This window comes from Motacilla alba, chromosome 5 (genome assembly GCF_015832195.1).
Source record: "Motacilla alba alba isolate MOTALB_02 chromosome 5, Motacilla_alba_V1.0_pri, whole genome shotgun sequence".
NCBI classification, from domain to species: Eukaryota; Metazoa; Chordata; class Aves; order Passeriformes; family Motacillidae; genus Motacilla; species Motacilla alba.
Genome location: NC_052020.1, coordinates 53,753,919 through 53,825,601, shown reverse-complemented (window position 1 = coordinate 53,825,601; position 71,683 = coordinate 53,753,919). Strand labels below are relative to the sequence as shown.

Genomic DNA, 71,683 nt, shown 5'->3' with positions numbered 1-71,683 from the left:
CCAGAATAAAATTTCTCTGATTTCAGAAGAGTGTTGCTGTTTAATGCCAGCCAGCAGCCAAGCTCCACACAGCCACTCACTCACTCCCACACCAGTGGGATCAGGGAAAGAATCAGAGGGGTAAAAGGCAGAATAGTCATGGGTTGAGATATAGAGAGTTTACTAAGGAAGGCAAAAGCCATGCACAGAAGCAAAGCCAAACAAGGAACTCATTCACAACTTGCCATGGGCAGGCAGGTGTTCAGCCATCTCCAGGAAATCAGGACTCCATTACACATAACAGTGACTTAGGAAGACAAAAACCATCACTCCCAGCACCCCCTCCCACTTACTCCTTCTTCTGTACATTATACACCAAGCAAGTGATCTGGTCTGGAATATCCCTGTGGTCCCTTTGGGCCACCTGTCCTGGCTGTGTCTCCTCCCAGCCTCCCATGCAGCCCCAATCTCCTTGCCAGTGTGGCAGTACAGAGAGCAGAAAAGGCCTTGGCTCTGTGTAAGCCCTGCTCAGCAATAACAAAAACATCTCTGTATTAACAACTCTGTGTTCTGCAAAAATCCAAAACACAGCTCCATACCAGCCACTGGGAAGAAAAGTAATTCTACCTCCGCCAAAACCAGCACAAAGAGCTACAAGAATCTGCTGCCCTGCTCATGTCAGAAGCTTCTGTCCCTTCTAATTTGCCAGCACAACTGACACCTCTCCCAGCTCCAGTTCTAACACAACAATATTGTAGAAAAAGGGGAGGGGAGGGGGGAAAAAGCACGATGGGAAGGCAGCTAAAACAGATGGCTGTGACAGAAGTGGGCCAGGGAGCAGCTACACATGCAGTTGTGCCAGCAGGCTTTGCTCTTCACCAGCTGGAATCCATTTTGGGTAGCAACCTCAACCTGGACCTGCAGCATCCAGAGCAGCACGTTTGCCTGTGTCCTGAGACATGCAAAGCACCCTGAAGCCACCTCCTGTCTGCTCTGTTTTAGTGTAAGATGGATGCTCTTGCAAGAGCAGAGAAACTCGGGGCTTGCTCAAGTCAGCAGTGGAGGGAGGAACACCAATGAAAATGAACTGCTCAGTCATTTTAATGACATGAGACTTCCTCCAATTGATGGCAGCTCGTTACCACCTCTCTCCACTCCGTGCCAGGCTGCCCAGATGGTGCCAATTCATTTAGACATATTTCTTGGCTCATCAATTCAGGCAGGCAGCCCGAAAACCATCCTTTTAGATAACTGAATTGAGGTCAGCACAAGCATTCAGCCAGATAAATACTGAGCTACCAGTGATGGTGTAATACAGGGAAGACCACCGACATACACGTGTTCTGCTCCTGGATTTCAGTCTTTGGGGCAGTCACTCAAAAGGAAAAATGAAGGCTGTTTTAGCACAGAACAAGGGAAGTCCATTTGCTTAACAGTCTGACTAAAATGTGGCCTGTTAAATTAATACAGAACTATTGATCATCTGAAGGAGAGGCACCAAAAGAGAGAATGAGACGTGTCAATACAAAGGGTGTATTTATGGAGAAGTGAATCACACAAAACACAAGGCCACAACCAGAAATGCACTCTGGGTGATGAAAGGCAAAGGAGAAAGACTGTGTTAAAGCTGCTTTCCACCATCAAGCAGGAAGAAGAGCTTTCAAGACAAGAACACAGCTCCCACTAAACAGAGGGGCCTGATTTCCCTTGAAGGTGTCCCCTGTGGTCAGGACAGGACTGAGCACTGTGCTTTGAATCTTCACAAAACTTCACACAATCATGAGAAAGAGACAGCAACAGCAAATTTCTTTGCTCACAGAAGCACACACAGCTCTGAAGCTTGCTACTGCAAGTCATAACAAAAGCATGAGAAATCCAGCTTGCTTTAAGTCACACTGTTTTTGATTCATTATTAATAACAATAATGTCCATCTCCAGAAGATGCAGAGTAGGTTTCTTACAGCAGAGGCCTTGGGGAAAGAAAAAGATGATCTAGCTACAACATTTTAAAAATAATTCCTTACATCTCTGCTTTTTAACTCCTCTCCAAAACAGAGAATTCAGACCTAGCAGGAATAATCATAAAGCAGTTCTCTGACTCTTTGCCATACAATTTATTTCCTATGTGCATGGTTAATCTAGGCCCTGGTCTTTTGTACCTGCTGCGAATATACATGGATCCCAGGGACTTTCAAATCAGGCTGATGATCACAAATGTTGTGATCACTTGTATAACTTACATGGTCAAACCTTAAACATGCTGCAGTTACTACCACTCTAGTTCAGGCAAAAAAGCAAATGTAGCACCACTCCCTTAAATTAAAGGCTAGGGCAGTGCTGTGTGTCTAAATAGCTATTGCCATGATCTCATGGGGAAAGCAGCCAAAGACCATGGAAACCACTTCACAACTGGGCACAGCTCCCACTGCCTCCATCCATGCTGCCTGCTGACCTCAGCCCTCGACATCAGCAAGACTTTCAAGTTGTCCACTCCGCTGAGAGGACTTAACTAATGACATGGACGCTGACCTGGTGAGCAAACCTATTTCACAGATCCCGGGAGAAGCTCCTGAAATTGGTCCTACTCCTGCAAGTGGTGATGCCCATTTCCCTGCAAGCAGCCTCCACCCCTGGAAACCCAGGCCTGCAGCAGTTATTCAGAGGTTAGTCATCAGATTCAGGATTACCCAGTCCCATCAGGCTGTGGCAGCTTTGAAAAAACAAAAATTAAGATCAGCCTGAGGATTTAACTATGTGCTGAGAACAGAAGACCACAAAGCAGCTTATCTCATCAAGTACCTCAACTCAGGTAGCAACAGATGGGAAGAGGGATTGTGACTGTCCTGAAATCTACTCAGTTCAAGGCTCTACCTGGCTTCCTGATAACTTAAGGCATTAGACATGAGAGCTAATAGCTATTTTTAGCATTAACTAGCTGGACTGTGGACACTTTTATTCATATCCATCTCCAAGCTATAGGAAGCTAACCAAGCTCCTTGGTTCAAACATTTCAGACTAACAATTTTCTGCTTACAGGCAACCTACACCCAAAAGCTCCAAGTTCAGCAGCATGAAGACTAAACTGACTGTTTCCCATTCACTCCCCTGGATCTTTTTATCCTCAGCCCCTCACCTCCTCCCATTTCTAAGCAGCTCTAATTGTTCACATTGCTTTGTTAAACCTCTTCCCTGAAAGCTTGCATTCCCTCTGCCTCTCTTCCACCGGAGCCCTGGGAACTGATCCTTCTAAAGGCTTTTGTCAGCCCAGACCTTGCTTTAATTAGTCAATGCAAATTCCTAAATACCTACAGGCTTAGCAAAACAGCTCTTTCCCTAAAGCCTCTTTCTGCTGCCACTAAGCAAGCCCACTCCCCTTAAGAACACTACAACTCTTCTTTTCACTAATCATTTCAAACTGCTGCCACTCCTCCCAGCAGCCAAGGAGAAGCAGTGCATGTGTGCAGCTGAGGACAAGGTGAATTGGTCACCTTGCAGAGGAGAAAGGGATCCACTGATCATTCTGCTCACATGACAGAGATGCTTTTGGGAGAGCCAGGGACTGATTTAATGCTCAGGCCCTTGTTTCCACAGGCTTCAGTCCAATCCAGCAAAATACTTCAAACAAAAAGTCCTGATTTCCTCTATAGTTCAGTGGGGTTAGCAGCATTTTACAGATTTTTTTAGCTCTGCCCATCAGTCCCACTGCACGTGACACACTTCAGTGCTGGTCCCCAGTAAGAACACAGAGCCCGTTTTGCCTCAGACCTCTGGTCTGTGCCCACTGAAGATGACGGAAACATAAAGCAGGTCTGCAAATCACAGGCCAGAGAAACGGGTCACCTTGCTGAAGAGTCACTCAACGTCCTGGCTTTGAAGGTGTTCCAAATATCCACTGCTTATGCTATGTAGGTTAAAATCAGTGAGAGTGTATTTTGGAAGGTGGCAAGAATAAAAAACTGAGTGTTCATGGAACCAGGCAGTAGCAACACAAAGTGGTTCTAGCTACTGGCAAAGCTTTCCAAGAACCTCCTGCCCCTTGAAAGTCAGTGGAGAGCTCTTCCCCCGTGGGATTCACCTCTTCTCACCCTCCCCAGTGTCACACCTAATCATCCACAATTCCATCCCTTTACATTCACACTTGTCAGGCTCAGTCCCAAACACAGCCACACGGACACAGCCAAAGCAACACAAAGAAAGGTCTTCTGGTGCAGAAAATGGGAGTCGGGCACACAGGCACATGTACTTCCCCACACAGCTGGAGACAGCAAGGAGACCAGGGAGGAACATGACACTGTTTTAGTGCACTGTGCCAGCTTAGGGGGATTTTCGTAAGGACAATACATGGGAGATTATGGTCAACCAACCCACTCCAATTAGTTATCATGAAGCCTTAACAGATTTAACCAAAGTTGTACACTTTTCTAGAAAGCTGCCATACCTGTGTCTCACCCAAGAGTTTGCCTCACTCTTTTATTTGCCATCTCCTTCCCTCCATTCTCCTCCTTGATTCTTCCTCCAACAGAGAGTGGGCAACTCCCCCTGCTAAACCCTAAAGCTTTCCAATTGCTCTGCCATCCTGATGCCACAAGACCACCACTGGCAGTCATGTCACCAGTATGCTTTAAAAGCTTATTTGTTCCTCCATGCACCAGCAAGTTCCAGAAAGCCATGAACTGATACCTGCCCAGAACTGGGCAGAGAGACCTGTCAGGACAGCACACATAGGAGCCAGGAATTTGGGTGAAATGGGTGATACAAGACTGCTGGGGAGGTGCTGACAAACCATAATGGGGAACACAGAGGAACCAAGTTTGATAAAGGATCTTTAAAGGCAGGCAGCAGTTGTTAACAAAATGGAGAAGAGAAGGAATTTCTCAAATAGAAAAAGTTTGAAGCCAGGGAACAGCTAACCTGAAGCAAACATCTCCCAGTTTGGCAGTCAGCTTCAATCCCACATACTGGCACATTAGGAAACACAGCCATTTAAAACCATCCAGGGCCTTGTGAAAGAAATGGCTTGCTGCTTCTTTGCCTGCCAGCACCATGCCACAGCAGCTATACATTTTCTACTCTGAGTCACCCTCTCTGTTCAAACACCAGCTCACGATTAGGAAATTAAAAATAGACCAGACAGGTGCCAGAGAACTTACCAAACCTGCTCTGCTCACAGGTTTTCCAGAACACACACAGCGACAAGGCATGTAGGAGCCATCACACCAGCTGATTTTTTTTTTTGAGACTGAATCTCCAAAAACCCAGAGTCTGGAATACTCCAGGAGTTTAGAAAGATAATCCTTCCAGAACTGCTCCCAAATGCAACCCACATGACTCTACTGTCAGAATCATAACCCAGCACAGGGCTGAAGCTGCACTTTGTTCAGAATCCAGATGAACTGGTTCCCAAGCAGGTACCTGTAATTGCTTTCCTCTCTCCTTTCTCCAGCTTTGCTTGTGGGGACTCTGTGTAGACACCGTGCTCCATGGGCTGCTCCACCCTCTTCATGGCCGTGCCTTTGTAGTTCATCTGGAGTTGGCTAGTGTACTTCTCATGCTGCAGAGACAAAACAACAGTGAAACCCTCTTCCCCACCAACAGATCACCCAAAACTCCACTGCAGCTGTGTCCTCCAACAAAAAGCACGCACACCTGAGAAGAAGCTGCAGAACAGGAGAAGTACCCCATTTGGAAGCCATTAAATGGCAATTCTAGTACACAGGAAGGTCACTATGACTTAGCTCTGCAAAACAACTGATTAGAAAATCCTTTAAAATATAGACTGAGAAGAATCAGAGCTCAGGCCATTCTCCACTCAGGATTCAAATCCTGAAATCCCCTTTGTTCTTAAAGTAACATTATAAATTATTTCAGGGCGCTCATCTGCATTATCTCAGTTTTTCAGCAAAGGCAACTGAAAGCTATTTTAATTATTTTCTCCAAACCCTCTCCCCAGCTAGGAAAGTGATTCTACCTTAAAACAGGTTCCATATTAACACAGTAAATGAGCTATTTAGAAGCTGGTTTATTACAAGTAAATTAATAAAAGGGTGAACCCATCCAGATTATCCCTGAGTAAGTCAATGAATCATGTGCCAAATTCTAGCTGTTACATTTCCTATCCTCACCAAGTCCTAAACATGGAACCAGGGCTAGGAAGGCAATATCTGCTAGCCAAGAGCTCATGCATGGCATCAATAGTTCAATCCCACAGCTGAACATTACAGCTTTCTTGCCTAGAGGGGGTTGCTTTTCTGCCTTAGGTAAGGGGATGCTTGAATATTTCTTACCTGCTACTGAACAATGTTTAAAAAACACCTCACTCCTAAGAGGACTGACTGCTCAGTAAGTAAAAATTGGGAGCTTGAAGGCAAAAAATGAGATGGTACACATGAATAAATTAAGCAAACTTCAGCCTGATTGAGGAGGTGTGGTGGAGCTGGCATAAGTCTCCATGCTCAGAAAAAGACATCTGTGCTCCACTTCTGGGAAGAAAAAACTTCTGCTGTGCTTCACCCACAAGTTCATGCGCTGGTTACTCTTTAACATGTTACAGCTTTAAGTAACTTTTTTTTTCTTGGCAGTCATGAAACACAGAACTTGATCTACATGTTAGCACAGGGATAGGAGATCAGAGTTGAGATAACTGGGAAACATATCTCTCCTCAAAGAAGGGTTTCATTAAGTCCAAATCCAAGGAGAGCCCCACATTTTGCAACATTTCACTGCCATGAAGAGTATTTTAATATTTCACTCTGCTTGACCATCACTAGAGTACTTAAAGTTGTTTTTTTTTTAAAGTGCACTGCACCCAGCCACTCTTACCTTTAATGCTTCTTCTGGGACTTTGTGTTGAATTTGTTCCAGGACATACATATTCGAATGTACAGAAAATTCATTAAGGAAAATACGAAGAAATTGAATGGACAAAAAATTTAGCATTTAGTCACAGAAAGAAAACAGGATCATAAAACCAGAAAGTCTTCAAATACACAGGGTAGTAAAAGCTGCCTGTGCTGCAGCCCAGCATGGTCTTTGCTGGGCACAATCACATTTGCTAGGCAGAAACAGGACAGCTGAGGGGCAGCAGACATGGGGACCTGAGCAGGAGAAGCCTGGAGGAGCACCAGCAACTCTGTGCAGGACCTGGGGGAGCAACCAGAGCCCCAGATCAGCTCACACCCTGATCCTCTCCACCTGGCTGGTGGCTTCAGGCAGACCACTGAGCATCCTGGACAAGATGGGCCAGTCTCACACAGATAAGGGCAGCAGAGCTCAGCTCCTTGCTCAAATGCTTGGACCTATGGTGCTCTCTTGCCTGTCAAGGCCTTTCAGTCACTGCAGTTTTCTAGATGAAAAGTAAATCAGGTCATGAGTTGCTGTGACCTCTTAGGAAGGGAGGCATTCACATGGTTGAGCCCAGGCAATAATCCTCAGCAATGCTGTATTAAAAAAAAAAAAAAAAAAAAAGCTGGCATCTGGAATGTCATCATGAACAACCCAATCAGCACAGCAGAAAGCAAAGAGGAGGAAAAAGGAAAGATGGAAAATGTTAGACTAAAAATAAACCCAGTGATACTGGCCTAGCAGGGAAACTCTGCACAGCCTGTTAGTGAAACTGTAAATGGAAAAGAGAAATGCTCTCATGCAACAGGACACAGTGACTCCAAGACCTCAGGAGATGCTGCCATCCACACCAAGCTGACTGCAGTGTGCACAGAAAGCTCTGCTAAACAGAGTGGCACCAAAACAGCAAAGCAGAGAAAGACCTTATAGCTGCCATAGGTACAGTATATCTTACAAAGATTACTCTAAAACCTTCATTCTTTAAAATTTTCCTGTTGAGGGCAATAAATTCTACAACTCATAAGTATAACCATTCATTTCACTTGAATATCCATGAAAGAGCTGCAGGAATAAATACTTAAAACTCAGCTGCTCATTGCAGAGAATTGTTTTCTGTAAGAATTTTAAACTGGTATTGCAGCCATTAAAACCCACCCATGCTCCAGGCACTGATTTTTGCCTTCTCAGGGCTGGAGTTCACCGCAAGTCTTCTGTGCATTTCCTCACACACCAAGAGACCAGAACATACACAAGCAGCTACATCAAAAAAAAAAAAAAGAATAAAAAATTGCAAAGTCAAGAAAAGCTTCAACTGAGGTTGCCTGTAACAGATTTCATCACATGTGCAGGAAGACACCACCTTTAATGACAAGATCCCAGATGACAGTGACCAAGACCCAAATTATGATCCGTGGCCCAGAAAATCCTCTTTTCCTGCAGATCCAGGATGGCACACACAAGTTTAAGCAATCCTGGCTGCAACAGTGAGTGCTCCTGCACTGTCACTGCTGAGAGCTGAAGTACCAGATCCCTGGAAGACCAGCAAGGCTAAAGGTTTGGAGTCTTTCAAGGGCTAAAGCACACCAAATGGATTATCATGGGGACAGCAAAAGGCGGAAGAATGTGGCCTTGGGGTCAAGGATGCACAAGAGTTTTCCAGCCAAACATTTTCCCCCACCAAATGGTAAAACTTAGTCTCTGCCTCTATTCTCAGAAATGTCTGGACTGTTTTAATTGACATCTCCCCAGAAAAGAAAAAAAAAAAAAACCCTGGAGAAGACACTTGCTACTTCTAAATTCAGCTTGAGTAGGCAAAGTTTGGCAGATAGAAGCAACTGAAAAAAAAAGTGAAAAAAGTATTAGATTACATGAAAAGACAGCAATAGGAGCCTCTACTTATCACTATTGCTCTTCAGGCTCAGAAAGGCACGTCAACATCTATTCTTATAGCTAGCCATACTGTCACATCAGGATAAAAAAGGAAAGGGATGAAAGCAAAGGTGTTTCAGCAGACACTGGCAGGATTTGTGGTCTGTAAATAAAGCAGTAACTGCAACCTAGCTTCCCTTGTTAGAGGTGAAATGTGCTATTGTTAAAGAGAGATTTACTCTTGCATTTTGTGGCAGAACCAATTTGCAGGGGCAAACTTCAATCAGTACAGGGTCAAGGTCTGGCCACAAGCTCCACAGCTGAATGTTGAAGGCTGAAGGCCTGAAAATTGTCTGAAAGAAAGCATCTGGGTGAAATGACTAATAAAACAAGGCAAATTGAATGAAAAAAAACATAGGAAGATATTAGTGCATACAAAAATATATTAACTATGTTTGCTCCAAGCTGGTACCAGCTACAGTTGCCACCCAAATAAAAAGAACAAAACACAACCCTTCCTTAGGAGGAGACTGAAGAGGCACTTCCACAGTCAGTACTGCCAGTGCAGGGCCTGATCCAAAGTCCAGTGACAAAGCAGGTACCATCATTAATGTGCTCTGAATCAGGTTGATGGTGGAGAAACACAAGCTCATGAGCCATCCAAAGGCTCCAAGAGGCAGAGCCAACACCTTACTCAGTAGACACAATTAGCCTGGTACCTCTCCATGCAGCCAGCAGCACAAAACCCAAACAAATCAAAGCCTGAGTCCCAGTCCTCTCCAGAAAGGATATCATAGCCGAAGCGAATGACATCGTTCAGTTTCAGGGTGATGTACTTCTGGTCAGGAATCCTCACATCATTGACAAACGTCTGCAGGAGAGAAGCACAGGAATGGGTTTGGACTGATGGATCTCAGGTGGATGGTGCTCCTGGAGGGCACCCATGTCCATCTGCTGATGGCACTGCACGGACTCAGAGTGCGCCAGCACCAGGTCAGGAGCTAGGAGCTAAGTTCCCTGGAAAAACCAACACCAGCAAGTAGTTCCCATGGGCAAACCAGAGCACCCCAATTATGCTTCAAAGCAAGATGCTGTGAAGGGACCTTTAGGGAGATTTCCTTTGCACCAACTGCAAATGCAATTTTAGTCCCTGACTTGAGCAGGTAAATGAGGTGCCTGAAGTTAGGAACTTCAAATGCTCTTGGTTCTCCTACACCCGTCTCAACCAGCAAACGGTTGCAACTCATGCCCTTAATTACTGAGCTAGGAATCAGCTTTCTGTTGGATGGCAGACAAGACTGGTGTCAGCCCCAAGGCCTGATAATTTAATAAGCAAAGCCTATCACAGAGGAAGGGGAAATGAAAATGCACAGGGAAACGGGAAAAAAATTTGAAACAGCATCACCATGACACCTGAGGCCACACTGTCTGAGATAACCAAAAACCCCTCGTGCTAAAAATTCACCCACCCCTTTTTCCCATGCTCCAGGCAGTTAACTGAGGCTGAAAGGAACTAACAGCCTTCTAAAGGTGCAAGACATGTCTTTCACAGCTGTGAATAAATGTCTTTGATGTCTTGTGCTTCCTGAGGGGACCCACTATGAAACAATTCTCCCAGACCAACCCAGGATCAAATCAAGCATGCATGGACATCTTTCACAAATAAACCCACGTGTCTTTGCAATGACCTGGGCCAAACAAAAATAAGAAGGGGCTGAAGAAGCCCTAGAGTGCTGATGGGGATTAGCCTCTCCCACAGCTGGATTTGAGGCAGTCAGACATCAGGAGTTAACCTACTTGGCAAGGTGGGATTCACCCAGCCTCTCAGACAAGGAACCTGCTGCTGGGGCTTTGTGCCATTAATGCAAATGCAGCTGAGGAAACAAAATTATCCTAGAAAATGAATTTACATGTTTTCATGACTGCAGCACAGTCTTTTCCTTCTGTCTTCTCACCTCAGCCAAGCCAAACATGCATGATAAGACCTAGTATTAACCACAGAGGAAAAATAAATGGTAGAGCAGGAAACTAGAACCTCAGCAGACAACAGCCCCCAGTTTCCTAGCAATTTACAGAAGAGCTGGGAAACAGGCCTGTAATTTCAGAATAAAAACAGTGAAGCTAGTTAAAAAGCACAGAATTCCAATTTGCATTAAAGTTTTTAATATTTAAAAACCCTACAACAGTCGCATCTGGAACAGGAATAATTGTTTGCTGAATTTTCTCCAAAAAAAAGTCTGCAAGAACCTATTTTGAGAGTTGCCTATTTGTCCATGTTTACTTGAGATAAATTAACTTCAGTAAAATTCCTGATCTGGATAGGAATGCTACCCTTAAAAACAAAAACCTCTGAATACAGACAGCAGAATTACCTGAACATTCTAATAAAAACAATATAAAACACTTTGATAATTAATATGAACCAGATTATCCAGCAAACCCACATAATGCATTGCTGACTACTCAAATACAAAATAAAAGGAAATTATGAAAATGGATTTAAAATCAAAGTGCTCAAAAGTGATTTCTTTTGTTTCAGGGGGGAAAACAAGCTTTTGTGACAATTTTCAAATAAAGATATGTTTCTTGCATGCAAAATTTGGTTTGGCCACAACAGTCTTTTTCAACAGAAGTGTTTGATCAGCTGCAGAAGACAGGCACTGCTGCAACTCCCTTTTACTCCACTGCCTCTCTAAGCATAAATCTACTATTAAAATGTTGTAAATTCTTATGCTTTAGCATGTGAAGATAGACAATAATTAGTGGTACAAGTCTTCCCTCCCTTGCTAGCAGAATCTTTAGCTGCTATTCTGCCACCGTGAGTTAAATACCATAGCTTCTGAACCAGGGATCCAGCTAGAGTCCAGACCAGTTACTGGAAATATTCCCATTTCAGCAGGGCTCCGTGCCTTCAGCTATTAGGCTGAGAAGGATTAGCACTCATTCTTGCTGTGTTCAGATGCCAGAAGAGGCAGAATGGTTGAGGGCTGCTTTAGCCACTGTTTTTGTACAAGTTTCTGGGCTCATCTTGTGGTTTTGTGGCTGTGATGGTGGAGGGCTTCTAAGTCCAAAACAATGAAACAATGGCTGCAGTAAAACCCCCACTGGGAAGACAATTATGTGAATCTAGCTCACGCCTGCTCCAGCAGAGGAACAGCTCCACTTACATGAAGAAACTACCAAAACAGAGGCATGCTATGACATTTGAACATTTTTAACTACAATGGTGTATTTAAATATCACAGAATTCAGGTGTCTAACACCACTGTGTAAGTTGAACCAGAGCAAGGGTTAAGGTTCAGCCAGGCTCAGTTTCTTCTTCTGTGCTCACAGTATTCCTCGGTCTTCATGCAAACCAGGCTCAAGGCATGCAAAAGAGCAATTTTTAATTTTTAAAAAAAAATTAAAAAGAGAAGGTTTTAAGTAGTTTCTCCCCAATGAAATTCAATGTCTCATCACCCCATAAATCACTCCATGCACTGACAATGAAACCACCAAAAGGTCACCCTGCTCATGCTGAACAGCTGCTCCAGAATCTACACCAGTTTAAAGTTAACATCCCCAACATGAAACTGAATTTATTTCCTCCCCTTTTGCAAGAGGCTTCATAATTTTGTGAGCCTGAACCATTCTGCAAGGACACCAGCAGAGAGGGAAAAAGCAATACAATATTCACCAAAGCTTTCCCCTCCCAAGATGAGATGCTACATGACCTCCACCTCAGGCCTTGCAAATAATGATGCATGTTTGGCTTAACTCATGCCAACAGCTGCAGTGACCCAAAAGGGTCTGAGAGCAGCATTCAGCGAGCACGTGAGTGCTTGCAGACTCAGCACAGCACCAGGCCACCCCTGCCAGCTGGGAGGTTTGGTACTTACTCCGTTTAAGCTGCCGAGATCCTTCACCCAGTGCTCATCCTTCTCCTTGTCATAGTTGATTACAGCATGCTGTTTATCCACACTGCGGGACTGGCAATGGAAGAACAGTGAGCGTGAGAGGCACAAGAGACACTGGTAATCAGAGCAACACTGAGACATTAAACTGGCTGCATGTGGGCTAGGGGGACAGAGGGGCAAAGCAGAAAGGATTAAATACTATTTACTACTATAAATAATGGAAGGATAAGCAGTAAATGCTTCCATGGTTGTTTGCAGAATTTGAAGACAATAGGCTATTTTCACATGGAGAAGGGAAAAGAAACAGTTTTTAAAAAAAATCACTGAAGGCTGTCAAGACTATGCCACAATTTCAATAAATTATATCAATACACCCTGAACAAAATCAGTCAAACTGAAATCCTGAGAGCCAGGATCTGAGCCAGCATGAGCTAGAAGATCTCCATTTTTCAACTGCTGAGGCCAATGGCCTCAACACTGGGGATGCTCCTACTTGGGATCATTTCTTCCTATTTTTCAAAGAGAAAAAAAAATCATTCTCTTGAGTTACAAACCTAACTAGTTCCCAAAAATTTATACTGTTCCCAGGATTATGTCCTGAAATTGATTTAAATTTTAGAACGTGCTCCAAGTTAGAGAGAAGTTAGTAAACCTGGAATGAGAAAGAAAGGAACTCTAGGAAAATTTAAATTGTAAACTGGGTTTGAGTATGCTGAACTTGACAGAGATCTGGTGCCACTGGCTTTGTCACAATGCACAAGTAATGTACCTTATCTTCAAAACAGAGTGTGACACTTGAGCAGGCATCATGTCAGACTTCTGAAATAAGCTAGAACAAAATCTATGAATAATTTTGAAATATGGTGTGTTACAGCTATAAAGACACCAGACTGTCTGTTTTTAGACCTGCTGCCTCTCGTAACTTGAATCCTTGCTGCATTTGACCTCAGGCACACACTGGAAGCAGTCACTCCATCAGCACGTACACACAGCACTGAGATCTCCCTGGTACCCCAGGCCAGGGGAGGGGAGGCCATGCTAGCAGAGCAGGGAGGCCAGCCAGGCTCCAAGTCGGCTAATCCTCATCTTCCTGGGCACCAACCAACAAGTTCTTGCTGAAAGTCCTTCCCCTTTGCCAAGTACAGACACACAGACGCACTGGTTTCCACAGCACCGCTCTCAGCAAGCCATTATCTGGCCCTTGCAAGCATGCAGAGGCAAAGACTGTTTCAGGAAACTCCTTGGTGAAAACAAAAGAGGCTTTTTTCACACAAACTGCTACTATTTGAAGGAATTTCTTCTGGCCCCGTCAATGTCAAGCAGTATCAATTGGAAGTACCACAACACCTGAGAAATGGCATCTCCTTCCCCTGCAGAGCATCCATCAGCCCAGGACACACATCCTCCAGAATAACCCTGAAGTACCAACATGAAGCAAGCACATACCTGGCCATAAGATAACCCTTCCACCTTGCCACGTCCCCCACACTATTCATGACATGTCACCCCAAGCAAAGGCAGCAAGGACAGGGCAAGCGACCCCATGCCTCCAGCTCTCTCACTAATACAGTTACTCACATTGACTTCGAAGGAAGCACTTCCTGCTTTGCTGCCCAACTGATGCTGATGCTGCCCCCAAAGACACAAACAGAGGTGGGACAGGCAGAGAAACCGTGACTGGGGACAGCCCACCAGTGCCTCCTGCTATGCTGAGCACTAAACAGGAGAAGCAACACACAGCAAAGCCCTCCCAGGAGGGGCACACACAAACCCCTCGCCCCCATGCCATCCCCACACTTGGTGTCTGACCCCTGACCTCAAGGCAGGGCATGTCTTAAGCATTTGCAGTGAAGCTACTGCTTCTCTCTCTTATTATCCACATCAGATGCAGCTCCTCAGTCCATTTTTCAGTGACCCAAGTGGCTGCGGCAGGTGTGTGCAGTGCAAGGTAAGGATGGTCCAGGTAAGCACAGCTGAGGGACACTGCCCTGGCCCTGCACCTCAGCATATGGCCCTGACGACAGGAGTGTCTCCAGGCACAGCCTCAGGTACCACAGAAGCTGATGCTCCATAAGCTGGGGTTGTTGCTGATCTGTCACATGGTCCCTCACACCCTTTGGAGGGATGTGAGCCCAGGGTCCGTCCCCACAACAGTCTGGCTGTTTGAGCACTGCTCTGGACAGGGCTCCTGGAGGGCTCACTACACCTCATCTACAAAGCAGAGGGGGATGACCATCCCCTTTCCCTATCCATGGGCATTTATGTGCTGTGCTTCATGCCACTGGCGTGAAAGACAACCATGCACAGGGGACCGTGCCTGCACAGCACAGATGTGGTCTGTCTTCCCTGTGATCCCTCTGCTACTCAAAATTGTGGATGCCACTGCTCCCAATGAGATACAAGGGAAGGCTGATAAACTGGTGCAGCAGTGTTTACTTTAGCTTTTTACAGCACATCATGGAGGCTCATTTAAAGATTAACAGATTCTAAAGGCAGAACAAACCATTTAGCTCCCTTCCAAGGGCAGAAAGGTTTCCAGCCCAAAAAGTTGACACAGACAAAAAATCGGGGCAGATCTGGTATCTGACTTTAAATGTATCGCAGGTCACTTAAAAAGAAGTTTATTTCTGGGAACCAGCTGTCTCCGAAAAATTCAATTTGCCCTGCATCTGACCCTGATGTAACTGAGCAGAGCCCCTGGTCTGCTGTGTTCTACAACAGCTGACTTCAGCCTCTCAGGGGTCCCCAATCAGATGAAGGTCATCTCAGGGGAGCAGACATGTATTCTAGTAACATGATATTCCCTTCCATAAATGAAGAAAGAGGTCACCAAAGGAACCAATTTTTGCCACCCTGTTTTCCAAGGAAGTTTCAGCCATGTTCAAGAAAGCCTACAGCAAAAAGAGTCAAAATATGCAAAATCTGACCCACAGTCTTCATCCAACCTCTCAGCATCACTTTAAGAGCACATCAGGAACAAGGCAAACTGTAATGCATATTGCACTTCTGTGAAATTTCATGCTTTTGTGGAGAAGAGAGGAATTTTCTTAGTTTTGTTAACATTAAGCCAGCAAACATCACAGGAACTGGCAGCAGGAGTTCCTAGGGGCCTGTCTCCAAGGAAACTCAAAGTAACTAAAATCACACCTTATTTATTTTGATGCAGACTTGCCAAAGGTCACTCTTACTTGAAAACTGAGGTGTGGTTTATTTCAACATCAGTCACATTTAACATAAACTGCTCTTGTGTGCAGTGCCAGCAGCAACCCAGCAGTTGATGGTGCTTTTGTCTCTTGCAGAGAGGAGCAGGCTCCCCCAATCCCTCCTTCTCATGAGGAGACTAACCAGTTTTCTCAGTAGCAGCTGAGAGCCCAGGGACAGTCACTTCAGCCCAGCAGGCCAGTGGTTTCTAAGGAGTGACCTGCTGAATCACAGAAAGTGATTTAAGAAGCCTGAGTCAACACATTACAGAGGTGCCCATGGGTGTAGAGCTCCCAGCCATCTGCAACTTCACTGGAAAGATTTTAGGCATCTATAAATTGAAAAACTGCAATTAAGTTGACTGAATCACTAACATAAGAGGACTTCTAGCCTAAATGCACACATGCACCAAATACTGAGTCTTGCTTAATGATCAGCCATGACCTCCACTATCAAAGGCAAGACGGATCTGTCACGAGCAGACCCAGGGGTCCAAAATAAATAATAAAAAAACCCAAAACAACAAAAAAACCCCAGAATTTCCAATGAAGTGTTAATAAGAAACCTCAATTACCTATATCCAGATGTCAAAAGCAAAAAATAACCAGTACATCCTTGCAGTTAATCTGTTTCACCAGAAAAGCACTTGTGATGGGGTGAGCAGCAGTCCTGAGCTATGTGTAAGAGACCCAAACAACCAAACCAGAGCTGGAGCACCTCAGGGGAGGTTGAGAAGGGGAAAAGAAGGAAGGGGGGTATCCTCTTAAGCAGTGGTGATCTTCAGGCAAGAAACAAGGCTACACTCCAAGAGGGTGGAAACGAAGGAAGCACATAGCATTCTCACCGTGTCCTCACACCAGACCTGTTATCAAATGAAAACAACTCTCAGGAAAACACGTGTGCTTTCTGATTAAGAATATTTACACTTCTCTGCAGGGAAAACATGGACACTGAATTGTTACTACACGCAGCCCTCATCCAGGGCTGGAATTTCCAGACATTCAAATCACTTCCTAATATAAGGTTGTGTTGCTTTTCTGTCATACTATCTACCATGCATCATGTTTTAAATACCGAGTAGACAAAATGAACACACAGCATATAACTGAGGATGGAGCTACTTTATATATAGCTCTTCCTTCTTCCATGACCATGTTAAGCAGATAGTACAAAACACAGGAACGGTACCTGGGGGTCAGCCAGTCCCACAGTGGTACCAACACCTTGGATCACCAGATTCCAATCAGCCATGCAACCAGGCAGCTCACTTGTGAGTCTCAAAACTGCACACATCAACAAAATCAGCTTCAAAAGCTTGCAGGAATCTCCACAGAGGCACAAATCACACCGTGGCTACGTGCGCTGCTCACACCCTGCAGCTTTGTGTTTGGTGAAGGGTCTGATCCAGAGAATAGGGATCTTGGGATAAAAGCATGAGCTGCAGAGATGCCAAGCAAAATCCACAAGGCAAAAAGACCTGCTTAGGAAGGCAGGAGGAAAAATACAGCCAGACAGCCTGGGTTTCCCCACAGGGCCAGGGAGCAGACGCAGCTCAGCTGTCTGTGCAGATACAGATGCTACTTTTTTCTCAGGAGAATTACCATGGGTGAAAACCTACCAGTTGGGGTTGAGATTTGAACCTCAGCCCTGCCAGTGCCGCGAGGCATCGTGGCACTGGAAATAAAATAAACAAACATGAGCAGTTTCCCTGTTCCTCACTGCAGGCTGCTGTGCACTTCTGGCACAAAATAACTGCAGTGTTCTGGTGGCAGCATGCAATAAAACAGTTGCTCAAATACTTTCCATAGTGAACAGGTTACATTTCTGCCAGTACTGTGCTCTGCACAAGTGTCCCAGTAAGGAAATACAAACCTCTGCTGGTGTCCCACTTTAGAATGGAGACAGACAAAACCAAATTAAAAAACAAAACCAAACCAAACCAAAACAAAAGCAAACCACCCAATAAAACAACAACAAAAATCTGTTTCCAGGCATTCTGGCCTGAAATGTGAATTTTGCTCCTCAAAAGTAAACATATGCTGGATAACATTTAATGACAGATGTGAACACTGGGTCCTTCTCTTTCACCACAAAGCATTTCACAGCGATGTGTACACTGGCCCCTCCAGTACTTTTCCAGAATATCAGTGAATGCTCCATCCTGCCCCAGGCTGGTTGCAAGAGTGTCACCCCTGTGGCAGCCTGATCGCTCCCAGGGGCAGGTGCTGCCAGCTTCTAATGACTCTGCCTAAGCAGACAAATCTCTTCAGCAAGTGTAGCCACCTCATCCTGGGGCTGGACTCTCTTTACAGCTCCCAGGCTGCAGAGGCTCCTGCCCTCAGCTCTGCTGCAGCCAAAATCATGGGCTTTGTGGATCTGTGGCTGAACCAGGGCCTGAGTATTCAAGCAAAAAATAAGGCACTGAACAAAAGAGAGAAATCCCCCAGGAAAATGAAACTGTAATCCCCACAGCTTGGCAAAGGGATTTGGAAGCTGGCACGGTTCCCATAAAAACTTAACCCGTTATTTTGGGGTAAAAAGGGTTTTTGCTCGCTGGTTCCCCATTCCCAATGTGAACTGGTTCAAGTGACCCAGGGTCAGATCCTGACCATAGGCAGGGAGCATGCTGTCCACATATGCACTGGCTTTTCCTTTGTTTTACATGGCCACCCAGGAGGAATGGAAAAGCATCATTTTACATGGGACACAAGCCTGAATTTTTATAGTGCAGCTGAGCTGCTACTGCCCGGATCAGGATCTCATTCAAGGAAGATACATCTCCCTTTTTTCTCTGCCCACTCTAGAGTGGGACAAACCCTCCCTCGGCAGTCCAGGCTTCCAGCACCTTTCCAGCTGCATAAAGCCCTCTCAACCCTAATAACCACCTGCCTTTAGTGCCACCATCACCTCTCCCCCTACCTCCAGCAATGAACTCCCCTCCCCTGTCTGCCAGTCTTGATATGCCTCCAGCCTCCTACAACCATGTGCCATCAGGCACCGTAACCTCCTCCCATCAACTGCACACTAACAGAACACAATGGGACAAGGAAGAGCCAAAAAAACAACTCTAGGCCTGGAAATACAGGATGTGCATCCTTCCTCCCACAGCTGCTGTCCCAGCACCCGGAAACACTACCTGTCAAAAAGCAGCATCTTCCCAAGGCTAGATCCATTCCCGTCTGTAAGACACTTACTTCGTTTGTAACACCTAATGAATTACTCTTGGCAATTCCCAACACCCAGGGACTAACTTAGGTGCTTGTTCACACCCTCTGGATAACTGCAGCAAAACAGCACAGGTGGGGCATCTCCCTGTCCCGACTACAGCCTCCCACTTCCACACTACACTGCCATGGAGAAGGAGGTCCAGACACAAAAGCCCCAGCAGAGACTCCTCATGGCTTCTTCTGGGAGCTCCCAGTGCTGGAAATATGTGAGCAGTGGAGGGATACAATTTCTGCATTGTAGTGAATCCACCTAGAAGGACCAAGAAAAAGATCACCTACCAAGTTCTCACCATCTGCTTCTTCCCAGCATAATGCTGTAGACAACCACACCTATTCACACTTGTTTATGTATGCATTTACTAAACTACATAGGAGAGACATGGTATTATCAAGTATGGCCCAGGGAAGGCAGGATACATCAGGTCAATGAAACCTTAATTTGACCAGATGTCACACACAGGCAGGGTTCATCTTTGCACTCTGTTATTTGTGGAGCACGCCGGGCACCCTGCATACCAGACACAGAACAGATCCTGCGGGGAAAAATACCCAGGAACAACACAATAACAGATTGCATGTTCATGCCTATGTACACAGGGGCAGAGGCAGGACTACACAGGCAGCCTTCAGCAGCCTTCACACTAGTGCGTTGTAACTGCTCTGCAGTTATAAACACTTGACTTAGCAGCTATAAGAATACTCCTTCAGTGCTTAGAATGCTTGTAATTCCCTGTCTTTTTAACAAAGCAAGCTAAAAAGATGGACACGCAGTATTGTTACCTTTGTGTGATTCACTACAATGAACTTGTACGTCCAGCTCACAAGGCCCTACCACTTGAATTAATTGGTATCATAAGCAGCATGCGAAGTCCCATCTGGACCAGTGACAGATGCTTGGCCAGGAGCTTTCACAGCTCTCTTCTGACACCAGAATAATAAATAGCAAGTCTTGACCCATCTCATGCCTAAGGGTGATGCTGCTCAGCAGCCACATCCTGTAATGCCCGTTTTGCCCACACTGAGCGGCTTCTGCCCCATGTGCACCACCCTCTCCACTTTTCCAGGTCCTGCTGCTCCTCCTCTCACTCTGCACAAACAGAATCCTGGTTGTACTTCCTCACTTGGCCAAATCTTCATCACTTGGTGAAGCTCTATAGAGTAGAAATCCAGCCACTACATGCAAAGATCTGACCTGTGGCTTCCTGAAACACAGATGAGGAGGCTGAACAAGCATTCTGGACATATCATTGCACTCTTGGCTTGTCCTTGCCCTTTCCTCGACAGCTGCTTTGACCACTGAGTCAGGATGCCAGGTTAGGTGCACCCTGATCTAATCTAGCCCAGCTGCTGCTACATCTACACCCCAGCCTTGTGAATACCTGCACCCATTTGGCCCAACCTGTGACACTTATCCACTTCATCCTCTCGCCAACCTCACACCTCGATGACATTACTTAAGGGAATACGATCAAATAAGTCCCTGCTGACCACATTCAAACTCCAACTTTTACTCAAAGGTTTGGAACTTGGTCAAACACATTTAGATTATTGATTAAGGGGAAAAAAAAAAAAACAAACCACCACCTCCAACCTAGTCATTCACTCTTGAAAATCTTCACTGACCCAGCTCTGCTACAATGCCAGAACTTCAAAGAACAGGCTACATATACTTTTAAATAATTGACCTGAAGAAAACAGCATTTTTCTTAGAACTGCTCACAGCAAAGACCAAAGCACGGAGATAAATTATTGCATCCAGAACACACTGCATAAAACAGATGCCTGGAAAATAAACTCTCATCCCAAACAGCTACAAAGTTTAACAGTTATAAGCAATTGCAGACAGTGTCTCCTGATAGGAAATGTCAGGCTGTCTCAAAAGTCACACAGGATAGAGGCATAAAACAGAAAGAATCATGCTGCCTACACCTACTCCTGCTGTAACTCACACTCATGTACAAACTCACACGCCCAGAGCATCACCCTAAAGGGAGGGAAATAATCAGGAGAGCACTGGTTAAACATTTCTATTTCCCAAATTTTCCAGTAAACATCACTCTCAAACAAAAACAGGGAAATCGTGACACTGCTTTCCATTCTGTAAATATTTACATTTAGCAAAAATGCAAAAAAAAGTTTTGTTTAGGAGCAGCGGGGAATGTTTTAATGGTTAAGTGAAATTTTTGAATTTGCAAAATGTTTGTCCCCTGACTACCCATCATATTAAGCAAGTTATCGAAGCTGATAAAAATGGCAGCTTCGTTTTCCAAAAGAAGGATGTTGAGGGGAGGGAAAAATTATTTTCTTCAGGATGGTCCCAAAATTCTTTTATTTTTGATTTAGAAAAAGAGTAGATCTTTTCAGAGCATTACTTCCTACCACCCCCAAGTTTCACATTAAAACCCCACACCAGCGCAAGTTACTGAAGGTCCAGATTTCCACACTCCTGCAGTTTGCTGCCTGTTACCTGAAGGAAACAGCAAGGCTGTTGAAGAAATCAAGCATTTTTTCTTAGAAAAAAGGCAGAATTGAGCTCTTGGCTCTGGCAGCAACACTGCATGCCAAGCTACAGCTACACTCCATGGCATTTTCACCCATGCATTAACACTCAAACCCAATGTAAATCTCGCATTTACTTGTACTAGAAGCTTTAGAGGGATGCAAAAACATTTAAAATATTTCTAATCCTCTTAGTAGGTATAGAAGATATCAAGGTAGATTATGTTTCCCCACTATCAGACCTACTTTAAGATTAAAGACTTTGGGTTTCTTCACCTCTTTGTTAATCAGAAAACAAATCCACTACTGGTATTATGAAATAAGAAAACCAGACAAAACTAAAGCTTAATTGTTTGGTGACAAATCCATCCTTTTTTGCTGTTTAGAGATCTGATACCTTGAGACAGCACATTCCAAGAAAATATCAATATGCAAGACACTCCTTAAACAGTAAAATGAGAAAGGAAAGACTGCAGGTCTCCAGGACAAGGATTATCTCTGTGCTGTGCGTTTGAGCACTGTGTTACACGTGGTCTCAACAGGGAACCATAAACCATATCACGATGAAATCAATAACAGTAACAGCCTTAGAGATGAAAAAACACTGACCAGGTCACCCAGTCACTGCCAGTCTGTTCCCAGCTGTGCACTTTAAAGGATTAAATGCCAGTATCTTGAAATATATATGGAAAATAACCATGCAGTGAATATACAGTTTCAGGGTCAGCACCACAGAAATACCACAAGGTGCAAACAACTGCCACAAGAGCTCTGTCCATCTGCTCTGATAACTGCCCTGCTTCTCAAGCGTCCCCCAAGACAAATGATTGTGCCAGTCTGCACAACGATTTTGTGACATGGACAGTCACAGTAGGGAAAAAGTCTATTTTTAGATCTCATCGTCCATCTGCTCACATACAATTCTGCTTGGATATGAAGTCTCTCTGCTCACAGTTTCTCTTCTGCACTCACTCTTACTACAAACATCTCATTTGGAGCCTCAGGTAGCTCTGGAAAACATCTTCATAAGCAAATGGCTAGGAAAAGAATGTGCTGTGCTGTTCAAAACAAGACCTTACACGTGAGCCTAGAAAAAGCTTTATTACTGGAGATAGCAGACCAGTATGTTTATAAAGGGTCACATGTAGCTCACCCCATGAACACAAGCTGCTGGCTTTCATAGACAATCGAGAGCCTTCACTCTGGTGAAATAATGGAAACCTCTTTTAATACCACCCACCACCTACGAGACCCCAGATACAACCATTTCACAGATATTCCTGGCTCCTCCAGGAATCTCAATTCATTTACCGAGGTAGAAAAGTGCATGGCAAATGAAGAGCCTCACAAGGTTGGGTATTCCACAAGCAACAGTGACAAGCCAGCTCAGACTTACAAAGAAGCATGAAATACTCCGGTTGGGATGGAGTGGCTCACAATCCATGACATCCAGTTAACCCCACAAGCAACCAGACAAACAAGTTGTGCATTTTAAGCCCAACAGGTATTTGGTTGCTTATATTTCAGAGTGCACAGCTTGAGACATGGCTGTCAGAGTACTGAAAGCTGACAGTAAGAAAAATGCACAACAACCCTCAAGTTTCTTCATAAGATACTAAGATGGGCAGCCAAATTCAGACCATTTCTGGAAACCAGGGCCACTGTGTGTTTTCTCCCTCCAAGTCATGAGAGAAGATGCCAATCAGGTTCCTGAGCAGCCAAATGCAGAAATGCAGACGTACAGCAAATATCAGGACATTTTTAATGTCTCACCTTTACATGCCTCAGCAGCCAGACATGTAGAAACATGAAATAAGAGATAGTGTGATTCATGGGAGAACCCAAACAACAAATCTGCTGTGGAACAGTAGCTCCCAACTCTACCACTGCAGCACAGAGAGCCGTGCCACTCACTGCCAGCAGGCAGAGCAGGACAAACAATGCAAGCTGTCCTCTTGTGGACACTGACATTTTGTTACAGCTAGACAGCACCTTGCCCTTCAACTACACCTTGTACAAGAACTTCTACCTCTCTAAACAGACCTCCTACTAACAAATCATACCAAATCCCTGCAGCAACTACAAACACAGCCTCCTACATCAGCACAGCATTTAGGACATACCTGTGATCAGGTCAGCAGTGGAAATTATGAGGAGAGAGTCTCCATTGTGCAGGCAGCTTCCTAATTTAGCCACCCAAAGGAACATTTGCCACCTTCACAAGGGGGCAAAAGGGGGATGGGCAGGTGCAATAGAACATTTTTTGTACACTTAAGTACTCATGGCATGGGTTTAGCAAAATCACTAATTTAATTCTGAGCTTCTACAAATTCCTGAGCTAAACTGCTCCTGTCAAAAGCTCTTTGCAAGATTCCAGCTCCATTCATCTGGAGTGACATCTACTACATTATGCTGTCAAACATCAGACCGCAGTCAACACTTCAGACATGCTGGATTAGGTCCAGCAGAGACACATGCTGGTATGGAAAGTACTAACAGAAGCTGAAAGTTTGCCCAAGTAACACAATTACTTTGGGAAGAGGTCACCAGCCTACTCAGCCTACCAAAACAGATTTCCTCAGCTGAACATCAGCATTTTCTACCATGACAAAAACACCTGAGAAATACCAGCATAAATAATTTAATCAAACTTAAAGGGAAAAACAGGTAAACAAAAAACCCTGCCTGCATTCAAATCACATGTAAACAGCACATGTGTTAAAAGATAAAAAAAACAGCAGCATAATCGCAGATCAGGACAGAATGGTATGTCTTTGTTTACTGCTTCTAGTAGCATCAAGACAGTTAATCTATTTGATTAATCTCCTACCACTCCAGATCCTATCCATCTGATGACATGGCAATTTGAAAACCTCACTCGCGCTGTCACAAACATGAAGTCTTCAGGGGAAACACAGACTCAGGATAAAAAGAGGAAGTTCCTTTTAAAAGGTGTCACCTGAAAGCATCAAACATCTCTACAGATCCCCAGCATTACATACACATCTACTGCATCTTCAGAAGAAATAAATACAAAAAAAAAAAAAAGACCTGTTACCTGGAGCATCAGTTCACAGTCATCTCTTCCAACAAATATCATCTCCCGAGGGAGCCGATGGCGAATGCCAGTGCTGCTCACCAAGAACCACGAAGTCACGCTCATTTTGGCGCTTGGCACTTAACCTTTGTACATCCTAAACACAAAAACACCCACAAGACACAGTTAGCTATTAATGAAGTGTGCAAGTACAAGAGTCACCGTTCCCAAATTTCCCTCTAACGTGGGACCCAACACTGCCTCATGCACTTGTGTTCCAATCTTAAATCTCTGGTGACAACAAGCAGTTGTGAAGCGCCTGCCAGGACCTGCTGCCCATGTGTAGGAGCTCTGCAGCCCTGGAAATATTCCCATGGCAAAGTAAGACTAAGGAGCTGCAGAAAGGATTGTTTAAAAAACTGAAGCATACATTTGAATCCAATGAATGAAATGATGAAATATGGTGGAGGGGAAAAAAGAGAAAACAACAAAGATCTCCTTTCCAGAACATTTCCTCACCACTACCACCGTGCTACACAGCTTGAGCCTCCCCCATCATCAGAGACGTGGACCAGCACATCAGTGAGGTGATAAACGAGGCTCCTCTCACCTTTCACAGTGCATTCCCAGGAGCGCTTACACCACTGCTAGGAGGGAGGAGACCAACCTCCCCATTGCTCATCCCACTTCCACACTGATGTAAACTGGGAGCCCACAAATCCTTCCTTCCTTCCTTCCTCCCCCGCTGCACGGCGGGTCCGATCACCGAGCGGCTCTGCGACCCCAGGGCAGAAGCACAGGCCGCGATTCCCAGCGGGGCTGCGGTGCCCAGCGGGCGGAGGGGCGGCAGCTGTGACCTGCGTGCGGCACTCACCGGGCGCTCTCCGGCCACACCTGTTTGTTGTCGCTGCTACAGCCCGGCTGCGGGCAGCCTGTTCCTGCGGCCTCCCCGCCTTCCTCCCCCACAACATCCCATTTTCCCCTCCCCGGCTGAAGGAAGGAGGATTCACGGCACACGCCAGGCTCTCGCCTTCCCCTCACCCACCTCCCGAACTCGCAGCTGCATTCCTAAGCGCACCGGGGGAAGGAGATCTCCATTTTCCCCGGGCTGCGCGGCGCTCCCCGGCCCGACCGCCGCCTCAGCGGCCCCGGGGCGCGCAGGTGGGGATGCGTGACCTCCGCGGGGGACGGGGACAGCCCGCACGGCCCCCGCCGCCCCCCTGCCGCTCCGGGAGCCGCCGCTCCGGGCTGCCGCGCCCGTGGCACGACGTGCGAGCGGCCCCACACACCGCGGCCCCGACAAAGCGCCCGGGAAGGGGAGCCGGGAGCCGCCGGCACAGCCCTTTGTGTGCCGGCCCCGCAGCCCCCCGGCCCCCGCCCGCCCGTCCTACCTGCTGCGGCCCTCGGCGCGGTGGCAGCCGGGCACCGCGCCCCGCCAGCCGGCTCTGCCTGCCCCGCGGGCCGCTCCCGGCGCCCGCCCCGCTCCGCCCCCGCGCCGCAGGTTCCCGACGTCAGGAGGCGGCTCCAGCCCTGCCGGGCCCGGCCGCGGGAGGCGGCGGTGCCGCGGCGGGTCCCGCACCCGGCTCGCCGGGCACCTGAGCGGACGGTGCTGGCCTGGCTTTGGGTCGTGTCATCGCTGCAGGGACACGACCACGGCACGGCTTGGGTTGGAAGGGGCCTTAAAGGTCATCTGCCTTAAAGGTCATCTACCCTGCCGCCGTGGGCAGGGATGCCAACCACCAGAACAGGTTGCTCAAAGGCATATCCAGCCTGGCGTTGAACATCTCCAGGGATGGGGCATCCACAGCTTCTCCAGGAAGCCTGTGGCAGTGCCGTGCCCTGATTCAGCATCCCTCACTTCAGGCTCTCAGAGGGGCTCAGTGAATGCCAGCAGAGCCTCTGGCACCTCTCTGACCAGGGCAGCCATCCTTGACCTGGGAAGGTCCAACATGCAAGCTCGATGCCGTGGGGCTGGAGATGCTGCCTTTGCGAGACACCGGGACCAGACCCAACACCAGCCTCTTCTCCCATGCAAGTCCCAGCACCAGCTGCTTCTCCAGCCCGAGTCCCAGCACAGCCTCTCCAGCCACCCAAGTGAGCCTCGGCACCAGTCTCTCTCTCCAGCAGGCTGCAGGTTGGCATCCACCTCCACATGCCCTCCTTGTCCTCTTGCAGGGCAGTACCTAAGTGCAGTTGGCAGGCCTGAGTTAATCTTGAGCATCATGGAATAAGAGCCCAAAATGGGTGCTGTGAAAGGACATGCCATTTTATGAGTTCTTTTCAGTTGTAGGTAACTAGAAAATTCTGAAGAACAGTAAGTGCAGTGAGCAATTACAACTTTTTCTCCCATTGTGAGGAACACTGAATATCATGGCAAAGCTTTCTCAAGAGAGCCCCAGCTCCTGCAGATGTCAGTGGAGCTGCAAAGAACAGCAGCTGAACACTGGCTCTCTGGCTCCAGCTGACACAGGCTGCTAAAGGGAGACTATAGGAAGACACCAAGTTCATAGTGATGTTTCCCCAGGCTCATATTCCAGCTGGAAATACAGCTTTGCTTTTATACACTGTACAGATGGGTTTGAGTATCATTTCTCAGTCACCTCCAAGAACTTTTCTTGGTCTATTCAGTGTTGTGTGCTTTGGAATTTTGGCTCAGGATGTAATCTTAATAAAGTCTGATGGCATGGAAACTACAGGTCTGGCACACCACTTGCAGGGGGTAGCCTTTAGCCACATCACTTTGTGGGCTTACTCCTGATTTATACTTTTGCTGCAAGGCTGAGGAGCCAGGAAGGGCAAAGTGAACTGCAGCAGGACTGTAAGGAGGGAAGGAAAACAGCATTTCTTCCTTTTCCTCCTCTTTGTGAAGAGCAGTAGGACTTTGTTATTATTTAATTAATAGTATTATTGCCTTCTTTAAATCAACATTTGACTTCTTTCTTGGCAGGTACGTCATGCCCCAGAGTGATTTCAGGGTATCATTATCTTCAAAGTCTTCGAAGCTGGCTGAGCTGCAGCATCTGTGTTTTATTGAAGTGCTCTTGGTCTCTGCTTGGAGCAGAGCACCACACCCTTGCAGCATGCCATGTCCCTCAGACACCAGGCAGGAGGACAGAGGGAGCAGCTGCCACTTCACAGCACTTTGAAGGCTTTTATACTGAGTGCTGCCATGAAGTAATAGAAATCATTTATAAATAGAAATGGATTTCTGCCCTATTTTGCCAGCTCATCCTGTCATTGAATGATGTTTTATTATTGATTTAGCAGACCTATAGCTTAAGTTTTTATATATATTATTCACTTCTTTATGAACTATGTCTATTTACTGGAGAGGCTGCTCTATGAACTGATTTGTAGATCTTTAAACTCCTCGAAGGAAGTAGGATAATTTACTTCTTTATACAAGCCTGCCATCTAGGCAAATCTTTGTTATAAGTTGCTATAAAAAGGTTAGTGTTTGCTTTAGTCTCTCTTTAAGCCCAGTTTTACCATGCATTTTTCCATGTGTATTTATTTGAGCAGTCAGTCAGTACTTCAGTGTTTGTAGAGAAGATAAAAAAGTCCCTGTTCCCACCACGTGTCTTCTGACCTGGCTGAAGATGAAGTTTGGGCCAATACCCTGGGCCTGGCTGAATGCTGCATTGCAACCTCTTTATTTTACTCCAGTGATCTAAAAGGAATAAAAAAGATAATAAGTGGTGTCTTTCCTTGTCCTCCCTCCTCACTCCTCACCCCTCCAAAAAGAGTGTGTGGGCAGCATATCCTGGTGCTACACTGTCATCTTTAAATCACACTCAGAGCACGTGTCCATGGGGAAAACAAGCTGTTGCACTGCTGTACTTTTGAGTTTTACTTTTTTTTCATATTGAAACAAGCCCTCTTGGCAGGCAGTGTAGCCCTTGGGCTGCTCAACCCCCCAGGCTAGCCAAACACACAACTGTCTTGGAAAATACAAGCCCATAAAAGTGATGTAAACCCACTTCTTCCTGCTGGAAAGAGGAAAGGCCAGGGAAAGACCTCACAAAGCTGGGTGTAGCAGCAGCACAATGTGGCTCACACTAAATTAGGGGCATATGTTTATCATGCAAATCTCTCTACATTCATCTAGAGCATTGTCACCTTCAGCTACAGGGGACATGCTCACATCTGTGTTAACCTGCATGGCCCAGGTGGCAGGAGGTTCACTGCTCTGTATATTGTGCAGATGCAGAGTAATGACCAGTCCCTGTCCCAGAGCACTCATATTCCCACTAAACAAGGAGATTGAGGGCCAGGTAAAATGTCCAGGCGGAAGAATAACAGGTCACAGGGCAATCTGTATCCAGAGCTGTTGAATCAGGTCCTCTGCTCCACTGAAATACTTTGTCTGACACCCTGAACCCATAGCTGGGAGCAGAACCACTTCAGATCCCTGCTTCAAAACCAAGATCCCACCATCCCCAAAGGAGCTGAGCTAAATCCAGTTCTTGCTGGCAGGCTCTGATGTGAAGGAGATTTTTGACAGAGTTGCCAAACAAGAGCTGCATCTTGCTGCAGAGGAAGCTTCTGTTCCAGAGCGAGCATAGCCTGATCCAGATGTCCTGTTTGGCTTCCCCTCTGAAGGGCAGTTTTCCCTGTCCATGAGCTAGATATCAACATGGTGGGTAGCTTAGAAATGAAGGTGTGCAGGACTGCTAAGTGAATGTGGCCTGATTAACTCTTTGCAGGCTGGCTGAAACCCACTGTGCACAGCTGTATGCACACACATTCATGAGTACATGTGCAGCTCATGAATTCCTGACTACTTTGCATCCAAGGGCTGTAGAAGTAGTTGTCAGTCACTGTTCCCCGAGATTGTTTCATTTGTTCTTTGTTAACTCACTTTGAGAAGCATCAGGAGAGGTTCACAAGTAGGTCACGCAGGGTTTCTTAACCACTTCTTCATTCGAATGGATTCCGCTCCTCAGTGATTACTTTCTTTCCCAGAAAACCAAAATTGGACACACGCCAGCTCTTTGAGCCCTGCTGCAGGGAGATGTGTGCTTGCAGCATTCTCACTTCAGGTCCGGATTTCTGCCTGGATTTTTACTGTAACCAGGAAAGATCTGTGGTCTTTTGCAAGAGAATGCTGCAGGTCTGGACCTGTGTGCTTCACACAGCTAATGGTGCTGCTGGCTGCCAGCAGAAAGGGCCCTTTCTGAGTCCTTTCCTATGGAGCCTGAGACCAAAGCTTTTCATCACTGTTTCTGGATATCAGCATGAGCTGGATCAGCATAAAATGCAAATAATCCCCCTTCTGAATATACACCTTCCAAGTGTCATTTTGAAAATATTTCCCTTGATTTTTGGGGTTTTTTTGTTTGTTTGTTTCTTGCTGATTGACAATTTTTAAATTACTAAAAATAATTATTTTTAAATGGATGTTTATCTTAATTTTAGCTTGGTGTAGGAACCTTACTGAACTGAGTTTGGACCAACAAAAGCAATCTGCCCTTCTTCTCTATCTAAGCACCAATCCTGCACTCTGCCCAGTACCTCAGTTGTGCTGGTTGCCAACATTCTTCTCTCCTGTATAGCCAGGAACAGGCCCCAACCCTGCCCAGTCAACTGGAAAACAATAAGACCATTCATGTGCATGGTTATTCGCTGGCATAAATGTTTGCAGAGATACAGTCTGACTGGGACAGCCTTCTGTCATTTGGATGGTTCTACAAGATGGCTTTTTACAATATTCATGTTTTTAACCTGTTTATTAACCAACTATAGGGACAGATTCTTAGCTGGAGTGTAGTAGCATTGCCCAAAACAGCTTTAGTTTGACATCTTTGTTTTACACCAGCCGGAGAATTTTACTTGCATTTTTTTTTACCCACAGTATAGTTCTACATATAAACATGAAATTTAATTTTACTACTATGGAATTTACTAAAATAAAACCCCATTTGTGTTGACACTTCTTTTCAGAATGTGCAGTATGGTCTTCTCCAGTGATCCTCTTTTATTCCCCAGCTAACCCACAAAAAAAAATCTTATTTTTATTATGGAGAGGAATTTGTACAACTATTTTTAATTTATGACCCTCATAACTTGTGGCAGGGGAGCAAGAAGAATTATCAGTGCAATAAAAGAATGGAGCTGGTTTAGTGTGAACATTGTCAGAATGTCTCATCTAGGATCTGTGTGGTATAAAACTTCGCTGAAAGAATTAAAACATACGCTTAAGTGAGCTCATTTTAGGGGGGTTTAATTAGTAAAAGCTCGGCAATGATGATGTCGTGCTGTCTGATGAGATTAGGTCAGATTATACATACTTGTATGGTGTGGCATCTTAAATGGGAATCACCTTATGGCAAGTCAGAACCATTTCAATATCACATTTAAAGAAATAGCTTCTCAGGGAAAGTTGATTGGTTTCATAAGAGAAGCAGCAGGGTTTTGAGGCCTCCTGTGTGGGAGAATGGGAACAACAGGCAGCTTGAGATCGTCTCTATTTCAGGGTTTTTTTCCCTCTTATTCATTCAATTAATTTTCATATATGTGTGTATTTCTTAAGAGAAAGGTTGCAAGCCTACTTGAACAGAAAAATGATTTCACATGGCCTGGAGAACCCAACACAACACGCGTGGCCAGAGGGCTGTACTTTGCCCTCCCAACCATGAACAAATTCTTTCTCCTCTTCCTCTGGTTGTTATTATAATGCTAAGGCAGGAATATTTGGTTGAATGCCAGAAATGCAGGATTTCCTTAAGCAGTTTTGCTGCAATAAACCACTCTTTTTCTTTTCCTTCCTCTTCCCTAGCACTCCACTCATGCCCTTGCACATTTTCAGACCTGGCCCAAGGTTTATTTTGCAAGTACATTCATTGCAGGCTCTGTTCCATGCAGGTGATCCTCTGATACCCTTTCCCAAGGGTCCACTTAATCAGAAGATTCTTAATAAAATTTCTCCCATTGCTTCAATTTTTCTGCATTTTTAGGAGAATCCTCTTTATATTTAGTTCAGTGGGGCCGTTTGATTAAAATTCATGAGGATTATAAAAACCCTAGTTCAAAATGAAACATCAGTTTACACCAAAGAAAACCAACATTGGCATTCAACAGGATCTCACTGATTTATGAACTATTCAAGGTTGCTCCTTGCCTAAGAGACTTGTTAAGACAAGACTTAGAGACTCAGCAATGGGTAAATGAGAACTTCTGGAAAAGAAGTAATTCCTGTATGATATGAGCAAATTCATGCATTTTACTGGAAATCCAAGACCAATAAACTTATTTTGCTGATGTTATAAAGAACATTTTAGGTAACAGTACAGTTGCATCTCTAAAGCAATCATTATTATTGCCTCTGTAAACAAGTGTTTGCTCTGCTGACTGACACGGGATGATCTGGTTTAATGAAAATGTCAGTTCTGCTGGAAACTGTCTTCTTGGTTTCTTGCATTATCATTTCTGCCTGCAAGATGAAAAGCTTTGATGAAATATTTAATAGATACATGTAAAAAATACAGTTCCCTTTAAATTGAAGGATATGTCTGAAGAATATCCAGTGTAGTGGCAAAGGCCTTTCAGGAAGAGAACGTTCATAATTTGCTGCCCTGCAGGGAATAATTTATTGAATCACTTGGAAATCCACATATTTTCAGCCCTGTGAAGTCAAAACCATAGTCCACTGTGTTGATCTTTAGTGATGCTCTTTCTTCACTTGAGAATGGTGGAAGAATGCTATGAATGTGGAAGAAAAGGTCAGCAGTGTCAGGAGGAGCCAGCCCACTTTGATGGGGTCAACTGTAGGGGCAGCTTTAGTAATTTATAGCACACAAGCCATCAGCTGGAGATTTATATGCTTGTCAGGCATTTTATGAGAGCTCATCAGAATAATATTTATTTCTTTGGGGAAAACAGTTATATTGCCAGCATCACTGGAGAATAAAAGCCACAAGCAGGAGACCAACAGAGCAGTATTTTTGAGATGTAGTAGTGGCTTCATTACATGCTGGTTCTTAAAAGCTTCAGGATACTTTAGAATAATCTTCTTTAGTCAGCAGGTGCATGAACTGCCATGTGTTCCACATTCATTAAACTGTCTTAAAACCCTGCAAAAAATGCACATTTTCTGACTGCACGCACATAGCTCATAGCTGTCCTCACCACAGAGTTTGTGAGTAGAAGCTCCATTCATTTCAGGTAAACAGAGTGATCATGACTGAAACAAGCTCTCAGGTAAGCTGGGCACAGATCTCTGTATCATTGCAACACTCCTGGCAAGACTCAGGTTCCCGGGTATTTCCATGCTGGTGAAATTAATTCCCAAAATGAGTTGTGGGAGGTAGAGATAGTTGATTGAGGAAGGCTAAGTGACATTTGAACAAAAAAGAGGGGTACCACAGTCTTGATTATCTGCCATGCATGAAGCAACTGTTCATGTCCTACACACACAGGCTGCTTTGTTTAAATTGTCCAGAGAAGACTCAGAATGCCTCTCACCTCTTCTAGGTTTCACCATCTTGCACAATTTTTTCGAGATTGATAAAATTCTGGGCCCTTTCAATACCTACACTTATAGGATGGATGCTTGCTGGGAGATAATGGCACCATACAACTCCCTTGCTTAATAATCAGCTTCAGTGTTTGGGGTTGAGTTGCATTTTCTGCAGGAATAGCTCTAGCAGAAACACCTCTGAACTGACCACATCTGGTCACTGCAGGCAGAAGAACCATGTTGTAGCTTTCTGGCCAGATCTAATATCAGGGGGTGCAGGAGCTCTCAGGGGAGAGTCCAGTCACCAGCTTTGACTGATGCCTCTCCTTTCCCTGTGGCAGAGCAGATTTGTGCAGGTTTCTCCTTTTTTCAAAGACCCTGGCTGTGGTTCCAGAGAGAAAAGGAGGTGGATAACACCAGCAAGCAAGTTTTTTTCTCTAGGAAAAAACAGTGACTGACACACCAGTCAATGCTGGTCACACCTGCCCACAGGCTGGGTACTTAAGGATGAGAGCCGATTATACTACTAAATCTCACTAAAGGATTTAAGCCATCTTTTTTTTGTTGTGTTTTTTTTTTGTCCTGGGACATGTAGAATATGTTCTGTATCACATCAGTGGGCACAACACAGCACATCCCCATCTCAGTCATGCCTACCCTCATCTTGCCTTTGCCACTAGCTGCTACGGGTCAAATTTCTGCTCTTGGGATCTTGAGGAAACATCCAAGAGCTTTCCCCCCACACACCATTAGTTAACTTTGAATGCAGAAACATTCATTAACACTGTATTTTATCTTAATTTCTCATTCATTCCCGAGGGTTATTTTCCCCACTCTACAAGAGACATTTCTCAGTAGCTGGGCCTGCACATGCATCAGCTCAACCACATGACGGAGAGCAGAGGAGCCAGCACGGCAGTGAGATGCCTTGAAGAGGTTCTCCAAGTGGTGTGGTTGAGACAGGGTGGTCAGCAAAACTCAAGTGCAAGAGAAAATGCAAGGAGAGCAAGAAAAATCCTGAGGACAGTACATATAGGTCTTGCATGAGACTGAGAGGTAGCAACAATGGGTGGGACATAAGAATTGTCCCAGTTGACAGCTTTGCCTCTGGTCTTTGGTTCCCGAGTAGACTGCAACCATTTTGAATCAGGGACTGTCTTAAATAATGTTTCTGTACTATGCATTGAGATTCTCAGCACTCCTCTAATATAAATAATCATTCAACAGAAGCTGGTGTGTACCTGGCAAGGCTGTAAATCAGATCTCCTTAAGACCCAAGGTAAACCAGAGATAATGTCTTACAGGAATTTATCTAAGACAATAAACTGAGGAGGGGAGAGAATTGGTGAAAATAGTTAAGGTTGATGACATGGTCTATAATTTCTTTCTTTGTTGGACTGGTAATAGCTGAGCAGAAAAATGATCATATTTATAACAAGTCATCTTATTAGTGCAAGGAGAAGATGAAAAGGAAATCCTCCGGTGTGTAGTTGGACTGGTCCTGTGATCTGTTGTTGAGCCATAAGCTGATTGCTGGGGACACGTCTGGACAAGGAGAGGAGCTGAGGTTAACACACTCTGCAGAGAGCTCGCCGTGCCCTCTGACAGTGAGCTCAGCAAACCCTATGCAAATGTCTTTTGCAAGTCTTTCAAGGGAGGAAAATAAGCAATACAATACTGTACAGGTGGCACAAAAGGACTTTCGAAACTTCCAGTTAATACGTGAAAGCATTTTGAACTCTGCCTAGAGAGTTGGCCAATCATTTGCCAGGTTACTTTGTTCCAGCCTGCAGGATAAAGGATCATGCAGAAGTATGGCTTAGATTTCCTTACCCCTACAGATCTGCCTTTGCAAACAGAAATGGGCACAACATCTTTCAAAGAGGTGGCATTTCCCGCTTTAAGTAAAGAAAAAAAAACAAGCTTCCAAACCAACCAACCATCCAACCAAAAAAAAAAAAAACCAAAAAAAACCCAAAAAACCAAAAACAAAATACCCAAACCCCAACCAACACTCCCAAATAGCTATCGTTTAAAACATTTTATATTTCCTTACAGAAAAGGGAGATGGAACTGGAGGACCAGAGGGACTGTATCAGTCCTAGTGCCCGCTGAGCCCTTTGCACAGGGAATAGCAGGAGTGGTTTTGTGCTGGTGGGGAGCTCCCACAGCAGCAGGGAGCTTGAGCCCAGGAGTGCCCAGGAGGAGAGAAGTCTACTTGATGTAACATAACCCATGCAAAGGTGTTTCAGTCCCTGCACAGCCCCAGTCACAGGTTAGGTCACAGGCTGTAGATGACAACAGTTGGCAGCAGTGATGTCACTGGCCATTGGGCATTTCTTACAGTGCACTTTTGGAGCTCTCTGCCATTTCTGTGCTGTGCTATTGCAGTTAACCAATTTTCTTCCCTCTCTGAGCTACAGCTGGGTAATTTTTTTAACATTATAAACACTTAGAAAGGATTGTGCATAGAGACCAGCTTTTAAAAACATTATATGAAAGATACTTGCTGTGGGAAAATAAATTTAAGAATGCCATTGGCTTAATAAAAGTACTGTGCTGCCTTTCAGACTAATTTAAAACTTGAATTGTGGCCATTTTTAGCTTTAACAAAATCGATAAGGCCAATTGGTATGCTGTGTCAGTCGTTGCCTATTTTAATCTTTTAAGTAATTTTGGCAGCCAGTAGCATCTGGGGGGTTGAGTTCACCCCTGAAGATCCTCTAAGATTTTAGTGGGATTTTCATATTGCTGCAGTCTTGAACAATCAAGTCCTAAATCGGTCCCAAGTGCATTAAATAGAACAGGGCAATAAGCTGGCATTTGGCTCTGGTTTACATTTAAGATGATGCTCACTTCAAAAACACTTGAATCACGTGGTGGAAATGGTAAAATTGTTGATGATGATGTGAAAAGGACTGAGGTGTTCAATAAATATTTTTGTTCTGAACTTGGAAACAAGAAGAATCGTGCACAAATGTCATGAGGACAATGCGCTTTCCATCCCATTAGTAACCAAGGAAGCCATTAAACAGCATTACTGGAGATAAACATTATTACCTTAACAGGTCCAGACAACTGTCATCTTCAGAACTGAAATGAATTGGCTCAAGAGATCTTTGACCCACTCACACTTAATCTTGGAGGACTGCAAATGTTTTAGAGGACTGGTGGAATGCTGAATTTTGGGTAAATTATTAAAAAAATCACTAGGGCAATGTCAGTAGTTCTAAGCCATCCAGCCAGCCATTCTGGGCAAAGTAACGAAATATTAGTGTAGAAGTCAGCAATAAAGAATGTCAGTAGATATAATAGGGGTCAACACGATTTACAGGAAAAAAGTCTTGTGAAAGGAGCTTGATTTCATCTTTTCTGTAAATTATTTGCCTGGTTGATAACAGCTTCTAAGCTGATACAAGATAGTTGCCTTTTGCAGACTGCTTTATTGTTTGCAATAATTATCACAGTAAGTAATATCATTAAGCCAGGTGAATTATGAAGGGACAAATTGGCAAGTCTTAAGTAAAATACAGGCCTCAGTAAAGACTTGGCAAGAAACAGAATGAACCAGGTTTGGAAACTGCAGCCAGCATCACTCTGCTGCTTCTTCTAAGGTGTGTGGTTTGTGTAAAACTGACTCCTGCTGAAAACATGGGAATGTCTTGGTTTGTAGGGGTGCCAGCTGCAGCCAGTTTTGTACCACTGCCTTCCCTGCTACTGGCTATTAAAAAATATCATTGTATGACTGGGCTGCAGCTGGTCCCTCAGGGTTTAGGAAATCCAGAGTGGTGCAGGACAGGAGCTCAGCCCTGGGGCCTCTCTCTGGGCTGTGGCAGAAGGGATGAGAGCTGGTTGAACAGAGAAGCAAGCTGATCTGAACTGCTCCACTCTTGTCCCCATGCAGAGCCCCCAGATATCCCTCCAACCCTCAGCTCAGGAAATCCCTCTCTGGCTGGATTTGGGTCATGTCCTCCTGTGCATTGCTCCTGGAAACTTCCCAGCCCCCTGTGCCACCGTGCCTCTCCACGGACCCACCAGAGTGCAAGAGGCTCAGTGCCTGGGATTCTGGTTTTCAGTCACCAGAGCAGCCGTGCTGGGAGTATTTAGCACATCTGAGTGTTTCATGTGTGCTCTGAATGCTTTTCTTAGACAGCATAAAATTAAAAAGCTGAGAAGTAAACCTGAAGATGCTGACAGCTTTACACAGCACAGTTTCACATCCTTGAGAGCACACATTCCAAATTCCTCTTCTGAGGAGGAAGAAGGGCAGGAAAATCTTTGAACACCCTCATCTAGTAGGAATAGATCCCTCAAAATCACTTTACATTAGCTGAGGTTGTGACCACGTCCATTTATTCAGCTCTGTGTAATTATTGCTCTTGCCTTTTGGTGATTATTTGACTATCCATGAAGAATTATAAAGCCATTAACCTGGAAGAGAAAAAGACAAAAGCCTGGGCATGTGAGAGAGACTTTGAACACCAAATTCATTCACCAGCTAGAAACAAAAGTGCGTGCTCAGAAAGTTAATTAACAAAAAGTCTGTCTCAAGGCAACTTCTGCTTACTACTAATGGATATCATGAAAATTCATAAACTCACTGCTCCCAATGGGAGGATTTGCTGACTGGAGACTGCTGTGTGGGACCACATCTCTCTATTCCTTTGCAATGGGAAGGTGGGGGATGGCCAGAAAAGCCCCTCATCCATGTGAAAGGGTAAATTCCTGATGAGTTCAGCAAGGAAAGCTTTCACATGCTGTGTTCTTGTCTGTCAGGAACACACATCACTCTGTGCTCAGGGAAAGGTTTAAACTGCAGCCTTTGCTATTTGAAGAAAAACTGAAAGTTCTTGACAGAATTAGCATTGCCAAGTGCAGTTCAGGCAGCACTTACACTTAGCTCTAGGGGTGAAGCAGGAAGGTCCAGACTACCAAAGCTCAGCGACCTGTTCCCACTGAGGGCAGCCATGGGCAGGCAGAGCCTGTGTGTGATGAGACCCAGGAGCTCACACGTGCTCTGGAAAGTGATGGCTTTCCTGTTAATGGCTGTATCCTGAGCCTCCCTGGCCGCAGTCAAAGTGAATTCCTGGAGGAAAATGCAAAAATACCTACTTGCCCTGGGTGCAACCTGGCTGCCAGAGCCTTCCTGAGGTGTGTGTGGTTTCCCTCTTCTAAACAGCCTTTTGTGGATTTGCCCAGCCTCTCCTTAAACTCACAATCGTTTTTATCATTTCCAATATCAATTGTACCAAAGGGATACACGGGGTTATGTCTTGGCTTCCTTCACCAGGGCACAGCAGGCTCCCTGCTACTGGGAGAGGCAGAGGGGATTTAGGGCATTGTATTGGAAGGGCTCAGTGCATTTGGAAGCTGTTAGAGATCAGCTTGCACAGGGCTTTTCTTCATGCCCCTCTGCAGTTACTGTGATTTCTTGGCACTGAGCTTTAGTGATTCACCTGAGTGGAGTCATGCACAAGGCAGCGTGGCTCTGAGGGGGTTTCCCACCACAATTGGTGTGCTCAGCAAGTCCATCAGCTGAATACAAGGGATCTTGCAACTGCTAAGCCTTCTAGGGTAGGGGGGAGACTTAAAAGAGATCAGGTAATTGCCTGCACTAATCAGAGCCATAGACTTTACAAATCAATCTTGGCTCAGTTGCTGGAGAAAAGCAGCTTCAGGACTTGAAGGGAGATGACATAGCTAGAAGGCTGGTTTTGGGAGACAGGACTGGGTGTTGGGAGGGCAGGATGGATTTCCTAAAAATGACAGAAGCCAAAGAGCCAAAATGCAACCCAGAATTGACTCCAGAGCCTATCTTCCTGCAGCAGGCATGGGGCAAATAGAATCGCCAGGGTGAATGAGTAACAACCTGGTTAGAAAGACAGAAGAGAAGGCAGAGAGATACCATAAGGCACCAGGGGCAGCATCACTCGGGGTCTAGGGAGGAACCTGGCAGTCAGTGCTGCAGGTGGCATTGCCAGACAAAACAGAGAGTGGAAGAATACGCAGCATTCCTCAGCACCCAATCCAATGCTCATTCCAATCAGGAGCTAAGCTGCTGCTCTTTTCAGCAGGGAAGAGGGGTGCAAGGCTTTGCATAATTTCAGCAACACCCCCCCACCACCACCACTGCTATGCAGCAGTTCTACTATCCAGAGTGTTATTAAGAGGGTTTTTATTCACCAAATGACACACCATTTGGCCCCACCTGTGTCTATTCATGCTATCTGTTTGTTGCAGTGCTTGTACTGTCCACACCATCCCTCTGAAGCCACTGCCAGCATAAACTGGATGTTGCTGGTGTGCTCTCAAGGTAGGATTGCAGTAGGTTACTCAGAGGACAAGGAGCAAGGCAGGGCAGGAAGTGAGCAATCAGCCCGGCAAGTCCATGGGCAGATGTCCACACAGACATTCCAAATGCACAGAACCACCGCAGCTGCAGAAGGGAGGGCATCAGTCAACAAAACTTGTCAACCTGCAATTCAGCACCTCGAATGGGCAAAATCCTTGGTGGCATTAACATTTCTGGATTGATTTTCAAGATCTGTGTTGCTTGAACTTGTTTATCTTGTGTTTAGCTCTATGATCTGATTAAATCACAAGTCAGCAAAAGAAGTAGGCTCAAAATTTTTGTGTATGCCCAGCAGTTCTCTTTAAGGTGTTAGGATAGAATAGGATAGTTCCAGTTGGAAGGGATCTGCAATGACCATCCTGTCCAGTGTCAATATTTACCTATGAAAAGCTGTGCCTGTTCTCCCCAAAGCCACCTGCCTTGTCTGGTGGATATGCCCAGTACCTCCCACAGAGAACCAGACTGAGCAGAACATCCAGGTGAAGTCTCACCCACCTCTGTTCTATGGCCTTTGTCCTGCCTTCTATCTGCTGGAAATGCATCCCCACCCATTACATCCCAGGAGTGGACACACCACTGCCAAGGCCATGGCAGCTGGTGGATCTCAGTCCTCCTGCTCTCAGTGGAGGCACTGATGTGTTCTCTTTCCCAGTCATTCCCAAGTCTTGAGTACCTGTTGGATGGCAGAAACTCTCCATGAGCTCATGCTCACAGCAACTGAATTTTCTCCTTTTCTCCTACTTTTTCCATCTCTGCTCTACTGGGACACCCCATCTCCTCTGTACTGGCAATGATTTTCCAGTCTTCTTGTAGAATGGCTCCAGCAGCTTCCCCCAAGGCTTTCCCTGCTACTCACATTGCCCTGGCCAGTTTCTTACCTCACCACAAGATTTCTACCACTTCCCATCTGAGGGTATAATTTCCCAAATGGCACTTTATCAATTGGTCTGAGACCAGGCAAGTAGTGTATCGATGCAGTAGATCTAATCTGGAAGATCGGTTCTCTTATCAAAGGAAGCTAACAGGTTAGGCTGGCATGGTGGGCTTTGGGTAAGCTCTGTTGGATCTTATCTCATTTTCTGTTTGCTCCCATGTTGGATAAGTACTTATCCCTTCAAAGCTTCTTTCAAAGCCTTTCATCCCACTGAGGTGAGATTACTCCAACCTGTGTCTGTCCTGATCTCACCCTTCCTCTCTACTTCTTCCAAATTTGTGCACAGATGGAGTGTGTTACATGTCCTAATATGTGAGCTTCTCCAGGTCAGAGCTTGTGTGCTGCCTTCCTTCCTGCAGAAAGTTTCACTGCAAGCTTTCAGCAAACAGCAACAACCAAAAACAACCCAACCACCCCATAAGAGGATGGCTCCAGCACTTCAAGAAGGAGAGGAAAGATGAGGGATCAGGGAGTGTAGGGACACAACAAGGGCTACCAGTTTTAAACTGAAGGAAAGGTAGATTTAGATTAGATATCAGGAAGAAATTCTTTCCTGTGAGGGTGCTGAGGCACAGGGTGCTCAGAAAGGTTCCATGTGAATGCCCCATCCCTGGCAGTGTTCGAAGCCAGGCTGAATGGTGCTTTGAGCAGCCTGGTCTGGTGGAAGGTGTCCCTGCCCATGGCAAGGGGTTTGGAACTGGATGATCTTTAAGGTCCCTTCCAACCTAAATCAATCTGTGATTCTGTGATTCCGAGGTGCAGTGAGGTGGGGAAGGAAAGCGTGGCCTCGTTTCTCCCGTTCAGGCTTTGGAAGGTAACACTTTGGCCATGTGTCTGCCCACCTGCAATAATTATACAGCTCCCCGTCATCTTTTAGATGCACACTCAGGATAATTAGTTTATCCCCTCTTGAGGCAGTGAAATTAAACTTGTTTTTTCCATTTTACAGAACAAAAAAAAAGGCATGGGGGAACTAGATCTGTGTCATATAATACCATAATCACATTAATACACCTAAGAGCCATGTAATGTTTATTTTAAAATCTTTAGTCACACTCTTCATTATTTATCCAGCCTTCTATCTACTGGAGATCCATCCCCTTACACCCTAGGAGTGGACCATGGCAGCTGCTGGATCTCAGTCCACCTGCTCTCAATGGAGGCACACTTTTTACAGTGCAGTGAAAATCAAAATGAGGTTTTGGTTGCTTAGTGCACAAAAATTGCTTACTGTTACCAAAAGTATAAAGCAGGTTTCCACAGAAAAAGAAAAAAAAACAAAAACCAAAAAACCCAGAGCCTCAAAGGTGGTTTCACTCACCTTTTTTAGCAAAACACATTTATACTCAAAACACGCCCTTACAAAAACTACTGTAATCTATAAGTTCATAATACATATTTTAAATTATTTTAAGGTGTTTGCCTACTGGAAGTCTTCAATTTTTTATATACCTGGCCACATCAATACATTTAACATTATGAGATGGTTGGCACTTGGTTTCGCTCGGGATTACTAGAGGAGAGCTGCCCAATCACCTGACAGGCTCAGCCCATGGGGGTTTCGGTGCTGTCACCCCCTCCTGGAGTGGGGCCAAGCACCCACTGCCTGTGTTTGCATTCCCTCCCTCGTGCTGCCTTTTACCTCGAACCTGGAGCTGCGTTTTTGCTGCTTGGCTCCACCAGTGCAGCTTTTGGAGGCAAGGTGTGAGCGTTCCCTTCCATCCACACTAGAGGATGCTCTTGGGTCAGCAGTGAGAGACGAACCGCCTCTCTCCCTTCTCAATCCGCACGGCTTCCAGGCTCACAAAGTATTCCAAGGCTTAGCCAAGGCTTAGGCGGCGTTTCAAGGCTTAAAAAGATAAGAAGAAAACGTTCACACGTACAAAAGTGTAATTCAAGTGACAAAGCAGTGACAATAACTACTTACCCGGCTTTTGCAATGCTATTACTGCTCAATATTGATTTAAAACCAGCATGGAGGCAGGCAGGGACTTTGATAAGGCCATTAGTTGTTTGCTAGGGGGGGTTTCAGTCACCTATTTGTGATATATTACGTGAGACGTAAGGCTCCAGGGAGACCCTCCAGTACCTAAAGGAGAATACGGGGGAGTGGGAGAGGGGTTTTTACATGGGCAAGTAGAGACTGGGCAAGGGGAATGGCTTTAGACTGAAAGAGGGCAGGTGTAGATGAGCTATTAGGAAGAAAATTGTCACTGTGGGAGTGGTGAGGTACTGGAACAGGTATCCCAGAGCAGCTGTGGCTGCCCCATCCCTGGCAGTGTTCGAGGCCAGGCTGGATGTGGCTCTGAGCAGCCTGGTCTGGTGCAAGGTGTTCCTGCCCATGGCAGGGGGTTTGGAACTGGATGATCTTTGAAGTCCCTTCCGATCCAAAACATTCTGTGATTCTGTAATTTTGACAGCAAATAAGGGGCATATTAAAGGACACTTATAAATCCTTATGTCCCTTTATTGTAGACAACAAGGAGGGAAATGAGGAAATTTGGGGTTGGTATGCATTTCTCTAGCACTGTGCAGATGCACCCACCCACCACAGGACCCATCTCCCACCAGGCAGGAGTTCCCCAGGCTCAGTGAATATTCTGAATTTCAGCCCATCCCACTGGAACAAGGGAATTTCTGCAGATGTTTGTGTTTGTACCAAACACATGTTTATAATGGCAATAGTATCTTGCTTTGCCATGTTTCATTTTTCTGGTTTGATAGACTTCCTCTAAAATCCTCCTTTTCTGCAAACTTCCTCATTTTGCAGGATGAAACTTACTGTGGCACACAGGAACAAATCCAGTCTAACAAAACACCTGGATGCATGTTGAGACTGTCCAGTGAGATCCAAACTAATAATAAAAATGGATTTTAAATGAAGGGCTTGATATTTCAGGGGAAGTTGGAAAGCCCAGGGGGGATTTTTTTGGTTTTTAAAAATGGTCCTGGCATTCTCAAAACAAAACTGAAAGAAAACCCAACCACTAAAAAGCACATTAATTTCAACACAATGTGACTACAGGAGGCTGTGTCCATCAAAACTGCACTAAAACTCCAGCTCAGGTGGCTCTTCAGGGGCCCAGCACCTGCAAGGCTACAGCCAGGAGAAACCTTTCCCAGGAAGAAGGCTTCCTCCAGCCTTCAGCCTTGCCAGCCCATCCAGCAGAGTTTATTTCATGCACAAAACTTCCTGTGGTTTGCTCCTGTCTGAAGGGAAGGAACATTTTGACCTCTCCCACAGCACAAAGTCACCCATCAGCTGGAGTGATGAGGAAAGCCACTAATGCCTTTGCAGCCCACATATGAAATCATCAAGCCCCGTGCATCATAGAGCTGGTATGGCCCCAAGCAGCAAGGTAACAAACTGTACCACTGCTGAAACTCCTCTGGTGGGGAAGTTTGTGCTGCTGGGTGAAGTGGTGGTGGGAGAAACAGTTATGAAAGCAGGTTAACAGCGTGACTGGTAGTAGTGATGCTCACTTGGGACTGACTGCAGGTTGCAATTCAAGATCTTGCTGCAGTCCGTAGAGCATCTTAATCACTCAAACTGAAGCTAAAACTCCTGCTCTGAACTTCAGACCCCTCATTCAAATTTGAACCTTTTTCCTTGGAAAATCTGCTTTCCATATAAATCCCCAGACACTCTTTCCTCACCCCAGAGACATGTGAAATGTTTGGCCTAAGCAGCTCCATGTGGTAACAAATCCCAAAGGCTAATTGTGTGGAAAAGCATTTCCTTTCATCAGATTTAAATTTTCTGCCTTTTAGCATCGACTGCACCCTTTTTCTTGCATCATGGGAAAGCAATGTTTAATGCACAGGGCTGGAAAGAGCCCAAGACCACCGAGTCGATGCGTGAAGGTCAGTGGGCTGCCAGCAGCTTTGAACAACTGTTGATCATCACCACCACCACCAAATTCCAAACAGATTACCCAAAAAGGCCAAGGCCAAATCCCTATTTCTAGGCTAGAAAAACAGATTCTTCCAACTGTTGTTATGGTGAGGAATTCAGCTCATTTGCAGATGACAGGCAGAGCGGAGCTGTCAGTCACGGGCAGGAGGAGAACACCCAGGGCTTGGGAAGTTGTACCTTTTTCCTCTGTTTTGCCTGGGTAGTTGCTAACATTGCAAGCAGCTTTTCAGAAAAAAATGCCAAATCAATCCTCTATTATTTTGAAACAAAGCAGTAGTTATTCTGACTTGTCTCAGCAGCATCTCTGGGGAGGGAGATGCTAGTTTCAGAGTAAGTTTTATGAAGAGCTGCTGAGAGAGCTGGGGGTGTTTAGCCTGGATGAAAAGACATTCAGGGGAGACCTTATCACTCTCTACAACTTTCTGAAAGGACTCAGGTGAGGGTCAGCCTTTTCTTATAGGCATCCTGTGACAGGATGAGAAGAATTGGCCTGAGGCTGCACCAGGGTAGGTTCAGGTTGGACATCAGGAAGAAGCTTTTCATGAAAGGGTGGTTAAGCATTGCAATGGGCTGCCCAGGGAGGTGGGGAAGTCACCATCCCTGAAATGCCTGAATGTGGCACTCAGTGCCATGGTTTGGCTGACAAGGTGGTGTTGGGTCAAAGGCTGGACTTGACTCTGGAGGCCTTTTCCAACCTTGATGGCTCTATGACTCTGGGATGTCTTTGCGACATCAAGAAGTTTCCTCCTTCATCCCCAACTTCCCTTTGTCCTCCCAAGCATCTGCAGGGCTCCTGGAAAGTTTCCTGCCTTTGCCTGAGGGGTTCTGTATGTGGGCTCTGCAGAGCTCAGGCGGAGGCCCTGAATTTGCCCCTGCTGGGAGAGTGACACAGGTTTGGCTGGAGGTGGCTGGACCAGGCTGAGGATGCCCCTGTACCTCCCTTGCAGCCCAGCCCCTCCCAACAGGGATGAAATAACTAGCTGATTATCCTAATGGAATTGCAATTAAAAATTAAGCATTACCACCCAAATCCTTTGCTGTAACAATGTATAGGGCAAGCTTACAGATTAGTTGGCAGCTCTCAGCTATCCCCCATTCATGTGCATAAACTCCACTTTTAAAAAACAACTGTTCCTGTAACCTGCATCCCCAGATAAACCAGCACTGCTTTGCTCCCTTCTCTGAGAAGATGTGGTGTGCAGGGGGCAAATGCTCATCAGAGGCAAGAAAGCTCTGGGGTAAATCTCCTTTTTATTGTCCGTAGATGTAAACAGAGGGCTGGAAAGAAGTTGGCTCAGAAAATACCTGGCTCAGGAAACAAATGAAAAAGTGGTGTTTGGGGACGTTATCTGAAGGGCAGCAGCCAGCCTAAGGCTCAAATCTTCTTCCATTTAAGTCAATAAACATGAATTTCATCTAAACTACTTAGCAAAGATTTCTTCACAGATCCTTCTTTCAAAATATTTGAGTGAAAGAAAGTAAGATTATGATTTTTTGGTAGTTTTGTGGCCAAGAAAATGTAACCAGGTTATCAGAGTGGAAATAGTGTCACTTGTATCACCACAGGGACAATCTCAAAGTTGGGGTTGAGGCAGAGATATGAATATGCAATTTTGGGGAAAAGCTAGAAAATACACATTTGGCTGTACAATATAGCCAAATATAGGAATAAGAAAATTTGAAAAGTCAGAGTTCTGAGGGGTTTTTTTTACATTTCAGAGGGGTTTTTTTGCTATTCCTATTTGAAAATGGTTGAATTACTGTTTTGAATACAATCTCCTTAATAACTGGTCTGATTTCCTCAAACAAAATTCATCAAAATTCATTCCTCAAACATTCATTCATCTGGGATAAAAAACACCCCACCCTTTACTTTATCCATCCTCACAGTCATCTCTGATTTAAAAAAGCTTCCACACTAAGTTCAACATGAACATCTTTTCTGTGCATGTCCTACACACAGTTGGAGGGGCTGGTTTGTGTGTTCATAACCTCAGCAGTTACAATTTTGCTTAAAAACAATTTGTCTAAAGAACTCTGGAACAGTCACATTTGTTGCCTGCTGTACACAAGCCTCAGAGCAAGGTCTGCTTGCATTCACATGTCATTAAAGACAATATTGACAAATTAATGAAAGGTACAAGTGGAAAAAGGTTTCAAACACTTGACAACAATGTAGGGACAATTTTACATTGAAAGAGAAATTTAAATTTAAGATTGAAAAAGAGCTGCTCTCCTCCAAAGAAGCAGAGAAGGAAGTGGAAGCAGCAGCAAAAGTGCAGACAAAATGCTAAGGCAGCCTCTACGTGCAGAGGGGGAGATGGGGGAAGAAACTGAGCTACAGGTTCTGTTTGTTGTCAGCTAAAACCAGCAGAAGACACACAGATAATTTTCCAATCCCAGTTTATTTCCCTTTCTTTATGCTTATGATGCACATACTGATTAACACAATTTTAAACAAATCCTGAACTCTTGCATAAATTCAACTTCTACAGATAGTTTGGAGGGAAAAAGTAAAGATAAGTGTATGAAACCAAAATATTTATACAATTGGTTTCTTTACGAGGGTGGAGGTGATTTTGTTGTGTTTATCTCTAACAAAGAGCCAGGCTGATATTATTTTTCACCTCAAAGGGCAAAAGCTTGGCTTGACAAAGCTTGAGGCAGGGGTAGAACCCACATTCTGACCATGTTCATCTCTGACGTACCTTCAAAATAATTTCCTTCTGCTTTTTTTGTTGTCTCCCCACTGCCTTTTCCCAACTGCCTTCTATAACGGGGTCTGTGCTCATGGCATCCCCCATATGGGGGTGGAGGGGCTCACCTGGGCTTGCTAAAAACCCTCTGTCCCTTCTGTGCTGGACTCTGACAGTGGCTTTGATTTAGTTCAGTTTGTTGCACAGTTTTGCATGCTCAAATGATGGAAAATTGCACAACAGGCTGAGTTTGATTTTTTTTAAGGGGATTGAGAGGTGATATGGAAAACAACACGTCAAGAATCCTCTGTGACCCAGGTTTCCTCTCCCACATCCCACGCTGCAAATGTTTCATATCCTCAATTCGGTTTCTGGGTCGCTCTGGCGCTTCTCCCAGCCCCAGCCACGAGGAGCTCAGCAGGGAACCAGACCCTGCTCCATCACCCCACCCTGCTAAGGCATTCCAGCCCCACATGCAGACTGGATGGGCTGGGAAGTGCTTTCCAGCTGGGTGTGCAGGACCAGGCAGCAAGGGCACCCTGCTGCTGGCAAGAGCAGAGCTCTCCCCCATCTCACAGGACACAAGATTTCACCCAAATATCTTTTGCTGTTCTCTGTTCTAGGGAGAGAGGGATGTCTGTGGGAGACAGCAATGCTGCAGGAGTGACTCCAGCAATACTGGCTCTACCACAGCCAGGAGACAAGCCCTTTCTGCTCTTTACCCCTCAAACTCTGGATGTTTACAGTACTGCCCTCAATGCATTAGTGAAGACATTCCCTCACATCCACTGCTTGCCAAAAAGCAAGTAAATTTAACTCAGTGATTCAATTCAAAGCAGTCTGAATCATCTTCATCCCTGGCTATGGGTGTCCAGACACCACATCCAGCCACACATGCATTAATAAAGACTTAAAAATAGACCATGGGTTCCTCTAGACCTGGAGTTACAAATCTGATCCCAGCTAAGCAAGAGACCCAGCAGGGACCACCTCAGCGAGGGGGTGCAGTGCAGGTGGTTTTCCTAATGTATCTCCAAGGGGTGGTGGCTGGGTCCCCCTGCTCTCCTGAAGCCTGTGGCTGGGGAGGGGGCACTGGAGATGCTCTGGCAGTGCCAGTGCTCCTGCCTTGCCTTGGCTTAGGTGCTGACAAACAGAGGATCAATTATTCATCAACTAAAAGGCAGACTTCTATTACAACAGATGTTTCTCTGAATGTTTGACACTGCCCATTAACTCACCCTTTAATTTTAATTGCTTAACTAATGGCTGTGTTCAAGGTTAAATGAGCTTAAATCTTTATTCTTCTCCTGCGCTGCTTAATATAAAGGTACTGTTGGACTAACAGGGAAAAGGGAGGGAGAAGGAACCAAACCAAGCAACACCTTTGACCAGACACAAACAGGCAGCCAGTTTATCCTCCAGATGCCTCCCTAGGGACAGACACAGACACACTTGGGCATGGTTTTCTCTGAAGCAGAGAAGTGATGGAAGGATCCCTCAGGCTGAAGGTGTCTGTGGGTTGGCAAAGCCAGGCTGAACCAGAGTCAGGAAGGAGGTGTCTTGGGGTGAGCATCCTTCCTGAAGCCAACAGAGAGAGGGAGGTGAGAAGTGTTTGAACATGCTGTTTAGGTACCCTCCAAACCAAGAATTCAGCTTATAGGAGTAATTTAGGTTTGTAAGTCATGAAGTGATGGCCTGGCATGGCCAGGCTCCTCTGCTTCCTCCTTTAAATATTTATAGGCCATGGGAAGAGCGGAATTTCCTGGCCATCAGGGCAGGAGCTCTGAGGAAAAGAAGAGGTTCACCTCACTGCCTGGACAGCAAGGAGGGATCATCTCTCAGAGGATACAACCTCAAAGAAGTGCTGGGCTGCAGGGCAGGGGCCATGGTCCTTACCTCACTGTAGCCACAGTCGTGCCATGTGCCAAGCCAGTGCTTACCATGCATTTTAGCTTGGATCCCTCTAGGAAAGAGCAACGTAGGCACTGCTGATGCCACAAAGGGTGCCCTGCCCCGCCCCCCACTCCCCATCTCAGGCACAAGGATGTCCCCACAGCAGTACCTCCCTGCCAGAATCAGTCCCTTCAAGTCACACCAGAAGAAAGCAAAAGGATGCATCCTGGAGAGGTCACATCACCAAGCAGGAGGCTTCCCCTCAGCTCAAGCAGGCTCAAAGATACCTTTGGCATCACATCTCTTGACCTAATTCAAGAATGCGTGGCACAATTTTTCTAGCAAAGCCCATGGATTTAGTTTTGATAGTTCAGATCTACCCCCAAAAAATAAATTACCAGTATCAGTAGGAACAGTGGGAGAGGCAGGACCAGAGCCAGCACTCCTCAGCCCAGCGAGCAGCAGCACCACAGCACCTCCATCCCAGGAGAGGGACTTGATGCACATGGTCAAGAAAAACACTATATTTTCTGTATCTCACCACACTAAGGACATGAGGGAAGGAAAGTGGAGGCAGGCAGATGAGTAAGTTATTTTTTCCCAACATAGAGGAGAAAAGGAAGCACACCTCTTTCCTTTCTGGCTTGCTTTCCTTCCTTTTGTCCCTCTCTCAAGAGGTGAAGGAGCAGAGATTAATGCACGCCATTTTCCAAGTTGTTCTCGTCCCTCAGGGAATGTTGGTCCAGATAATTCTTGTCCATTTTGTGAACAATTTGGAGACTGAAAAGTGAGCCGACCCCATGCCAGGGGTAGGGCCTCATCTCTGCTTTGCTGGTGGAAGTCTGGCCCAATTCAGCCATTACAGACAAACCAGGCTCTAACACTGTGTTCCTACTGTGATTTTGTAAAATTCTTTTAGAAACACCTTTCAATTGGATTCTGGAAACCAAGTCCCTTCTTTTTGTCTGGGAAACATTTGGAAGGTAATATGGAATGGGGCTCTGATGAATCTCACCTAGTTGAAGATCAGATAAAAGGACACATAGCAATAGGAAAAACAGGAGGTGTGGTTTTAAGCTGACAGAGGACAGGTTTAGATTAGATATTGGGAAGAAACTCTTTACTGTGAGGGCAGTGGGACACTGGCACAGGCTGCCCAGAGAAGTTGAGGCTGGCCCATCCCTGGGAGTGTTCAAGGCCAGGTTAGATGGGTTCTGAATAACCTGGTCTGGCAGAAGGTGTTCCTGCCCATGGCAGTGGGATTGGAACTGGATGATCTTTAAGGTCCCTTCCAACCCCAACCATTCTCTCATTCTATGACAATGTCCCTGCTCATTGCTGGAGGGCTGGACTGAATGATCTTTTAAGTTACCTTCCAACACAAACTATTCTATGATTTGCCAAGGAGGTTACAACCAGTTTCTTCTCTATCATTGTGCATCAGCCACTGCTACGATTGTGACCTGGAGCATGCCCAGGGCTGGTTGTCCATGTGGGAAGTGGGAAAACCATTAAAGGACATCAGCCCATCCCCTGTTGCCACCATCAACGTTACATCACACCCGTCAAGATCAGGGCTGGCTGTGGTTAAACATTCTCTATGCCCTATGGACAGTTTAACATGAGATGCTCCTCCTTCCTGACAGAGTCTCTTCTGCTACAAATCAGCACCAAGGAAGACAAAAACCTGTGGCCTTCTGATTCTGCATGCAGCAGGAATGCTTCCCAGCCCTTCTTCTCAGCTAAGCTATTACAAAGTGGAACAAGCCTCTTTAGCTCATTTTCTAAACTGAAAAGAAGTTCTTAGTTTAAGTTGCTTTTTTTTTTTCCTCTCCCCCAAGCAGGCTCACAAGGACATCCACTCATTTGATTTTGGCTCCAGCTCAGCAGCGTTCGGTAGTGACAACCATCAATCCTGCCAGACAGCCGATGGCACAGACTGCTGGGAGTGGGCGATCTCCGTTTCTGAGCAGCTCCGCTGCAGAGTGCGTGGCGCTCGGACGCGGGCTGGCGGGCAGCCAGGCGCTCAGCATCCTCCTGCCACCCACCAAGGTGTCTCTGCAGAGCAAGGTGCCGGCGCTGCGCCGCGCCTGCCAAGACCACGGCGCCAACCGTGCCAGTCCTGCAAATAGACACGGGAGCGCGGAGCTGCTAATCCTACACGCTGCCGTGTCGCAAAGTTCACCACACACAGGAGTCTTTTTTTTTTGATCCTCCTCTCCCCCCACAGCACCAAGTTCAGCCTGAGTAGTATTAAGCTTAAGTTTATGGATGGTTTGGTGCAGCCCAAACTTTGGCAGGGAAGGGGAAGGTTGCACCAAACAGCGGCAAGGTCGAGGTCTGGTTACTGGCTGGCCCCTACCCTTCTGTGAATATTGGGTTTCTGAGTGCAGAAGTGAGAGTTTCATTCTTTGTTCTTGAACTCATTCTTTCCATCCCAAGGGCCAGTGGAATGTAATCCCTCCAGATGCCAGCACCTCTTAGGAAATTGTAATATAGCAGCTATGCCTTGTAAGTGGCTTATTCATACATGGAGAAAATAATAGGAATATCCTTGGGGGACGGTTTTTAAACAGTGCACAGTGACACAATCCAAGGGACAGGTGGGATTTACTTCAGCTGAGGTTTGTCCCCAAAACCACTCATTTTCAAGAGCAGTGGCAGAACTGGCATTTTGTCTTTTATTCTTAGTATGTTTAAAGGCTCTTCTTTCTGTTTAAAACCATCAGTGCTTCCTTCCTGGGGCGGTAGTCAATGCTTTTAGGGTTACTGTAAATAATCAGTCAGCTGAGCAAATTATCCTGTCCACTGACACTAACAGATTCCACAAGCTACCAGGAACTTGATCAGCTTTTTTTTCCCTCTCCCTATTGTTATAATAAAACAAAGATTTGCCAAAAGACCCTCTTTGCAGCAAAGTAAAAGAAATGCCTTGTGGATAGAGATTCCAGGGAGCATTCTCAGAACTCTCATCGACCAACTCTGAATTAAGAGGTTTGCCAAAAAGAAAAGGCACACAAGAGAACAAGGGAGCCCGAAGAGCCAACTCACACATTACCACACGACAAAACTGAAAGGGAACTCCAAACCCTGCCAGTGTGGCTGCCCACAGAGCCTGCCAAGAGCCAGATGCTGCCACAGGGATAATATCCTCCAGGGCTGGGGAGCCAGGCACTTCCCAGCCTTCTGAGCTGAGAACAAGGGGATAGTGGGGCAGCTGTGCACCCCAAGCCCATCATATCTACATGAAAAAGCCTCGAGAGGAATAGGCAGGTCTCTTTAGGGGGAAAAAAAAATAGAGGAAGAAAAACAAAACCCACCAGGGTATCTGCTTCTAACTCAGAAACTCCATTGGGGAAAAAAATAAATAAAAGCTGAGGGGGAAAAAAAATTGGGAGTCCTTCTGGGTAGTGCTTTTCCTCCTTATGCAAAGCAAACTGCCACTGGCAGCAGGGGGAGAGCAAACAGGTCAGGCAGGGGAAGAAATGACACAGAGCAAGGGAATAAGCAACACACTTTGCAGAATTAGGAACCAAACACACATATTCAGGAACCCAGCACTCACCCTGCTCCAAGCAGGCTTTTATTAGTAACCAGTCCCGATGGTCTGCTGAGATTCTGCCGAGAAAAGGGCAAGTTAACACAGACACATCGGTGTTAACATTACCCTCGAATGGAAGCGGCATAAACACAAAATATTTGTTTCGCTGCTACTGTGCAACATCTGTTGCCGGTGACTTACTCACTGCGCGTCTCCCTCCCTCGGGGTTTCAAAGTACACGAGGAAGAGGGAGAGGCTCGCAGGTACCGGCTCCGCTCGGACCTTGAGCAACACCCGAGCCCGCTCAGCAGCCTCTCGTGGGCAAAATTCTGCACCACTGAGCTGGAGTTTGCCCCCAGCCGGGGCTGAGCCTCGCAGGATGCAGCCAGCACGCCAGGCGCTTTCTATTTTCTGCGATTTGATGCCTGCACACGTGAGAGTCTGCGGGGATGGCAAACCTGCAGACTTTTAACTGAAAGGCTGCCAATCTAATACTTTCCTTAGCAGATTTAAAAGAAAAAGGGGGGGAAAAAGGGGGAAAAAATCAGACTTCAACCCATTTTTTGAAACCAACGGAATCAGTCAGCTTTTGCTGCAGTGCCAGAAGCCAGCCATGCAATAAGAGCTCTCACTACATCTATTTTCCTTCCACAGAACCCTTTAACACCACACAGTTGTAAAAGCTAAGGGAGTTTGTGCCAGGTCATGATGTGGAGACAGGCTCTCCCAGGGAAACTCCCAGCACTGACATTTTAGCAACAAGGCTGTTAGATGTGTCAACTTGAGAGGAGAATTAAGAGATCCAGATATCATGACTGTGCATGAAATCATCCTGGGGGACAAATTCGGGTTTTGTAGTTACATTCCTGATACCTCCCCACACTCCCCTGTGCTCCATCAGCTGTGCACAGCCCCATTGCATACCCTGAAGACCGAGTAAGCAGAGAAAAACACACACAAAAAGGCATGTTTCGGAAAATCATTTCCAAGATAAATCTCCTAAGTTTCCATTTTCCAAAAGCAGTTGACATTTTTTGTTGGGCTTGAAACAAACGAAACAAAAAGCTAGAATTTCTGATTTGAAGGTGAACACAAAGCATTGCAAGAACTTGCCAGAATGCTACTGGAGGCACAGTGAACACCACGAGGAAGGCACTGTGCTCATACCTAACTTCAGAGCAGTGCTCAGTAAGTTTTGTCATCTTTTCATGTTTGAAAATACTGTAGAACAAAGTGTTGTCTGATCTTTTAAATTCTGGTTTTACAAGCAGCAAGGCTAAAAAAACCTGAGCCAAATAAAACAGGTAGTTTTTTTGTTGGAAGTCACGGGAAACTTTTTAGCCTAATATTAGGGGAAAGAAGCGTTTCTGATTCTGCTGATGATGAGAAGTTAAATGCAGCCTTTGGAAGTATTGCAGCTTCTCTGCCCTGCTGGAATTTGGGGCTGCTGGGAGCCAGAGCACCTCAGCCCTGTTACACAAGCAACAAGAAGCAGCAGCACTATCACCATGCCATGATTTTAGGGTCAGAGCCCTGTTCTTTGCCCTGAAAATGATCACACCTTTTGGGTTCAAGTCTGCAGCCTCAGCCTGTGACCTCCTCAAAATTGTCCTCATCAGTGGGTGCAGAGCCTGGCTGTCTTCTCTCTCTCTTTGGACAAGTCTTGCCCTTGCAGGAGGGGATCCCTGCTGGGCAAGGGCTGCTATCCCAGGCTTATTGCGCTGAACGGCATCACTGACTTCATCTCCTTTCCTTCCCCAGCTTCAAAAAGGTCCAGACAAGACCATATCAAGTGCTTGAGGCTGTACCACCTCTGGATACACAAAGCTGAATGGAATTCAGTGCTCCATTTTCACGGCACTGAAACTGGGATTGGATTCCAGCTGAGTGGCTCGACAGAGCTCCTTCAGACCTGCTCCAGACCTAAAGCAAAACTCCATCCCCTGGGTAAACTTGAGCCTAAGGAAAATTGTCACATTCCCTGAGAGGCATGGAGCTGAAAGTTCTTCTGCCTGGTGTAGGAGAAGCACTGGGAGACAAAGTGCTGCCCAGACCAGGGGATGACTGAGCAGGACTGATTAATCCTGCTTCACCCTTCCACCAGCCCGAGGCAGAGCAGAGATATGGGCACCTGCAGCACCGGGTCTCACAGATCAGATGTTTCTCTGCACTCCCCCAGCAGCCCCAGATCCTTTTCCCTCCAGCGGTGGATTTCTCCACCACACTCTTGCCAGCTGAAGCATTCAGATCTTACCAGGCCAAAGGCAGGAAGGACCCTCACGTTCACTACCTCATTCACTCCAACACCACCACAGGCTGCACAGTCCCACACTGGTGCAGCCCCAGCCCAAAAGGTCTCACCAGGTTAATAACCCCTGGTGTAACCTGGTCCCTGTCCCCCTTTTCCTAGCATGCTCTATCTGAATACCCTCGTTTTGAATTAATGCAAGAGAAATTACTTTCATTAGTAAGAGGCTAATGAGGTTATTTCTGAAGTCAGAACCAGATGATCAGTTTGAAGGATACAAGAAAGGGAAGGCAATCTCGCTTGGGGTTTCCCCTCTACACCTCTAAAAATTTAAATTGCGTTCATTAAAAAGAGATCAAAATTCTACCTTAAGCAAAAGCCTAAGACAAGGCCCAGAAGAACTCAGCCTACTGCTGGCCAAGCAGGGGTCAGTCCCTAAGAGTGTCCTGAAGAACAAACACAGCCTTAATCTTGCATGTTTTATGGAAGGCACTTGGGCAGGCACAAACCCAACAGCCTGTTTCTCATGCTGGCCACCTACAGACAGCAGCTTATGCCCTGGGGCCTCCTAGATCTTCCTGGCTGTGAGATAAAACACCCAGGGGGCTTCAGAATAAGCTCATTGTGCTGTTCAGCTGCTTTGCCCAAGACTGCATCCAGGTCTAGTTTATAAACTGGGTCAGTCCCCCACACAGACCATTTTTACATCTCAGGCATCACACTGACAGTAGAGACTGCCTCTTTATCCACCTAAAAAGGTAAAACATCAGAGCATATGACCTGCAGTAGATATTAGGGTGAGAAAAAAAGGCTTTCTAAGCTAAGGGAGAGGTGAGCATCATGACAGACTGCCCAAGGAGGTTCCTACAAGCAGGTTAGACACATATTCCTCAGGTAAAACTGATGGCAAGTTGCCCCTCACCAGGAGCAGGGCAGACCAGATCCTAGACAAGGTCTTTTCCCCCTTGGTCTTGTGCCAAGGATTTTGTGCATATCCTTTGACAGCAACATGGTGAAAGGGTTTGCCTACAAAACATTTCCAGGAACAAAACTCTTAGATATATAAAAACTTCTCTGAGGAAATGATTAAAAGGAAAGCAGCTTCTTCTAACAGCTGATTAGACATCAGAAGAGTTGAAACCCCAGTCAGTGTGACTACTCCTAGTCTACTAAAACCAAGATATTTTTATTTAATTTACAGAGTGAGAAAGAGAGCAGCTTCTGCTTCTCCAAATGTCACTGGTCCTCCATGAGCTAAAAACACCTTCCAGCACATGAGAAATGTAATGTTCCTGGTCCTCTTTCAGTGCTCATTGCCACAACCTATTGCACAGATGTGATGGATTTTTGAACACAAGATCTATTATGTTTCCTGCCAGAGGCTCAAATGCACACAGGCACTGAAAACACATTGCCAGGTAGTTACTTTTTATACTGACTCAGTATTTGCTGGCAGTCCCTGCCAAGCATTACTTGACTCTTACCAATAGGTTGGAAAGTCAGCACTCCTAATGAAATTCTTCATGTTATCTGAAAGATAATCTCCCCCCCATCCCAGAGTAAAATTCGAGTGATTCTCACACTCAAAGAGAAGGCAAAAGGCAATGCAAATCCCCAAGGCAAATTCTTACCCCAAGGAACTTGTGATACCCAAGGCAGAACTGGCATCACCCTTTCTGCCCCCCTCCTGTCCCACACAGCATTTGTTCTACAAAATCCTGCTGGACTTGAGCTGTCTTACGGCCCCACAGGGGAATTCATCCCCTTATTGCCCTCACCTCGGAGAGCTTTATACTCTGGTGCTTTTCAGTCCAAGCACTCTCAGCACGACCTTGGGAACGAAAATGGCACCGTCTCCTTCCCATCCCGTGCCAGCCAGGAAGTCCAGCGCCTGCCAGACACCGCAGAACATCACAAAGTGCGAGGCAAGTTCTTCCCTCCCAAAGCCAAATCAGCCATTTGATAATTAACCAGCCGGGCCGAGCCAGACGAGCCCCGAGAGGAGGGTGAAGCTCTCGCAGCGCACCCGCGCCCCGCGGGGAGGCCGCGCTGACCCCGGCCCCGCTCGCAGACACGGCAGATGTGCCGGGCTTCCCCACGGCCTCCCCCTTGCCTGGCAGATGCCGGCCTCTCTGGGAAAGCGCTAAATGGATTCTGCTGAATCACTGCAGCAGATGGTTCGTAACACCACCTGGATAGCACAGAAGAGAGAGAGAGATAAAGAAGGTTGGGGAACAGAGAGTACCTAGCGTGTGGGCTGAGCTATCCCCAGGGATAAGTAACCTGTGGATAAGATTGGCATTTGAACTTGTGTTTTCCCAAATTCCTGTGTTATTAAGACTGAGAACATCAATTTTCTAGAAATTCTATCCTGACATCTACAACATACATTGTTTAAAACCCTCCTTGGGAAAAGCCTTCAAAACCCACTGGGATGCCAGAGCCCACTCTTTGCCACCGGGAAACGCTGGCAGCACTGACTGGCCCAGGTTGCTTTGCTCGTGGGAGCATCAGCCTTTATCCACGCCCAAACCAAGCTCCTCTAGCTGGGGTAGGGCAGAGCAGAGGCTGATGTGTTGGAGGCCAAAGAATATTAAGAAGGATTTACAAGAAGTTGTTGAGTTTTTGTTGTTTGAGGGGCTTTTTTAGAGCCAGGTTGGCAAATACTTCAGTTTTCTGCAACAGATCATTTTGAAAGGGCAGGGGAGCCAGCTGTGCACAGAAGTAAGCAGCTGTACAAAAGAGAACAACAAACAGGAAACAGGTAACAATAACCAATGTGTTTGCTCACTCCCCTCCTGTTAAACAGCAATTTTTAATTTATTTATTTAATTTTTTTATTGGGATGAAAAGAGCATGTCAGGAAGAGCGGAGGGCTACAGCACATACACAGAGGGTGCCTGCTTGGAAAGCACTTGGCTTTCCACCTCTGCAAAGTAAGAACCTGGGATCCCTTGGTCTGATTGTCCGGAGACATGGCTGCACAAAGCTGCTCAACCTGCAGCACTTCCAGCTGGGTCTCCCTGGCACAACACACCAAGTCACTGGAGATAAGGTGCTCTCCAGGCAGTCAAGTCACAGCTCCGCTCATGATTCCTCCTCCTCCTCCCAGGACAAGGCGTTTTCACACACCAACTGCACTGTAGGCTAGACTCCATTTCACTTGAGCCCAGCTTTGTCCTACATAGGCTGTTTTTGCTGGGTCACACCTGCCATTGATTCCCTCAGAAAACAGCTGCTGTTCACGTTCTGCTGTTCACCTTGCTCAGCACAACGGAGCAGAAAGACACTCGTGGGCAAGCAAAGCTCAGGGTGGCACGAGCTGACCTCGAGCACAGCAGAAACTGGAAGGTGACAGTACTGCCAACCAGCTGGGCAATAACACAAACATCTCTCTACCCCAACTGCTTCTCATGGGGGACCTCCCTCACTAAAATCATGCCAGAATTTAATCAATTTAAGCAATAAATAAGATCCATCCTCACAGTGCTTCCCCACAATTTAGAATCCACCAGCACCAGGGACTCTCTTATGGGTCAGCATGAATTCTCCTCGTGCTTTGGAGGCACTTGGTCCAAACCCAGACCCCGTCACCTAAGCCAGGAAAAAGCCACTTCTCTGTGGCAGCATTTGGTGACACACGGCCAGATGCACAGCCACCTCTGTGTCTACCAGACCACTTCCAGAAGGCACTTAAGACTTCAAAACAAAAGCTAAAAATAAACAAAACCATTTCCCAACACTCATCCCAAGGAGAACCAGGCTTTGCAAGGGCAGCACGAACCCAAGCTGCTGGCATGGGCACAGCTGACCCCTGCCAACCTAAGGAGCCCATCACGTGCTGTAATCTTGGAAGATGACAGCCCTTGCAGCATGGGATTAGGACAGCAGATGCTCCTGGGGGTCACCCCCTTTCCTGTAGGTCACAGGATCCCTCCCAGCGTGGCCAAGAGCTGGCAGGCAAGGAATCCTGCCCAGAGCAACCCCATTGCTTATTTGGTACATCCACAGCCTGCACACCCCCCTTCCCAGTATCCACTTAGTGGCCTGGTTTCTTCTCAAAGCTTTTTATATTTCACATTCCTAAGATTTAATTATGTTATCAGAACAACAGGCATCGGGATTTGGAGTGCCAGAATTCACATTAGCAATTGCTATCAACAAAGAAAATGGGCACAGCATGCCCATGCCAGAGGAGATGTGGGCTGCTCTCCTCAATCTACTCACGGTTATTTATAGCCTGTTTGCAAGCCATCCACCTCCCAGGTTTAGCTTCAAGCTTGCTTCTTTCTGAGCACCCTCTCTCTCAAAGAAAAGCCTTTTGCCTCCTCCTTCCCCAGCACTACACTCAGATTTGGGCAAATTTATTTAATTTTTGGAGGGGAAAGGGCAATATAAAACACCTTTGAATCCACAACAGCAGAAAAGACTGGAAACAGAGTGCCACAAATAAGCAGCTGCACGGACACCTAACTCTCAGCGGCAGAAATTAAAAAAAAAAGCCTAAAAAAATATATATATTTATAGTTTTTAACACTTCACCACATTGCAGCAGATCACCACGCATCTTCAGCAGCTTTCAGCCCTCCCCACAGATGGGGATGCAGGCACAGGATCTCTAAGGAAGGACACATGCTTGAAGGCAAGAAATACCCACCTATTTTGAGATGATTGCGAAGAAACCGCTACGTGGTAGCAGGAGGGGAGAGAGAGCTGTGCCTCCACACCAGCATTAACTATAACCTGCTCATCCTTTAACCAGCACCACTTCGAGGCAGTCCCCTCTGCCAGGATCTTTTGCTTCCAAATAATCAAGAAACACAAGACACAGTGCCACGGTACAGGTGCAAACCTCCCCTGAGCAGCAGCCAGCACGGACAGCTCGTGCCTTCTTCCTCCCAGTCCCAGCTCCTGCTAAAATCAGCCCAAGGATTGAGGCAGGTGTTAAGAGGAAGGGGTCAGAGCTCAGCTCCCCAAGGCTGGGAGAGATTCTGCACTTAACAGAACGCCCTCATGCCAGTTAGCCTGCACTGTGCTGGCTCAGCCCGAGGGTGCCAGGCTGTCCTCACACACCACGTCACCCCCGTGTTCACAGGTTTGTCACCTGGCCACCACCAGCATCACTCGGGACAGGGCTGGCCCACAGCTGCCCCAGGGCATCCACGGAGCACTGAGCCCCAAAACAGCCCCAAAAACCCTGGTCAAAATGCAGAAGTGGTGCTGGGTTAGGTCTAGCCCAGTCACTAAGGAAATGTTCAGTCAGGCTCTGACTGAGACACGGCAGCTCCTTACACGCCTAAAATTCCAGATGGCCCTGAAAAAGAAAGAAATTATTAGAGTACATTGTAATAATTTTTTTTTAAAGCAGCAAAGTACAAAATACTTGCAATCAAAGTAATCATTATTAATACATCATAAAAAATGGCAAACACCACACCCCTTCTGCTAAAGGGGAGAGGAAGCTCAAGCTTACAATTCTAGCACGTTTTATTTCATGTAAATTTATAAAGACAACAATCCTAGTCACGATTGTCACATTGTACAGCACATACCAATACAGTTGCAAACAGAACTCCACGCAAAACTAAGCGCTAACAGTAGCCTGAATCACTCTTCCTGCGATTGTCATATCTAGACTAACAGTATTACACTAACACTGAAGGAAAAATAGTTCACTATAAAACAGTGATAGAACATTTTTATAAAATATATTCCATTCCAATAGCTTTTCTACATACTGTATACTATAAAACTCTCCCACAAAAATTAGTGTCTTTAAATATACATATTTAATCTGAACTGCACCAAGATTAAAAACAATTAAAAATATCAATGATTTTTTTTTTTACATTAACTTCACAGTATTTGTTTGTAGTAGAAGACAAATCCAGTGTTTAAAATGCAGAGCAGGACTGTTCCCTATGGAGACAGCAACTGCCCCACAGAGAAATAGTTTATGAAGAGACAAGCGTTAAGTGTGCCATGTTTTAGTACTTCTCCATAGAGCCATGAACCATTTTGAAAACATGCTCCGAGCTATTGCAACTGAAGAGACACACAGAGAAATAGCCAAAAAGAAGTCACCTTAAGAACAAAAAATAAGTGCAAACATTTCTTTACTTTAGAATTTCAAGCTAAGAGGAGTGGGAACACAAATACCAGACTATGAGAACAGTGTGTTCATGATGTAGTCAAGGATGAGAAAGTCTTTTTTTTTTCTTATTAAAAAAAAAAAACCAAAACAAAAACAACTTTTGCCCCATATTCACTGCAGCACAGAGCATGCTCATAGCATCAGTTTAATGAACTATTTCTATACTAAGATCAGACAAAAACTTGTTTCGACTTTTCCCTGCTCCATATGCTAATGATGTTCTTATGGCACATCCTATTTTATGATCTTCTAAAAAAAATAAAAACAAACAGTAATTGAAGACTGAAATGCAAACAAAAGTGTCACAAGAATGCAAAATTAAGATTACCAGCTTCAGTAATGCTGACTCTACATTAAACTCTTTACATGTTGCTCAACATGCAAAACCCATTGTTATAAAATTTAAAGTGTAAATTAACTAGTTTTGAAATAGATTAACAGTAATAATTCCACTTCAAAAACAAAACAAAAAAATCTAATAAATACTATATCAAGTATCTTCAGGAGAAAAAATAACTTAATTTTAGTAGAAAGAAAAATAACTTAATTTTACTAGATTTTGTTCAGTGCTATTTCCAATCACAGCAAAAATAAAAAAAAAAGAAAAAAAAAAAGAAAAAACTGATTAAGTAGAATAAGACCACAGTACCAAAGCCACTTATGTTCAAGATACAGTACTCTCCCACAACTTTCATATGTAACAGGTTCGGCAAAAATATTTTACAGTTGAGAAATTAAACTGAAAACAAACCCCAAAACTATAAATAAAAGCAAAATTTCACATTACATGTACATTCATAGTTTAAGAGATGAATAACAAGAGGCTGTAACAAGTATATCCTGATTTTCCTTAAAGAGGAAGTACTTATAATAAAAAAAAAATTCAATCCCATATTATTTATGTAGGTAGTGCTCAGTTTTTGGACCAGAGGGGGAAAGGCATTGGGAAGTTTCTTCTTCATAAGATGCAATACAGTATTTTAAGCACAACTTTTAAAAATAATCTAAATCAGTGCTTCAAATTCATTTCAAAACACACGCTTAAGTTTCACCAAACAACTCCAGGAGTGTCAAGAAAGCTGGTGAGGCAATGCTAATGCAGCAGAAGGACATTCACACCCCTCAGATATTATTATTATTATTATTATATTTCAGTCCCATGTACATGTACCTTGAATGGGTAATTTGACTGGAAGGGAACAAAGTGATATCCACCGACATGCACAGACCAAATGATGATCTAACAGGCAAGAAAGTGAATCATCTGGAGTAAAACTGGCTACAGTTACAGGCAGCCTCAGTTTACAAACAAACTGAAAAAAAACAAAAACCAAAAAACTACCCCCAACAACTTCCCCTGAAAAGCTGGAACTTGGGGAAGAAGTTGGGCCACGCTTTCCCTCCAGCGGTTCATCTTCACGCTGCCTCTTGGGAACACCAGCAATTGCACACAATTTGGCTCAGAGGGAATTACCAACTTCATAAAAATAAAATAAAATATAATTTCACGCTGCCGGTTTTAGCATGGCAGCAGACTTTTCGGGCAAGACAGCAGGGCATCTCCGAATGCACAAGGCATGAGTTACCTTGAACTGTGAAACCCCAGAAACCTGGTATCAGGAGGGGTATTTGGCCACTTTGTAACTGCTGTCCCCTCCAAGGGTGATGGGATCAGCCTCTGCACGTAGATATGGGAATGAAAATATTCACATATTATACAATATTTTTGTATGTCCTAGTGTGCATCCTTCAACATTTCGGGAGTGAATACGCTGCAGACACAAAGTGTTTTTCCATCCACATTCTATGCTCAAAAGCAGCTTTTCAGCAGGTCAGCCCAGTGAGGAGGATGGGTGGGAAGGGAAAATTTAAGTCAAGTCCCAAGGCAAAAACTTCTCATTTAGATTTCAGGACCAACTGCAGAACAGTATTAATGGAATAAAGAGAATAAAAAATGACCAGTACCAAAGATGCAGCCAGGAATCCTCAACCCCTTGAAAATTTGGGCCAGTTCAATGTCTCATCTAGCTCTAAAAAATAAAAGTACATCTGCCCACTCTGCAATGTGTGGACAGGTTTCTCTACACCAAAATGTATTTAAATCATAGTTCATCTCTTCAGATGTTTCTCTGCAACACACAGAGGGCATCTGGGGAACTTAATGGAAGCCAAATTTTCCTCCAGAACGTGCTGATAATCTTTTTTCAAAAAAAAAAGGTTAAAAAAAAAAAAAAGGAAAAGAAAACCCAAACCAACAAAATCCTGACCACAAAGCAAGTACTTCCAGTGTGAAAACTGATGCCAAATCATTGCAGAATTACTTAAGATCATTTCACATTAATAATGTAACATGGGTGCACAAGAGAAGACCTAAAGGACCGTGCTAGGAAGGGAGAGTGGCAGGGGAAGGGGGGAGATGGAGAGGTGGAAGGATTGCATTAAAAGGCCTCTGGAGTGTATACCGCTGCATCTTTTAAAGATCATATACCTGAAGTGAATATCACAAAAAAAAAAATAAAGGAAAGGGAAGAGAAAAACAAAATTAAAATTCAGATGCTGCCTTTTTTTTTTTTTCCTGTTTTGTTTTAAAAGGGTTGGGGGGGGTTGTAGATAAAAAAACAAAACAACCAAAAAACAAAAAGAAAAACCAAAAACCAAACGAAACAAAAGTCATACATCTCAAACAACCAAGGACTTGACAAGGCCACAATGAAATTTGCGGATATGTCTGTACAGATCCCCGGACTGCGTGAAGCGTCTCTCGCACCACTTGCACCCATGGGGTTTCTCCCTGGTGTGCACAACCGCGTGGCGGCTGAGGTTGTGGGAATACTGGAAGCTCTTCCCGCACTGGCCGCAGGTGTAGGGCTTCTCCCCCGAGTGAGTCCTCTCGTGCCTCTTTAGCGTGTACATGCAGGAAAAAGTCTTTCCGCAGAGGGTGCAAGTGGGGACCGACCCGTCGGGGGACAGGCGGGTCCGGGAGCCCTCCTTGTCACGGAAGTGAGAGCTCAGGTGCAGCTGAAGGATGTGCGGGCTCGGGAACACCTTGCTACAGAGGGGACAAATGCAGATATGCCCAGGAGGCACGAGGACACCCGAGGAGATGTCCGACGAGTCCATGTCGTCCTCGCTCTCGTCTCGCTCTTGATCTATATCCTCCTCTCGGGCATGAGAGCTGCCATTCCCCGCGAACATGTGTCCTAACCCTGTCACTAGGCTTTTGGCTGAATTCCCAAAATGCTGACTCTCTGGACTCCTGGCTTCGCTGTCCTCCTGATCTGACAGCAAGTCTTGTTCATCTTTAACAAGTGGCTCGGTACCCTGCTGCTGGCTGTCGGAAGCCAGCTGTCCAAAGACATAGGAGGGGTGTAAGGAATCTCTCCCCGGCACGGGCTTGAAAGACAAATCCAGCGCGCAGTCCACATCACTCGAAGCCAGGGGATGGTTAACAGACCTTTGGGACAAAGGTCCTGTGGAACTATTGACATTAGCCTTTGTTTTTCCAGCTGCTGCGGCGCACGGTTCTGCCTCTGTCGGCACAGAGCTGACACTTATATGATCAGAGGACCAGGCGGGGTGACTGCTGACCTTTTCTTTGCCTGCTGCTCTCTCGTATTCTGCAACGCTGAATTTTTGTTTGTTTCCTGGGTCAAACTCGTGGACCAGGGGCACTCCGGCGTCTAGAAAATGCTCCGCTTTCTCCAAACTAGCCGCCTCATCATTAATCTTCTCTTCCGAACATAATTCTTTATCTTTCAACTTGCCCTTGCAGACTTTCACAATGTCATACATGTGAAGGTAGCTCGCCGCAGCCAGCACATCTTCCACTGGGAGACTGTTGAATTCCAGCTTTCCCTCGTACATGAATTCGAGCAGCAGGCTGAAGGCAGGGGCTGTGACAATGTCACTGTTCAGATGCACAATATCCCTTTTGTCTAACTGGTCCCTGTAGAAAAGATGGAAGTACATACTGCAAGAGGCAAGAACGGCTCTGTGAGCTCTGAATTGAGCTTCTCCAACTAAAACAGTACAGTCACACAGGAAGCCCTGGTGACGCTGCTGACTCAGACACTGCAGCAACTGGCGGCTATGGTCTGGAAACTCCATTCTTCCTTCATAACCTGTTCAAAACAGGAAAAACTTGAATGCTACTGTAAACTAAAGCCTCCTAGCAGCTGTAACAAACAGATCGGCTTTTTGGTAACCCAAGCCAAAGAAACAGCCTTGGAGATAACATTTACTGTTAATTGTCTGTAATAGTTTTATTAAGGGGGGAGGGAAAAAAAAAAAACCACCAACACAACATGTTTCTCATCCTTTCGCACCTGCTCCGAACAGGAAAAACTTGATTGTAAGTAAACAAAAGCTAGTAAAGCAGCAGCCCCTCCAACCTTTGTTTCTCCCACTAAGCACTTTAATAAAATTATGCAGAGGAAAGCGCATACACACTCCCGAAAAGAAAAAAAAAAAAAAGCATCAACTCCCAGGCTCTCTTCCCAGCAACGCTAACTTGGGGCATCTTTTAATAAAGCATATTCCCCGCGTCACGCACGCACACACTCACACGCACATTTAAACTTTATCCTCAGTCGTTATGCACCGAACCACAACAAAACAGCGGCGGCTCTGCGGGGAGGGGGGCGAGAGGCCCCGGCCCCCGCACGCGAAAAGGGCGGGGGGGGATAAAGGGGGGAGGAAAAAAAAAAGTTTCCCTTGAAGTTATTAAAAGGCAAGGAGGAAAATAAGCGGCGGAAGGCCGGCGGGAGGGCAGGACTGAGGCTGCAGCAGGCTGCGTGCCGCGGCCAGGCGCTTACCTTCCGCGGGGCGCGGCGGGGCCGGCCGCGGGCGCGGAGCCGGGCGGGCAGGAGGGAGCGCGGAGCGAGTGCGACCGAGGCGCGGCGGGAGGGAGGGAGGGGGAGAGAGAGAGAGAGAGAGAGGCAGGCGGGAGGGAGGAGGAGGGAGGGAAGGAGGAGTGCTCGGTTTGCTAATTACACCGCAAGCTGGAGAGTCAGCTGCTCTGACTTCACTGCGATGGAAATGCTACCTCCAGCTGTGCGCCTTTTAATGCCATATGTTACTCCAAATCTCGCTACCAGCCAACCACAGCTTGCTGCCTTTTAAAGTTCCAGCAGCCCCATTTATAGCCCGCGATTAAATCCCACAAACTTGCCCCGAGCCCGCCCCCCCCCCTCCGACACTCTCGCTACCACCGGCCCCCGGCCCGGACCCCACCTCCCGCCGCAAAGTTGCTCCCCGCAGCCCGCCGCTGTGACCTTCGCCGGTGCCCGGCTCCGCGCAGCGCTGGGGGGGCCGGCGAGGGGAAGCACCGCGGAGCCGCTTCTGGGATCTCCCCCTTTCACAGCCGCGCTCCCCAACTTTGCGGGGAGGACTTTCCCCCGCCGGGGTGTGGCGTGGCGGCGGGTTCCCTCCCGCGTCTCCCCGCTCGGCGGGTCCCCCCGCGTTACTCACCGGCGGGCGGCGGCGGCGGCGCTCGGCGTCCGCATGTGCGCGGCGGCGGCGCGGGCGCTCCGCGGGCGCGGCGCGGGGCTGTGGCGGAGCAGGTTGTTCGCCGGCCGCTCTCGCGATACTTTCGCCGCCGCGAGCCGCGGGTGCGGGCGAGGGTGCGGTGGCGAGCGGCCGTGTCCCCGTCTGGAGCACACAATGGCCCCGCCGCCCCGGCCAGCCCCGCCGCCGCCGGCCGGTGCGCGCTGCCGGCTGCGCCCTCCCCCTCGCCGCCTCCTCCTCCTCCTCCTCCTCCTCCTGCTGCTGCCGCCGCCGCTGCTGCTGCTGCCGCCCTCCCCTCCCGGCCGCTGCATTGGCAGCGCCGCCGTCCCGCTCCCAACTCCGCTGCGCCGCCGCGGACAGGGCGCGCCCGCCCGCCCGCTGCAGCCCGACGTGCCGCGGAGCGCGGGGCCGGGGCAGCGCGGCCGCGGGGCTGAGGCGAGGGGCGCGGCGCTGCCCCCCGGCCCGCACACACATGCACACGCACACACGCGCCCCGGGTTTGTCTGTAGTTGCGCGCCAGCTGATAAATACCAAACGCCGACGGATTTTTCAAGATGACCTTTTCGATAGTTGGATTTGAATTTTAAATTTTAATTAGATGTAATCGCATCAAAAGTGAGCGCCCCGCGAGGAGGGGGCGCGGGGCTCCCGCCGGGGTTCCCGCCCCGGTCGGACCTGGCAGACGCGGCCGAAACCCGCTGGGAAGCTGCGGCTGCCGGAGCCCCGGTGCCGCTCCGGCCCCGCGGGGAGCTGCCCGGGATGTCGCGGCTCTGGCTCGTCCCACAGCCTCGGGGCTGCGGCAGCGCCGGGAGGGGAGGCAGCGGGCTGCGGATCGAGGCTCCGGGTCGAGGTGGATGTTGACGTTTTTGAGGGATGAATGTGAGAGTGCTGGTGGGTAAGGGGGAGTGAAGGGGTCGCGGAACACCGGGGGCACTTCAGAGCTCCCCTGCGAACGCCGTGCGTGGTGCCAGCTGGAGTCTCCAGACTGTGCTTTAGTCTCCAACAAGTACAGCAGGGAAACTCCTTTCCCTTTCCTTCCTCTAGGTTGCTTTGCCTAGATTGTAATATCTGCAAAATAGCAACTTTTTTTTTTTTTTATGAATCCATTTTCCCCACATTTTTCTGCAATGGTAACATTAGCACCTTAAACTTCAGGTTTAATTTGGATTTAATCCAATTTAATTTGCATCTCTGATATATTAAGGCGCTTTGTCACAGGAGCTGAGGTCTGCATCACCAACACCACTTTTCATCCACAAACCTCAACTGTTTAACTCCATTGGCAGTGAATGCCAGGATATTTGGGGTGGGTTTGAGCATTAATGATTGTCACAAAGCCCTTCTCAGAGTAGCAGTATTTGGTAATACTGTCAGCTATAAGGTTCAAATTGGAAAACTCCAGCTCAGAATGCGGAGGTGCCCAGCTTCAGCAAAAGAGTTAAAGGTCTTGGGGTTAAATCTGTCACCATTCAATAAAGCTGAGAGCTTTATCTATTTGTCCACCATGGCGGACAGGACTGGGGAGCTCTGTGTGTTTAAAGACAGTGTCGTCCTGCAGTCACAGCCTGCACAGGCTCCACCAAAACTGGAGCAATTTCTTCCCCAAAATACAAGTGCAATCTCCATGAAGTTACTCCGTGGATTTGCTAGCATGTGGAGTTTTGTTGTCTTTGTACATTGGAAACGTTAGGCAGAATTTTGTACTTGTAAGAATTAGGCTTCTTGGCAGAAATACCTTGTTTTGTGTAAGTAATAATTCATGTTACCCTCTCCCCTTTAATAAATAAATTGAGAAAAAACAACATTACAAAAAGAACCAAGGTCTTAATTCCTATTTGGGTGCTGTAAGCTGGGTGTAATTGTCTACAATCTAGCAGTGTCTTGTTTTTAGGAAGCCAATTACAATTTCACAGTAAGTCTGCGGTCATTATTGGGTTTGAAGTGTCAGAAAATACAACAGCATTCCCATTTCCTCTAAGTATCCATTTGGCATGTTGCTGGCTTGCTTTTTCAGGACTCAGAAATACTATACTCACCTTCACACCAAGGCAATGCTGGGTACAATACAGGTGTTGTACTGACTTAGCTACGGCTGTATAAAATACTGGTAGTACAACTCACTAATGTAAACAAGCACAAAGTCATTACTGGAAGCAAGGCAACAGGAAGAACTGCCCCAGAAACTTTATTCCAAGAGCTCCTGCATTTCTGACAGCCCTCGTGAGAGCATGACAGGGTGAGCAAACGATCTGCTTTCCTCTCCCTGGCCCCCGAGCCCTTCTCAGGCTGAGGGCTCCCCCTCCCACCAAGCCCAGAGAAGGCTCTGTTTTCAGTCCTTCCTCAATGGAGCAGAGCCAGGCAGAGCTGCTTGGCCAATACAGAGCTTTGTGACTGGTGCCTGTGCTCGGAGGAGATCACAACCACCGTGCCACCAAACAGCAGGAGGGCTGAATGTGGATGGGAGCTGATGGAAGCTGTTGGGAGTGACTATGTTCAGCATCCTTGTGCAGCTGTGTGCGTTCCTGAGTCTGGGTAAAACTCTCCTGGGCTCCAACGAGCCTTTTGCTGCCTATGGAGCTTTCCAGAGTTGAGCAGAAAGCTCAGCTTTAGGGCAGAGAGAGTAAAAATCAGTGGTGCTGGCAGGGCTTCCACTTGCCAGGCAAGGCTAGCCCTGCTCCTGGTTGTTTTTGCTGCTTGGACACCAGCCAAAGCCCACAGAAATTAGTAGAAAAACCAACTGGATCAGGTCCATAAAGCCTGAGGACTCGCTTCCATTCTTACCCCTTTGATCCAACAAGAGTAGGTATTTACTGAGTGGGGCCTCTCTAGCCCTCTTTGTTGGCCAGATGCAGAAGCGGTAGCAACAGGTTTTTCATGAGATTTAATCGTTTTCTTTCTCACCACATTGGGCAGAAGCCTCTTTGTGTTTGTTTCTACATGATTTCAGTGCTTTTATGTTCTTTTTTTTTTTTTTTTTTAATAGGACATCTTCTTTGTGATAGTCCAGTTGTATTTCAGAGGGGGAGTCAGGGCCTGAGACTGTCTAATACTTGCAGGATTGAAGCTATTTTAAGTGCATTGGTCATAGTGAGGTTTATTTGCAGAAGTTCTTCCAAACTTTTTCAAAGGCTGTTTTATCCCTTGCAGACAGCAGCAAGCATTAGAAGGACCTAATGCTTCTTTCCCTCCTGTGAAACAGGGCGGAATTTAACCCCAAAAGATGCAGAGATGCTGGTGGTAAGACAAGGAGCTAGCTGCCCTTGGCATCCACGGGACTTCCCCAATTAGCAATCTCCTCCAGCGCTTACCCTGCAGTCAAACCCAAGGTCAGCATTTGGGGGGGGGTTGCTCAGTTTGCAGTCAAGTCATAAAAGTGGGCACGACTTTCCCAAAGATCTTTTCAAGCATGTCATCCAAGACTCCAGAAAGCATTAACTTGCACTGCTGCCATTCCAGACATTAATCAGAGCATATATTGCAGACAGTCTCCTCAGCAGTGTGCTTATGTGAGTCGTATTTGTTTTATGGCTGTCCTGCTGATTTCTCCCCGATAACGAGACCCTGCGTGTGCTGCAGTATTTGTGAGTATATACTGGAGCAGCCAGGGCCGTTGTCAAATCATCCTACCAAATGGAGAGGCTGGTGGCACTGAGCTGCACGTATAAATTACATATTGTTCTATTTGCCATAACGTGGCTGTCAATAAGGCTGCATCAATCTAGGACCAGGCATTAAAATCAAAAAGGACTCTGCAGAGGTACCACTGGCACAGGTCACATTCGACTCTGCAGTGAGAGCTCGCAACATCCCTGTCCGAGCCAGCCAGGCATTTAATATCACACCTGTACCTTGGCTCCCCTGTCAGCATCTGGGAGGCAGCTTTCACTCAGTTATTCATCTTCCATAGTTTCACTCAGCTTGTCTAACCCTTAGCTTCTGGTTGTTTGGGTTTTTTACAGTCTGCCGTGTTCTGTTTTTCTTAGAAATGGTAAATGAAGGCACCTTTTCAGCATTTATAAAGCCATTGCTTTTTCAGTAAAGAGAGCATGCTTCTTGCTTTGCAATGGTGAAGGAAATTTGCATGGCATTGACAAGGCACACTCTTCTTTTAGAGTTTTTTTCCTCTTTCCCTCTTGTTCATCACCCTGGCAACTGTATTTTAACATTGCTTGGGTTTTCTTTGCCAAATTAATTTAAAAATTCAAGTAAAATTAAGCATGTTCCTTCCTTTTCAATATTTGTTTTATTTACTTATCAATGCCCAGGAAGGAATCTGAGAACCCACATTTTAAAATAACAGGTGTATAGAAGTTTGTAGCAGGATATATAGAGAAGGACAGTGACAGTGAAAGACCATAAATATCAGGGACAGTAAGAGACAAAATTCGTGTCTGCTTTGGGACCAGACATAACATTTTTCAGACCCAGACAAAAGTCTTTAAAACAGAAGCTGCTGTATCCTCAATAAGGGTCCAGTGTAGAGTTACTAATTTCTTATTAAAGGAGAGAATTTAATTGGCGTTGCTCTCTATTTGTAAGCAAATAATGCACCTTGTTAACAATGCACTTTATTTTGGTAACTCCCAGAAGAGACCTTAATACTGCAGAAGTGTTTTGCTAGATTAGGACTGGGAAATCTCAGGATGAAAATACTTGCTAAGCAAAAAATATAACCTAGAATAAAGGGCTTTCGTTCTAAAGATGTTCTCATACAACTTTTGCAGCAGTTCCTCAGAAAACACTTCCAGGACAAATTACAACTACTGTCTTGAGCTTTGTAAGGCAGAGATCTGGCATATTTATCCCACTATCTGCAAAAGGTCTCTTAAGCAGGATCCATTCCTCTCCTGGGACTTGTGGGGTTGGCAGAACGTGTTCTTGGAACAAGTGTTGGGTTCCTCATTAGATAAATCAGCAATCTCAGAGCATAAAAGACTGTGTCTTTTCTCACATGTGGGATATATAATATCAGTCTTCTCTTTTGCTTTTCCATGGGGTTTCCAAACCAACCTAGCCTCAGTACAAACAAGCAAGTATCCCAGATGCCTGTTAAAATAAGAAAATCCCAAACATCTCGCTTTTCTCCATTGCCCATACCAAAACCTCCCTGTTACAAAGTTCAGACTGTCCTTGCTGCAATGTGATACCCACTCTGTCCTCCCAAACACATCCCCATAGCTGCAGCAACCACCTCTACCATGCCTTTATCCTTTTATCAGGTGCTGAATCAAAACCAAGCTGCCTGCTCCCACCTCCAAGACCCACTGTAACTTGGAGTGCTCTCACTGGTATCATCTTCTAACACTATTCCTTACCCTCCTAGGATGTTTTCCTCTTTCCTCGCACTCGTAACCTTTTTGTGCTGGCCCTTTCAGCAAATGCAAGTCCTGCTCTTTGCTGTGCCTCAACCTTGCCTTGATGTTGCTCACAATGTAGTC

The 71,683-nt window shown here is 46.0% G+C and overlaps 2 protein-coding genes across 9 annotated transcripts in view; both read right to left on the bottom strand.

The window, feature by feature from the left end:
- The window catches only part of CEP170B (centrosomal protein 170B), a 58,341-nt gene extending 32,266 nt beyond the window's left edge, over positions 1–26,075 (bottom strand). For all 7 annotated transcript variants that reach the window (XM_038137784.1, XM_038137785.1, XM_038137787.1 and 4 more), the window contains exons 1-6: positions 25,940–26,075; positions 24,570–24,705; positions 12,567–12,656; positions 9,481–9,559; positions 6,799–6,857; positions 5,392–5,530 (exon numbers count right to left, since the gene is read on the bottom strand). In XM_038137784.1, coding sequence (XP_037993712.1) covers positions 5,392–5,530; positions 6,799–6,857; positions 9,481–9,559; positions 12,567–12,656; positions 24,570–24,674 — 472 coding nt within the window. In that variant the 5' untranslated portion in view covers positions 24,675–24,705; positions 25,940–26,075. The remainder of the gene's footprint in view (positions 1–5,391; positions 5,531–6,798; positions 6,858–9,480; positions 9,560–12,566; positions 12,657–24,569; positions 24,706–25,939) is intronic.
- A 33,980-nt stretch (positions 26,076–60,055) lies between these two features.
- On the bottom strand, positions 60,056–66,479 carry ZBTB42 (zinc finger and BTB domain containing 42). 2 transcript variants are annotated; one of them, XM_038139237.1, is made up of 2 exons: positions 66,210–66,479; positions 60,056–64,861 (listed from the first exon to the last, which is right to left on the bottom strand). In XM_038139237.1, exon 2 carries the CDS (start codon positions 64,845–64,847, stop codon positions 63,420–63,422), a length of 1,428 nt encoding a protein of 475 aa, XP_037995165.1. In that variant the 5' UTR covers positions 64,848–64,861; positions 66,210–66,479; the 3' UTR covers positions 60,056–63,419. The 2 variants fall into 2 exon arrangements, with proteins under 2 accessions (XP_037995165.1, XP_037995168.1); XM_038139240.1 differs by lacking the exon at positions 66,210–66,479 and adding an exon at positions 65,555–65,739.
- Positions 66,480–71,683: the final 5,204 nt, after the last annotated feature.

What these genes read in the sequence shown, in the direction of transcription:
- ZBTB42 (XM_038139237.1), bottom strand. Translation starts at nt 64,847, where the DNA reads ATGGAGTTTCCAGACCATAGCCGCCAGTTGCTGCAGTGTCTGAGTCAG.